Raw genomic sequence first — 60,948 nt, 5'->3', positions numbered from 1 at the left:
GAACCGTCTGTCTATGTTTCAGTGCCCTGGTCTGCCACAGTTTCCACCAGCCCCACTCCAGTCTCAGCAGTTTAGTGACCTGACTGTTCCATTTTTAACTTTTGGTGTTTCTGCCTATCACAAGATTGATAACTTCAGTCAGCACTGTAGTGCATCATTCTCACATCAGAGGGACATTTGAATACTGTTTTATACAGCATATGACTGGAAGATGAATATCAAGCAGGCATAAGTGTGATGTTGATTGAACTGAGATCTCCTACTGTCATTTCTGTTGCTGGAGATGTCCACTCTAATTTAATTTAATTTAATTAGTTTGCTGCTTTGAATTATATGCAAACATGTCCATGTGGATTATATAAGTTTCTTGAGGAAGAGAAAATATGTTCATCAAAAGAAGACAGTTGAGGTACTCGGGGCATCTAACCAGGATTCCTCCTGGACTCCTTGGTAGGTGAGATGTTTTTGGCCATGTCCTACTGGGAGGAGGTCTCAGCGGGCTTGGGGAATACTGTGTCCTCCAGGATGAGCTGGAAGGCATGGCTGGGTTGAAGGAAGTCTGTCAAATTGATAAGCAGAGGAAGTGGTGCAGCACCTGGTTCTGTTTGTAGAAGCTCAGATGTAGGGGCAGCCAATCAGATGAAAGCTGGCGTAAATAGAGGAGGGGTTGGGGTGGGGGCTCCAAAAGACTGTAGCATGCAAAACCACTACTTTGTACAATTTCTGTCGTCTACAGACAAAATCATCTTAACTTGTGATCTTGTAAGCTGCTGGTACTTGAGTTGTTTTATGCCTTTGAACAGAGCCTGGTGGGTATTTGGTCCTGCTTCTGGCATCAGTGCTAAGTTACACTAATCCAGCTGCTGGGTGTAATTTGTTATTAACCGGACTAGTTCATTTATCTATCTCTAGTATGCATTTGAAGAACTCATAATCTTCTGTGTTCTCCCTAGCTGCCCTGGGCTTATCCGTGGCCTTCATCTTAAAATTCAGAGACAACATGTTCCATGTGCTGACTGGCCAGTTCACTACTGTTCTGGTCACAGGCCTCTCCCTCTTCCTCTTTGACTTCCACCCTTCGCTGGACTTCTTCCTCCAGGCACCCACGGTCCTGCTGGCCATCTTTATCTACAATGCCAGCTGGCCCAAGGACCTGGAATATAGCCTGCAGCGGGAGAAACTACGGGTCATCAACGGGGAGGTGTTTGAGAGGTCAAGAGGGGTAGGAGACAAACCACAAATCCTCAGTAGTCACGCACACAAGCCCACACACTCCTTTTCCTCACACAACTTCGCTCACCTAACCCCGATGTATATCCACTTCCTCTACTCCCGCCCACATACCAAGTGCTCTGCAGGAAACTTGGCTCTTGTTTCTCTGTAATGTCATTTCTTGAGTGCAAGAGGAAACCTGATTCCCAGCTATGAAAATAGCATCTAGGCTCATGCTGGAGCCTTACGTCATAGAATTCCTTTAGTAGTCAAGTGTTTTTTGATGGAAGAAGCTATTTAACAATACAGTAGTCTGTGGGGATACTATCCTGGAATTCTTTTCATCCCCAGCGTCCTGTCCTGTTCTGTATTGAAGAAACCCTGTAATTCAGGTGAAATGCCAGGTTTCAGGTGTTTGTTTCTTTGCGAGAGCACTAACAAAAATACCCTCTCCATTGGCAGCCGTGGCTTTAAAATGCACGGTACTTCCCCGGTGTTTTTCGGGGAGTAAATACTGCCCTCCACTTTCTGAAAACAGAAAAAAGATGTGCACAGTGCCTCAATGTCTGCAGATTTGTCCACTGGATTTGATCACTTGTTCATTCATTCTGATGCCTTGTCTCTTTTTTGTGTTGCAGGACAGTGAGGAGCTCGAGCTCCTGACAAAGGTAAATGCAGACAGTGTTTCTGATGAAGAGTCCTTGTAGTAATGACAGAGCTCACTCCCAAGTATCCAGAGGATACTCTGCATCTTTCCTGCTGCTGATATCGAACTGGACAATTGACTGGATGGAACATGGTCACAGATTGTCTGTGAAAGCATTTATTTGAACAGTGATAAGCAGGTAAACGGTGAAAGATACTGTTGATAGATTATATGATAGACTCCTAGTATTAAAAACAAAGTGTTTAATAACAGAATTAGCGAAATGTGTATATTTTGGAAACGTGCCTGTCTGTGGATGACTGCTGTCATTCATATGGGGGAAAGTACCAGCAACGCTGTTTGTTGGAAAATAAGTGATACTTTTGGATTCATTATGGATTCCTTTTATGGACAGTGTATTTCTTTACATGATTCCTGTTGTACATGCTGCTATTTGACTGCTTGCTGGTGCTGGACGTCTAAGGACCAGAAACTGCAGTTTCAGGATTGTTTTGATAATAGATTTGTTTGAAATTGTGGTGATTTTGAATCTTTATCCACACTATGATGAATTCAGTTTGTATTGTACTGTGGAAGAGGCAGTTTATTTTTTTATTTGTTTATTTTCTGAGCCAGAATAAGTGGTATTGACATAATTGCCACTAATGCCTGACTTTCTGTCAGCACCACAAACTCCCTGCCTCTCTTACTTGGGGCTTGAATATTTTCTTGTTAAACTGTAAAATAACATTGTCTAAAGATTGTTGTTTGTGCCATTAAAATCCTCACGTGTGAATGCATTTTCTTGTAAAATAAATGGCAAGTTGTTTTACTTCTGTGCAAGTAATGCAATTTAATACAATCGCTGATGTCTTGTCATAAATTTGTGCATTTATTTAAATACTGAGGTTTTCTGGAGGAAGACCTAAAGGGTACTAGCTGCTCTAACTCCATGTTTTTCTTCTATTACTTTGCACATGCTTGATAGCTGTTTTAGCTCCCTATCAGTTCCTTTAAGCCAACTCTTAGATATTTTACCCACCTGCTGAATAACAGTGTTCCACACCCACTAACATTATACAGATCCAAGAGAAAGGAGACTGTAACGCAGTCTGAGGTCTAAGCTTTAAATGAACAAGACTCACTTGTACATACACTTTGGCCATGTTTAATACAAACTCTGTCTCTTGCTCTATGGCAGCTGAGAGATGCTCCAGCCTCCCCATGCCCTTAATTGGATAAGTGGAAGAAAATGGGTAGGTGGATTCCAGCCCTTCTTACTCGCAAAGTGTTTTTACAACTGTGATTGCATTGAGGGGACAGTAAGTTGAGAAGGTCTGAAACTACTGTAGATATTACAAGTACGGCAGGTTGTTTCAATCATTACATGACCACTAAAATATACTTGGAAATATTTTTCCAGTTTTGCCACTAGGGGGAGGTGTTGCTCAAAAGATTGTTGCAGCGCATTGGCACTGAAAGTGAGACAAATAATTTAAAGGACCTGGTAGTAAACAAATGTTTATTTTCATATAGCCATATAGAAACAAAGAATAAATAGAAACAATGTATAGCAACAGAAACTTTACAAAAGAGAAATAATGTGATGCTTTTAATAATATTATTGGTAACTGCACTTCAAATGCAACAGATGTCCAATAAATATGTTCTATTATCTACAAAATCAACGTGTGTGCTGAAACTATGCAAGTCTGACCTAAAAAAGCCAGTTAGAGATGACAGACGATGCAATAATGTTTTAAGTTGAAACAAACAAAAAAAACCAAACAAAAAAAAACAGCAAAAACTAAAGTATGCAATCCATTTCTGAAAGCATTTTTCTTCCCTTCACTAAGTGATGGGAAAGACACAAAAAGGTTTTGGGCCAAAGGAAGCACCAAGGACCAGCTGCAGGCCAGTGTGCATCATTGGAAAGCACACACCTGTTAGTAACCATACCCCTGGTGATAGCCATCCTGATAACCGTGTTCGTATCCATGATGATGGTAACCATAGCCACCATATTCGTCTTCAGGGCAGCGCATGCCAAGGCACTGCTGGATGGCCATCTCCTGTCTGCGGAGCTGCATAGAGTCTACCAGGTCATAGATAATGGCCATGGACCACATGGGTGAGGGGTACCAGCACTTAACATTGCCGTCCTTCCCCACCAGCAGCATGGAGAAGTATTCTGGGCTGATTTGGAAGTAGTTTCTCATGTCCTTCACGAGGGTAGCTGAGAGCCCTTCACGCTCCACGGTAGCACTCCCTGGATGGACCAGAGGATCAGGTTAGGAACAACCTATTAAAGAGTGAATTTCACAATAGATGTAGCACATCGACATTTTCCTCTTCCTCTAAACTTATCACACTGAACTCAGATACCAAAAAAGTAGAGACCTTAGCTTTCAGAAAATATATCTGTTCACTATTTTGTATTAAAAATTCTTACCATTGATAGGATAGAGCTCCAAGACTCCGCCCATATCTGGCAACTCTGTGCCAACCAGCTTCAGAATGGCGATGTACCTCAGGCCTGTGTAACCATGGCAACCTTTTTTTGAAAAGACATCAGAATGAGGCAAACAATTTTTAGACAACAGCATGACTTCAAATGAGAACAGCAGTATGCTATCAAAGTTTACCTTGGACTATGACCCTGACTGACATGACCAGACAAAAGTGCAGTTTAAGAGCCTCAGCAAGCAGATTTACAGATGCTGGGAGGAAGTCATACTTGTTTTCTGCAAACAGAACAAAATGTGAAGACACGTACTGAGCAAGCTGCCAACACATCACTGTAATGCACGCCAGAAAAATTAACACTGTTTTTTAAATCTTTTTATCCAGATGTGGAAAAAAAAAGTTGTGTGCATGTGTTTACTGTCAGGTAATCACCGGCACTGGCAGACATTTTCAGAAGTAGGATGCGGCTGGTCCCCAGTGTTACAAAGCCTAGCCCGAGAGCAAGAATGTAGGCTGATGAGCCGGAGCACAGCCTGGGGCACAAGGGCACATGGCTGCGACTGGAAATGGATCCAGCCAAACCTGCTGGAATACATACAAACATGCACGCACACATGTTTATCAGACTTCCCCTTTACATTATGATTATTATACTGCCAAAGAATTTTTTAAAAGTGTTGTGTGTGTCTCAGAAAGGTTTTAAAAAGACAACATTCATTCATTCATTTGTTCATTTTCAGGCACAACAAATACCTATATTGAACATAAAATACACAAAACAAAAAACAAAAATTGCCTGAAAAAGGAGTGGGACGAAGAAAACTTATTAAATCCCACCCCTATACTCACTCATCAACAAAAAACAAACAAACAATAAACTTCCCGCAGCTACGCCCATCATTGCATACAGACCCATCAACAGCCCCGGGCACATACAAGCATCTAAGCGGCAGCTCGCAAACAACAATTAGAGCCTTCATAACTGAATACAGAATATATAAATTATAAATTGCATTACCACAGGTAACAGGCAGTAATAACTACAAGTAACAAACACACATACATATACATACATATATATATCTACACACACAAGTACATATATGTACATACATATGCACACTTTTTTATTTTTATTTTTTGGAATCCATACCAGCAATGGTAAGAGGACAGACATTACAGAGCACACTAAAACCCATCATTGAGTATACTGTGACCAGACCAACTGTTTGTAGAGAAATTTAAATCTATGAATATTTTTGCATTGTTTCAATTGTAAACTCAGACTGTTCCAGATTTTCACACCACATACAGACACACAAAAGCCTTTATGGGTTGTTCGAGTTCTGGGTAATTTGAATTCTCCAAAGCCTCTCACATTATAAACCTTTTCTTGAATTTCAAATCTAGTTTGTAAATTTGCCGGTAAAAGTTTAGTAAAAGCTTTATACAAAATTATGGATGTATTGTAATTAACCAGATCCTGGAATTTAAGTAACTTTGCCTGAAGAAAGAATTTGTGAGTATGATCTAGATAACCAGCCTTGTGAATAATACGCAGTGCTCGTTTCTGTACTGCGACTAATGGATTAGTTGTATTTTTATATGTATTTCCCCACACTTCCACACAATATGTAAGATATGGAAGAACCAGGGTACAGTACAGAGTACGAAGTGCATCTTTATCAAGGAATTGTTTCACTTTGTTCAAAACTGCGAGGCTTCTAGAAATTTTGGTTTTTATGTGTCTGACGTGGGGTTTCCATGAAATTTTATTATCAATTACGACTCCCAAAAATTTGTTTTCACTCACATTATCAATTGGTACACCTTCAATGATAATTGGTAATTCTATATTATATTTTAAATTACCAAAAAACATTGCTTTAGTTTTATTTATATTTAATGATAATTTATTTATGTCCATCCATTTTTTTTTTATTAATTTTAGCTCCCTGTTTACGGTCATTACAAGATCAGTATAATTATCGCTACTGAAAAATATGTTGGTGTCATCTGCGAACAGTATGAGTTTAAGTACTTGAGAAACATCAAAAATATCATTTATGTATACATTGAAAAGTTTTGACATTGACAGGATGTAAGTGTGAACTAAAACTTGCAGAAATAATGATCAAATACAAGACACTAAAAACAACACTGCGGGTTAATTTGGTTAAAAGAATATCATTCTAATTATGCTGTGTGAGCCGTTTCGAGATATGTGGTGGCTTTTCCATTAATGGCTCATCTGTGAAACAGCTTATGAGGAGAAACAACTCAGTATAATGCAATACAAAGATGACCGTGTCATTGAGACTATATACCCCTTATCTTGTATATCAATATTCAGTAAGATGACCTTTATATTCCAAGAAATCTATGTATCAGGCAAGCTTTCAGGTCAATTCTTTAAGTAATCCAAGAGTTTTATGTGGATGTTGGCTGTTTTTGTTTATTCTCTGTCAAACTATGACTCAATAAGCACTGTTGCAACAGGGCTCACAGGGATTTTCAGTCTGGTTATTGTGTCATTTGGCATACCATAACATTTTCTTCCAATTTCTCTTCCTTAAGAGTAATTTTTTGACAGCCACCCTCACACTGACACCATTTCTGATGTGGCTTCAGTAAGCAGTATATGGATCAACTGCAAGCCCAGATGCATCTCTCAGGTCCTGTGTCAGGTCTTTGCTGCATTTTTTCACCCTGATTTTTCACACTTCAAAAGCTTCAGGAGCTTTTTGCTCAGTGCAGCATCAGCACCACGGAAATACACGGATACATCCGTAGACTCGAGACAGAATTCACAATGCGTTTTTGGGACTTTCAGGTGTATGGACCAATGTTTTATTTTCTGATCAAACCAGAACACTTTAATGAGCAGCTAGATTTGTCTCGCATTATCTGGCTGAGTTAATGCCAGTTAACATCGAAGCAGCTGGAATCCATAGCTGTGCGTGTTCATGGAGCTGCATTTTCACCTGCTGGACATCACTACCTGACAAGTTTAACTTTCTTCAGAACATTGCAGGGGCCTTATTGCCAGTATTTGTCTCTACATATCTGTGTGAGCATGTGTATCTCTTTATTAACAAACATGCCATATTGGCCCAGTTTATTTTTCTTATCATTGTTGTGAGGAGACCATAAATAGCATTTGTATTTTCTGTTGTACAGTTCATTTGCTGTTATGGATAAAAAGTGTCTTTTTTTGTTTCAAAATAGCTGATAACTATTCACTGATAGCTGCCAACATCTGAGAATAAATATAATTCTATAAAGTTGCTCTATATAGTGTGTAACTGTTAACATAGAGCATTATTAAATTTTTTGCTAATGCAATCATATGGCACATTGACTTCTGAGGAAATTTTAGACGGCACTCGTCATCAGAAAGGTTGCCTACCCCTAGCCTAGAGGAACTGACTCTTCATAAATGAATCGAGTAGGGATCGCTATCCCAGGATGGTCAGTCATACGATGCAAGATTCTCTCAAGCACAGCGCATCAACAGGACTGAACTGCCAGCCATGCAGGAGGAAGATGCAGCAGATCCTCTCTGATCACAGCCACCCCAGCCACAGACCGGCAGGTGGTTCAGGAACATTCAGGGATAGTTTCTACCCACAAGCTATCAGACTTCTGAACTGCAGACATTCGGCACACACTCACTACAACTACTGGACTCTACAAACTGTCACTATAAACCAATTTAAATCCTTACTGCACAAGTTTTTGCACAACTGTAAATTCCAAACAAATTCTCTTAATATTAATACTTTAGTATTTTGTTATTTATTATTATTATTAATAAATAAATTTTCTTCTTTAATATAACTGCTCACTTCTATATGTTCATGTAAAGCTGTGGCTACAATGTTTATCTGTACATGACAATAAAACATGAAACTTGAAATTTTACAGTAGTAAGTTTGATAAGATATATTATTTACCGTAGTGAGGGGCTTTGCTGGGTGAAAACCGTTTACGTCTGCTATATTTAACCTGAAATAAAAAGGAACATTAAGCAGATTTGTTTATCAAAAGCAAATGAAAGAATGTTTCACAATGAGGTGTACAATCACAGGAGGTAAACAATACTCACATTTGCACGCTTGGTTGAAGAGTGTATCTGCTTGAGCTCATGATTACTTTCAAGTTCACACTCTAGCAACTGCTTCACCACCTGTAGCTCAGTGAACAGTATCTGACAGTGTTTGCAACCAGGAGCAGGTGTCCTCGGGAGAGGACGTCCCCTCCTTTGCTTTGCTGCATAGTAAGGTGCACTGCTTGGGATTAAAACATCAGGAGATACCCCTGTTGAATGACAAGTAACCTTGCTGCTGGAGATAGAAGGCTGCATAATTGGGATGGTGTGGTCACTGAGAGTGTCACTGGCAGAGAGAGGCTGTAGGTTTGGTCTGGTAGAGTCACCCAGAGCCTCGCTGTCAGAGGGAGGAGCAGGCCGATGGTTCAATGTAGCATGGTCACTGTGAGCCTCGCTGTCAGAGGGAGGAGCAGGCCGATGGTTCAATGTAGCATGGTCACTGGGAGCCTCGCTGTCAGAGGGAGGAGCAGGCCAGTGGATCAGTGTAGCATGGTCACTGTGAGCCTTGCTGGAAGAGGCTATAGCAGAAGCAACCTTTGACCCTTCCTCCAGTGCCCTAAAGATGCCCTCCTCAATTACAGCATCATCCACTTCATCCATGTGTGAGACCATTTGTGGTGTGGGATTTGATGCCCTCAGAAGTGCCAGTTCTTTAGCAACGTGTCTGTCCTTGGCCTTTTGCATGTAAAGTTTAATCATAGGTGTCTGAAAAAATTGGTATTAGATGTGATTAGGGTTAAATTTAAACAGTTTTCTGTGTAACCATATATCAAAACTGTCAGTATTTTACTTATTTGGGCATCCTTCACGTTTTTATCTATGCACACAACATGCTTTCTAGAGCTCGAGGAACATTATATAAATACAGCATACGGACAAAGAAAGAACCACCGTATTCTTCTATAGAAACTGGAAGACTTTCATTTCACCAGAGTAACAAATATGTAAAATGCAAGGTCCTAAATGTAAGTCCCTTTAACATAAACATCTGATTCCAGAGATCAAGGGCTGCCTCACCAACACACAAAAACCACACAGAGACACCACAAAGTCAATAACATACCTGTAATTTGTGGACCTTTTCCAGGTGCTTGTCAAGCCGTTTAAGATGTTTTGACTGACATAAGCGGACTGGACAGTCCAGATTTGTAGAAAAGCTGTAAAAATAGTAAAAAAAAATGCTGAGTAGGATGAAATAGAAATTGGATGTGTAAGATAATTGTATCAAATAAATGCAGTGCTTAGAAAAAATGTGTAGGGACAGTAAATATAAATTTATCTTTCAGAATTTATTAAGACACTTACTGCCGATGAGAAAATTGGCTCAAAAGAGTCAGCTCAGTTTTATTTACAACCTGCTCTGTGACTCTTAGGTGCTGAACAATATCAGCATATACATGTCCACATATGGGACACTTGTGTCCATTTCTGACACAGTGATGCCTTTGAGACTTTGAGGCGACAGCAACCTGTTGCCGTTCCTCTGTCCTCTGCGGCAACTCACTGCTCACGAACGCCCCCTGTACACAAAAAGAAGATGCATACAACTACTAAAAAAGTTTTATTTTTTGTCTTACTCTTACTTAATATTTACAAATGCCAATGAAAATAAATTATCTGCAGTACTGTTAGTAATTCTGACTACTTTTGATTTGACCTTTATATTTCTTTGAATATATATACTGTCTTTGAATTCATCTTGTGTACGAAACCCACTACTACTCCTCCTCATGACCTCACTAAAAATGGACTGGAGCTAACTCACCTCTTCCTTAAACTCATCTTTTCTCAATTGTCTTTAAATTTATCTGGTGGAGGTTTCCCATCATCACTCATTTCTAATCTTCTTCTAAATCTTCTCTTTAATTAATTATTGCCACATTTAATTAATTATTTAATGGTGTATTTAATTAATTCATTATGGCAGTCCTGGTGTTCCATACATATGAGCTGACCATGTGACGTAGAAGAATACAAAGACATATTTTGTTGAATGCATTGAAACTGAGAACAAATTTTACCTTTTCCATGGCCACTTTGTGAATCATTTGTCCCAAATGTTCTGCTTCATCCTTTGAATCGTCTTTAGATTCATCCTGTGTGGGTCTGCTATCATGTGTCCCATCCTCTTCAGATGCTGCCACCATCTGTTTTCAGAGAAGACAACAATATGTTTGGCTCATTTTTGATATATAGATTGTGGAAGCAGTGAAACTGAGGATGAATTTCACATCTCTTTGTGGCATAGGACACCCAGTTTTGTTTTTCATGGCTACCTTAGGAATCCTTTTACGTTCTTGTTCTTCCTCCTCTTCTGAATAGCCTTCAGATTCATCCTGTGTGGGTTTCCAGTCATCTGTCCCATCATCTTCAGATGAGCTCACAGACTGTTATTAGAACAGAAAAATATATATTTTACTCATTTTTCATGGATGTTTGGAAACAAAACACTTACATCTTTAACTGCAGGAGAAGAAACCCTGCTGGATTTTTCCTGCCCACCTTAGGAACCCATTCCCTCGCTTCATCCTCCTCCTCCTCTTCTGGATTGTCTTCTTGTGTGAGTTTCCCCACATCTGTCCTATCATTTTTGTAAAAGATGACCATCTGATTTTAGAAAAGTAAAAGTAAAAAGGTAAAAGATTAGTAATCAGTGAAAACACTAAAAACAAGTACAAGAACATACATTACATACTTTTCTCTTGCGCAACTGGTATGTCACTTTTTGTAGATGCTCCACCCCCTTTTTCAAATCCTGTTTAGTTTCTCTTATTGTGGCTCCGGCACTACAGGCAACCTCACCCTGACCTGGGCTCACCATCTGTTTATGGTACAAATTAAATATGTTTTGTTCATGATGGAGTAAATGATTATATATGAAAGAAGTGCAACCAATCAAAACTCTTACCAAGGGAATCAGGGCACACATACCTTGTTACTGCTACACTGGAAGAGCGTTCTGTCTAAAAGCTCCTCTGTTCCTGATGACTGCTGCTCTTCCTTTTCAGATCCTTCACCGTCCTCGTCCTGCACAGATCCTCTGTCCTCTCTCCTTTTCCTTTTATTTGCTGCATATGTTGCAATTGCATTGGTGGTCAGTGCTCGGCTCTGGAGTGTGTCCTCTGCAGGGTCCTCAGCTGTGCAAAGCAATATTACTAAATATGAATAAATGTAAGTGTATAGATAAATGTATAACTTGACTTTCGCTTATTTAAATAACCTTGGTAAAATCTTTTGGCTGTGATGGCATCATGGCACATAAATGTTGCCACTCTAAATGTTACTTATGGCCATTGATCAGTGAGTTTTGGTCAGTGGTTGTTAATCAATGGTCATGAGAATTTGCATAATTAATATTAAGGAACTGACCTCCCAGCCCATTGTTCCTTCAGTGGGCTGGTTTCAGTCATTATGCAAATGTACTGTTTATAAAAGATTGGGGAAACCTGCAGTCAGCTGAGACTGAAGAAGTCACTTGGATGAGTTCAATGGTTCAAAGGTCTTAAAATATAAAACATATGTAATAAAAAATGATCAGAGTGCTAAAACAGAGCTTTTCTCTCTTTTCCTAATTATAAAGTAGTTTTATTCTTAATCTAAGAGAAATCACAATGTAAATCTGATCAATATATTGATAACAAATGCAAAAGTGTTTGAGTAGTACAAATGGCTGTTATAATGACTGAGGTGTGTGTGTGTGTGTGTGTGTGTGTGTGTGTGTGTGTGTAATGAGAGAATAGAATAACAGTGATTCTAATAACAGGCCTCAGAGTGTCTGACCTTGGTGTGTGATGTATAATGTGACACAGTGGAGCTACTAATCTCAAAGAATATCTGGCAAACAAAATGTATGTTTTCATAAAACAAGTTGGATAAAAAGTAAAGAAATAAATGGCAATTAACTGAATTCTAAAAAGCATTTAAATTGAAAATTGGATTATGTTACAATGAATGTTCATGTGAAAATGTCCTAAAGACAAATCTAACTGAAGTAGAATCACATAAACTGAATGAAATGTAGGGGATTACATCCAGATGTGATTCAATGTGAATTCTTTATGTTAAGAATAACAATGAAAATGTAATGAAGCGTTTTACAAGTTTAAACATTTTTAACTGTTTGTCAAATCTTGTCAGATAGATATACATTGATAGATAAGGTGTGAGAAGATGTGACGTCCAGTAGGAGAGGGGGGAGAAAGGGTGAGAAGGTGAAAAAGTGAGGTAAAGAAAAGATTTTTGTCTTCTGCAAGATGAGCAGCCCAAAAGATTGGATCGAAGGGGTTCACAGTTGAAAACCTGTCCAACCTGTGAATTCATTCCTTTTCGTCTGCTCATTGTTGCTGTGTTAGGGGGTTAATTTAGAAGGATTTTAATTTACATCATAATTCCAGTAGATGCCCAGCTGATTGCTCATCCTTCCTCCAACCTCTCTTCACCAAAGAAAAGAACAAACTCAACATTACCTCAGAGCAGCCTAGTTGGATAAGTAGAGTTTAAGTAATCTGATTATTTTTTGGGATTTTTTTTTTTCCTCTTATGTGCCTGCCCTTAACCTCTAAATTGTGGACACCTTTTATGAAACAATAAAGGTAAAAGTCTTAGTATTATTCTTTATAAGTGCAAATAGCTCTTACACTTTACTCTAGCCATAATATTGAAAATAATCTTTCCAATCATTCCAGAAATAACAAGATCAAAATGTGCAGGGCTCCATCTTAATCCAGAGCTGCACATATTTCACTGCAATGGTGATGTGTTTTTAACCAAGCTCCACATTATTCTTCAATTTAAACTGGACATCAGAGAAACGTAGTCATCAGACAGAAAAGACATGAAATCCATTTCAATGTGTGGATCACAGTGATGTAAAGATCTGTAGGTGCTATGTCTTAACCCAGACATGGAGTCTGTTAATTTTACTTAAGAGGGATTATACAATCTATTTACAGATTTAAGCGTTGCAGTGATCCATACCCAGTGCGGCAGCAATCTTCTGGGGAGCCTCTTCAATTAACAAAGCATGTTTTTCTGCTTGGACAAGTCTGTCTGAAAACAAATGTAAGCACAATCCCTTAGACAGTTTACCTACTTTAATGACATAATGTTAATAAAAGAGGTGGAGATATGTATTATAGACGTACTAGACTTAGATCTCCACACATTCAGCTGGTGCACGACTACTTCACGGCCAACATCTCTGTAACGTGCCCTCAGTTCGACCAAAAGGGCGTTGAACCTTTTTTTTCCAAGTCTGACTTGTGGTGGTGACATGTTTAATATATATTTCATGAAAGCAATAGCATCCATGAGATAAGCTCTCTGAGTTGTTGGTTTAAACCCTTTTGCTTGCAGGTGTGCTAGAAAACTCCAAAGTCAAAAATACAAATTAGTTCATGTGTTAAACTGTATATGCACACATGTATATCGAAACTAATAATCATTCAAATTTAACACTTACTCACGGACTTTTCCATGGTTCCTCAGAAACAGAAGGTCAACGTTTGGAATCGCTGGGTCTGCCATGAATTCCAGAAAATGGATGACATGGGTGGCCCGCTGCTTTGCATTGTCACATATTTTTCTGCTAGGGTTCACACCTTCTGCATGGACCCTAAATTCTTCCACCAGTCTTACTGATGAGGCAAGAATAGACATCATATCAAAGTACATTTGTATAGCACTCATATTTAGACCTCAGGTCTTTTACATCAGGGGGATTTTGTTGACAAAACAAATATTTTTTCAAGCTTCTCAATGCATAAAGAAAACCTCAATGAAGAACAATTCTTAGCCTAGAAGAACTCACTCTTCACAAATTAACTGAGTAAGAATTCCTATTCCAGGATGGTCAGTCATACTATGTAAGATTCTCTCCAGTTAATACATTTTACATAGGGCTGGGCGATATGGCCTAAAATCCATATTGGGGTATAATTTGAAGCACATGCGGTAACGATATATATCGCGATATATTATTTTCTTCTGTATAACGTATTTTCCACACTATAAGGCACACTTAAAATCCTTTAAATTTCTCAAAAATCCAGAGTGTGCCTTATGTATGAATTCTGGTTGTGCTTACTGACCTCGAACCGATTTGGGCGTGCAGAAATCTGTTAAAAAATGTTTTAGTACAACTTTGGTAAGCCGCACTGCTTGATGGATTGTCGGAGCATTACGGCTGCCGTAGTGAGGAGCTTCGCGGAGTAATCTGGGTCCAAAACTCTGTCTGTTTCAGGTCCCAAAGTCAAACGAACACAGAGTTAAAAACGGTCTAAATTCTTTCACCTAAAAATGACATACCATGTTCTGGGAGATTTTTGAAACTAATTAAAATGTACAGCTCTGCTACCACTTCCTACGGAGCCCCGCAAGGGACATGGGAGAAAAAAAATTAAGATTGACTTTTGCGAGATCTCGCAAAACAAACTCGGGATCTCGCAAAAGTTTTAGCTGCATTCTTCGAAGGCTGCCAGCTCGAAGCCGACCGGGAGGTCGAGGCACGATGTGCCGGGAGAGCGGTGTTCCTCCCGGCTGTAGTAGGTCTCGACCTCCTGTTAGCTTCGAGATGGTGGGTGTCAGATCTCCGAAAACGTCTGAGCACATTTGCAAATATATGATGTCTTGTAAACCGAGCAGGTATCTGACGTTTACACAACTACATTCACGCTTCAAAATATCTTAAAAGTGTATTTTGTGACCCAGAAAGAGTAACATTACAACTAAGTAGCTGCCGCCATTGTTGGAATTCAACTTTTGCGAGATCCTGAGTTAGTTTTGCGAGATCTCACAAAAGTCAGTCTTAATTTTTTTCTCCCATGTCCCCTGCTGGGCTCCGTTCTGAAGACAGAAAACTAAACAGCAGTGGCGTTTGCAGGGTTACTGAAGTTGGACTACCTGGTATATAATGTTGTGCTACGTGATTGCCAGCGACACAGCAATGTTAGCATAACATTAGCACAGTGAAGCTGGAGGATGAACACCAGCTTTTGTTTCCACTCAATAAAAGTTAACGTGAGGGATTCTGGTGGTCAGGGACAAATGCAATCGCATAGCAAGATGCTATACACGGGCCAAACTTCAGTCAAGAGAACAACTGAGATTATTCCACAATACAAGGTTAGTTATTAGTACAGGGAGTGCAGAATTATTAGGCAAGTTGTATTTTTGAGGAATAATTTTATTATTGAACAACAACCATGTTCTCAATGAACCCAAAAAACTCATTAATATCAAAGCTGAATGTTGTTGGAAGTAGTTTTTAGTTTTAGCTATTTTAGGGGGATATCTGTGTGTGCAGGTGACTATTACTGTGCATAATTATTAGGCAACTTAACAAAAACAAATATATACCCATTTCAATTATTTATGTTTACCAGTGAAACCAATATAACATCTCCACATTCACAAATATACATTTCTGACATTCAAAAACAAAACAAAAACAAATCAGCGACCAATATAGCCACCTTTCTTTGCAAGGACACTCAAAAGCCTGCCATCCATGGATTCTGTCAGTGTTTTGATCTGTTCACCATCAACATTGCGTGCAGCAGAAACCACAGCCTCCCAGACACTGTTCAGAGAGGTGTACTGTTTTCCCTCCTTGTAAATCTCACATTTGATGATGGACCACAGGTTCTCAATGGGGTTCAGATCAGGTGAACAAGGAGGCCATGTCATTAGTTTTTCTTCTTTTATACCCTTTCTTGCCAGCCACGCTGTGGAGTACTTGGACGCGTGTGATGGAGCATTGTCCTGCATGAAAATCATGTTTTTCTTGAAGGTTGCAGACTTCTTCCTGTACCACTGCTTGAAGAAGGTGTCTTCCAGAAACTGGCAGTAGGACTGGGAGTTGAGCTTGACTCCATCCTCAACCCGAAAAGGCCCCACGAGCTCATCTTTGATGATACCAGCCCAAACCAGTACTCCACCTCCACCTTGCTGGCGTCTGAGTCGGACTGGAGCTCTCTGCCCTTTACCAATCCAGCCACGGGCCCATCCATCTGGCCCATCAAGACTCACTCTCATTTCATCAGTCCATAAAACCTTAGAAAAATCAGTCTTGAGATATTTCTTGGCCCAGTCTTGACGTTTCAGCTTGTGTGTCTTGTTCAGTGGTGGTCGTCTTTCAGCCTTTCTTACCTTGGCTATGTCTCTGAGTATTGCACACCTTGTGCTTTTGGGCACTCCAGTAATGTTGCAGCTCTGAAATATGGCCAAACTGGTGGCAAGTGGCATCTTGGCAGCTGCACGCTTGACCTCGCTTATTTTTCCACACGCTTCTTGCGACCCTGTTGATTATTTTGAATGAAACGCTTGATTGTTCGATGATCACGCTTCAGAAGCTTTGCAATTTTGAGACTGCTGCATCCCTCTGCATCCCCTTCTCATTACAGAGATGCACATCACCTAATATGCTTAGTTGGTAGTAGGCTTTCGAGCCTATACAGCTTGGAGTAAGACAACATGCATGAAGAGGATGATGTGGACAAAATACTCATTTGCCTAATAATTCTGCACTCCCTGTATACTGCAACAAGATGGGAATAGACCAGCTGCGAGAGAATTCAACATTAATGAATCAATGTTACGCAAGTGGAGGAAGCGCAGTTTTTGGCTTTCCCCATATTTCAAAAGTGCTTCATCTCTTTGCTATGACTGTTACCTGGCATAATTTGCAGATGATAATGGTTGTAGCTACGATGCTTTCGACCAAAACAGGCGCAGCTTTATGACATCATCAACATGCACTATCGCGGTAGAGCGGAATAGTCAAAATCTCTATCGTTGGCCAAATTTATATTGTTTCAATCGCCCACCCCTAATTTACAGTAGTAAGTTTGATAAGATATATTATTTACCATAGTGAGGGGCTTTGCTGAGTGAAAACCGTTTCCGTCTGCTATATTTAACCTGAAATAAAAAAAAATCATTAACCAGATTTGTTTATCAATAGTAAATGAAAGAATGTTTCACAATGAGGTGTACAATCACAGGAGGTAAACAATACTCACATTTGCACGCTTGGTTGAAGAGTGTATCTGCTTGAGCTCATGATTCCTTTCAATTTCACACTCTAGCAACTGCTTCACCACCTGTAGCTCAGTGAACAGTATCTGACAGTTTTTGCAACCAGGAGCAGGTGTCCTCGGGAGAGGACGTCCCCTCCATTGCTGTACTGCATAGTAAGGTGCACTGCTTGGGATTAAAACATCAGGAGATACCCCTGTTGAATGACAAGTAACCTTGCTGCTGGAGATAGAAGGAGGCTGCATAATTGGGATGGTGTGGTCACTGAGAGTGTCACTGGCAGAGAGAGGAGGCTGTAGGTTTGGTCTGGTAGAGTCACCCAGAGCCTTGCTGTCAGAGGGAGGAGCAGGCCGATGGTTCAGTATAGCATGGTCACTGGGAGCCTTGCTGGAAGAGGCTATAGGGGATGCAACCTTGGACCTTGCCTCCAGTGCCCTAAAGATGCCCTCCTCAATCACTGTATAATCCACTTCACCCACATGTGAGACCATTTGCGGTGTGGGATTTGATACCCTCAGAAGTGCAAGTTCCTTAGCAACGCATCTGTCCTTGGCCTTTTGCATGTAAAGTTTAATCATAGGTTTCTGAAAAAGTTAGCATTAGAAAGGATTAAGATTAGATTTTAATTAATTGGGCATCCTTCATGTTTTTATCTATGCACACAACATGCTTTCTAGAGCTCGAGGAACATTATATAAATACAGCATACGGACAAAGAAAGAACCACCGTATTCTTCTATGGAAACTGGAAGACTTTCATTTCACCAGAGTAACAAATATGTAAAATGCAAGGTGCTAAATGTAAGTCCCTTTAACATAAACATCTGATTCCAGAGATCAAGGGCTGCCTCACCAACACACAAAAACCACACAGAGACACCACAAAGTCAATAACATACCTGTAATTTGTGGACCTTTTCCAGGTGCTTATCAAGCCGATTAAGATGTTTTGACTGACATAAGCGGACTGGACAGTCCAGATTTGTAGAAAAGCTGTAAAAATAGTCAAAATAAAATGCTGAGTAGGATGAAATAGAAATTGGGTGTATATAAAAGTTAGCAATTAAATAAATGCAGTGATTCGAAAACATGTAAATTTAGTCTCTTTCAGAATTTATTAAGACACTTACTGCCGATGAGAAAATTGGCTCAAAAGAAGCAGCTCAATTTCATTTACCACCTTCTCTGTGACTCTTAGGTGCTGAACAATATCAGCATATACATGTCCACATATGGGACACTTGTGTCCATTTCTGACATAGTGATGCCTTTGAGACTTTGAGGCGACAGCAACCTGTTGCCGTTCCTCTGTCCTCTGTGGCAACTCACTGCTCACGAACGCCCCCTGTACACAAAAAGAAGACGCATACAACTACTAAAAAAGTTTTATTTTTTGTCTTACTCTTACTTAATATTTACAAATGCCAATGAAAATAAATTATCTGCAGTACTGTTAGTAATTCTGACTACTTTTGATTTGACCTTTATATTTCTTTGAATATATATACTGTCTTTGAATTCATCATGAGTACGTTTCCCACTACTACTCCTCCTCATGACCTCACTAAACAACATCTTCAACATCTGCCAGAAAATGCTCTGGATTTTATACGAGTCTGTTGTGGCCAGTGCGATCCTCTATGCTGTTGCATGCTGGGGGAGCAGGCTGAGGGTAGCAGAGGCCAACAGACTTGATAAACTGATCCGTGAGGCCAGTAATGTTGTGGGGATGGAGCTGGACTCTCTCAAGGTGGTGTCGGAGAGGCGGATGTTGTCCAAAATAAAGACAATGTTGGATAACACCTCCCACCCACTCCATGACATGCTGCTCAGTCACAGGAGCACATTCAGTGAGAGACTGAGAGTACCGAAAAGCACCACTGAACGACACAGGAAATCTTTCCTGCCTGTGGCCATCTCCCTGTACAACGCATCCACTTAACACACTGGTTACTGCTACAACTACACAGGTTTCTTTTTCAGCTATTTATTAATAAGTGACTCATGTACTGGAACAAAAAAATAATTTCCACCAGGCATCAATAAAGTATTCTGATTCTGAAAAAATGGACTGGAGCTAACTCACTTCTTCCTTAAACTCATCTTTTCTGAATTGTCTTTGAATTTATCTGGTGGAGGTTTCCCATCATCTATTCCATCCTCTTCAAATGAGCTGAGTTCTTCTTCTTCTTCTGGCTCCTCCCTTTAGGGGTCACTACAGTGGATCATCTGCCTCCATCTTATTCTATCCATAGCCGCCTCCTCCATCAAACCAACCCTATCTATATCCTCCATCACTACATCCACGAACTTCTTCTAAGGGCTTGCTCTCTCTCTCCTGCCTGGCAGCTCCATATGGAACAATATATTCACTATGCCTCTTCTACATATGTCCAAATCATGTCAGCTTTGCCTCTCTAACTTTGTGTCCAAACCGCTCAACATGAGCTGTCTCTCTAATGCACTCATTTCTAATCTTCTCCATTCTGGTCACTCCCAAACAAAATCTTAGCATCTTGAGCCCTGCCATCCCCTGCCTGGCCTTTTGCACTGCTTGTTGCTTTGGATGCTTGACTCCAGCTATTTAAACTCATGTACCTTCAATACCTTTACTCCTTGCATATTTCATATGAGCTGACCATCTGACGCAGAAGAATACAAAGACATATTTTGTTGAATGCATTGAAACTGAGAACAAATTTTACCTTTTCCATGGCCACCTTGTGAATCATTTGTCCCAAATGTTCTGCTTCATCCTTTGAATCATCTTTAGATTCATCCTGTGTGGGTCTGCTATCATGTGTCCCATCCTCTTCAGATGCTGCCGCCATCTGTTTTCAGAGAAGACAACAATATGTTTGGCTAATTTTTGATAGATAGATTGTGGAAGCACTGAAACTGAGGATGAATTTCACATCTCTTTGTGGCATAGGACACCCAGTTTTGTTTTTCATGGCTACCTTAGGAATCCTTTTACGTTCTTGTTCTTCCTCCTCTTCTGAATAGCCTTCAGATTCATCCTGTGTGGGTTTCCAGTCATCTGTCCCATCATCTTCAGATGAGCTCACAGACTGTTATTAGAGCAGAAAAATATATATTTTGCTCATTTTCCATGGATGTGTGAAAACAACATATTTACAGAAACTTAGCTGGATTTTTCTTGCCCACCTTAGGAACCCATTCTCTTGCTTCACTCTCCTCCACACCTGTCCTATCGCTTTTAGAAAAGATCACCATCTGTTTTTAGAAAAGTAACAAAACAAAACATAGAAAATAAAATAATTTCCAACAGTGCATTTTGAGATCTAAGCATCCCAGAAACTGCACAGACATATGTCAGACATAACTTAAAACCACCAGTATAGGTTCATCAAGGCCCTGAGGGGAAAAACTACGTTTCCCACAAAATATTATGTTACTTCCGGTTTTGGCAGGTAATGGCAGACATGCATCCTTTTTTTTTTTTTTTTTTTAATTTTGTTTTTAAAATTTTGGTCGCCAACGGAGAGTGTTTGGTAGCGCTGTCCTCAGAAAACACCGTTTGTACTGTTTCGAATCATAACTCTGGTTTTACGTGGCCTATTAACACAATTAAGAGAATATCATTTGAAGTCCGCACTTTCAACACAAGTTGAAATGGAGACTGGGGCTGTGTCCCAATTCAGAGACCGCACGCTTGAAGTACGCATTTTGAGTGCGATTACGTCACCGCCACGTGACGACTGTCCCAACTCGAAGCGTACTTCAAATGCGCCGTCGATTTCCCCAAATATCAAGCGTGGTCCGGTGCACGCTTCGTGGTCCCATATATCCCACAATTCATAGCGCGGCGGTGGGTGTGGATAATTTTGCTGCAAAATCCACATAAAATGTAATAAATAAATCATATAATACAAAAATCAACTATTCACATTTCAACTTTTAACTATTTAAATTTTCAGCTTTTTCCTTTTACAAATTTAAAGTGAAAACAACACAAAACACTGCAAACCACAACACAATTAAATATAAATTATAATATGAAAACAAAAAGAACATGTATATTCTCTGTCATATGGGCCCGCATGAATAAACTTTCTGAATCCTTTATCATCTGCAACCGAAAATAGTTGTGGATGATTACTATACCTTTCTATCCACTGCGGTCAAGTGAGCCCTCACTTACGAAGTCGCAGTCAAGCTAGCCGCCCCGCCAGCCGCACCGAAAATGTGGTTGCACTACTCTTACGTATATTACGGTATGGGTGAAGACCGGCTTAGAAACGCAGTGTTTTGTGTCCTGACACTATTTTACTTCACAATCCACTCCCATTTTTAGTGTATCTCCACTTTCCCCCCTGTGATCCACAGCCCAAATTACTGTATGATTCAGAGAAAATTAACAATAAAATTTACCCAATTTACTCAACTATACTTTTAATGTCCTCATCTTTGAGCTCAGATTACAGGAAAACTATAAGAGGTGACGCAGATATTTCACTGGATTATGACTCTGGGTGACCCCCACTCTGCACCCTGTGATCCACAGCCAAAATTACTGTATGGATTTTGAGAAAATTCATAGCAAAATCTTCCCATTATGCTTTACTGTACTCCACATATTGACATCTTTGAGCTCTGATTACAGGAAAACTGTAAGAGGTGACACAGATATTTCACTGGATTCTGACTCTGGGGGACCCCCACTCTGCACCCTGTGATCCACAGCCAAAATTACTGTATGGATTTTGAGAAAATTCATAGCAAAATCTTCCCATTATGCTTTACTGTACTCCACATATTGACATCTTTGAGCTCTGATTACAGGAAAACTGTAAGAGGTGACGCAGATATTTCACTGGATTATGAATCTAGGCCATCTCCACTCTTCACCCTGTGATCCACAGCCAAAATTACTGTACGGATTTTGAGAAAATTGATAGTAAACTTTGCACAATTTACTCTACTGTACTCTATATATTCTCATCTTTGAGCTTAGATTACAGGAAAACTGTAAGAGGTGACGCAGATATCTCACTGGATTATGACTCTGGGTGACCCCCACTCTTCACCCTGTGATCCACAGCCAAAATTACTGTACGGTTTTTGAGAAAATTGATAGTAAACTTTGCACAATTTACTGTACTATACTCTATATATTCTCATCTTTGAGCTTAGATTACAGGAAAACCATAAGAGGTGACGCAGATATTTCACTGGATTATGAATCTAGGCTGTCTCCACTCTGCACCCTGTGATCCACAGCAAAAATTACTGTATGGATTTTGAGAAAATTGATAGTAAAATCTTCCCACTTTGCTTCACTGTACTCTACATATTGACATCTTTGAGTTCCGATTACAGGAAAACTGTAAGAGGTGACGCAGATATTTCACTGGATTCTGACTCTAGGCTGTCTCCACTCTGCACCCTGTGATCCACAGCCAAAATTACTGTACAGTTTTTGAGAAAATTGATAGTAAAATCTTCCCATTTTGCTTTACTGTACTCTACATATTGACATCTTTGAGTTCCGATTACAGGAAAACTGTAAGAGGTGACGCAGATATCTCACTGGATTATGACTCTAGGCTGTCGCCACTCTTCACCCTGTGATCCACAGAAAAAATTACTGTACGGTTTTTGAGAAAATTGATAGTAAACCTTTCACAATTTACTCTACTGTACTTTTAATATTCTCATCTTTGACCTCAGATTACAGGAAAACTATAAGAGGTGACGCAGATATCTCACTGGATTATGACTCTGGGTGACCCCCACTCTGCACCCTGTGATCCACAGCCAAAATTACTGTACGGATTTCTGATAAAATTAAATCCTATTCCATTACCAAACAAAATGAGTTCATTGAAGTATTTGCTTAACTACAAGAAATGTCTTTCCACACACAATTTAAATTTTTCAAAATGTCATTCACACACCACCTCAAGTATCAACTTCAGTTTTAGACATTATTTATTCAGTGCTTAATCACAACAATAGTCAACTTAAGGCACTTACATAATAAGTTAAACCTTACAATAATACATACAGAGAAAAACCCAACAATCATATGACCCCCTATGAGCAACAGTGGGAAGGAAAAACTCCCTTTTAACAGGAAGAAACCTCTGGCAGAACCAGGCTCAGGGAGGGGCGGCCATCTGCCTCAACCGGTCAGGGTGAGAAATTACATTTCTCAGATTACTGATTTCTCATATTACTACTACACAGTTTAGATACACTCAACAAAAATATAAACGCAACACCTTTGTTACTGCTCCCATTCCCCATGGGATGGACGTAGAGACCGAAAATTCATTCCAGATACACAATATAACCATCCCTCCCAAACAGTGGTCACAAATCAGTCCAAATGTGTGGTAGTGGGCACATCTGCCATATTGAGATAATCCATCCCACCTCACAGGTGTGCCACATCAGGATGCTGATCTGACATCATGAGTAGTGCACAGGTGTACCTCAGACTGCCCACAACAAAAGGCCACCCTGGAATGTGCAGTTTTGTCTCACAGCAAAATGCCACAGATGCCACAAGCAATGAGGGAGCGTGCAATTGGCATGCTGACAGCAGGAATGTCAACCAGATCTGTCGCCCGTGCATTGAATGTTCATTTCTCAACCATAAGCCGTCTCCACAGGCGTTTCAGAGAATATGGCAGCACATCCAACCGGCCTCACAACCGCAGACCTCGTGTAACCACACCAGCCCAGGACCTCCACATCCAGCAGGTTCACCTCCAAGATCGTCTGAGACCAGCCACCCAGACAGCTGCTGGAACAATTGGTTTGCACAACCAAACAATTTCTGCACAAACTGTCAGAAACCGTCTCAGGGAAGCTCAACTGCATGCCCGTCGTCCTCATCGGGGTCTTGACCTGACTCCAGCTCGTCGCCGTAACAGACTTGTGTGGGCAAATGCTCACATTCGATGGCGTCTGGCACGTTGGAGAGGTGTGCGCTTCACGGATGAATCATGGTTCACATTGTTCAGGGCAGATGGCAGCTGAGAATGTCCCAGTTCTTGCATGGCCAGCATACTCACCGGACATGTCACCCATTGAGCATGTTCGGGATGTGCTTGACCGGCGTATACGACAGCGTGTACCAGTTCCCACGAATATCCAACAACCTCGCACAACCATTGAAGTGGAGTGGACCAACATTCCACAGGCCACAATTGACAATCTGATAGACTCCATGCGACGATGTGTTGCACTGCATGAGGCAAATGGTGGTCACACCAGATACTGACCGGTTCTGGGTCCCCAGACCCCCAATAGCGCAAAAAACTGCACATTCCAGGGTGGCCTTTTGTTGTGGGCAGTCTGAGGTACACCTGTGCACTACTCATGATGTCAGATCAGCATCCTGATGTGGCACACCTGTGAGGTGGGATGGATTATCTCAATATGGCAGATGTGCCCACTACCACACATTTGGACTGATTTGTGACCACTGTTTGGGAGGGATGGTTATATTGTGTATCTGGAATGAATTTTCGGTCTCTACGTCCATCCCATGGGGAATGGGAGCAGTAACAAAGGTGTTGCGTTTATATTTTTGTTGAGTGTATCTAAACTGTGTAGTAGTAATATGAGAAATCAGTAATCTGAGAAATGTAATTTCTCACCCTGACCGGTTGAGGCAGATGGCCGCCCCTCCCTGAGCCTGGTTCTGCCAGAGGTTTCTTCCTGTTAAAAGGGAGTTTTTCCTTCCCACTGTTGCTCATAGGGGGTCATATGATTGTTGGGTTTTTCTCTGTATGTATTATTGTAAGGTTTAACTTATTATGTAAGTGCCTTAAGTTGACTATTGTTGTGATTAAGCACTGAATAAATAATGTCTAAAACTGAAGTTGATACTTGAGGTGGTGTGTGAATGACATTTTGAAAAATTTAAATTGTGTGTGGAAAGACATTTCTTGTAGTTAAGCAAATACTTCAATGAACTCATTTTGTTTGGTAATGGAATAGGATTTAATTTTATCAGAAATCCGTACAGTAATTTTGGCTGTGGATCACAGGGTGCAGAGTGGGGGTCACCCAGAGTCATAATCCAGTGAGATATCTGCGTCACCTCTTATAGTTTTCCTGTAATCTGAGGTCAAAGATGAGAATATTAAAAGTACAGTAGAGTAAATTGTGCAAAGTTTACTATCAATTTTCTAAAAATCCGTACAGTAATTTGGGCTGTGGATCACAGGGTGCAGAGTGGGGGTCACCCAGAGTCATAATCCAGTGAGATATCTGTGTCACCTCTTATAGTTTTCCTGTAATCTGAGCTCAAAGATGAGAATATATAGAGTACAGTAGAGTAAATTGTGCAAAGTTTACTATCAATTTTCTCAAAAACCGTACAGTAATTTTGGCTGTGGATCACAGGGTGAAGAGTGGCGACAGCCTAGAGTCAGAATCCAGTGAAATATCTGCGTCACCTCTTACAGTTTTCCTGTAATCGGAACTCAAAGATGTCAATATGTAGAGTACAGTAAAGCAAAATGGGAAGATTTTACTATCAATTTTCTCAAAAACTGTACAGTAATTTTGGCTGTGGATCACAGGGTGCAGAGTGGAGACAGCCTAGAGTCAGAATCCAGTGAAATATCTGCGTCACCTCTTACAGTTTTCCTGTAATCGGAACTCAAAGATGTCAATATGTAGAGTACAGTGAAGCAAAATGGGAAGATTTTACTATCAATTTTCTCAAAATCCATACAGTAATTTTTGCTGTGGATCACAGGGTGCAGAGTGGGGGTCACCCAGAGTCATAATCCAGTGAAATATCTGCGTCACCTCTTATGGTTTTCCTGTAATCTGAGGTTAAAGACGAGGATATTAAAAGTACAGTAGAGTAAATTGTGCAAAGTTTACTATCAATTTTCTCAAAAACCGTACAGTAATTTTGGCTGTGGATCACAGGGTGAAGAGTGGGGGTCACCCAGAGTCATAATCCAGTGAGATATCTGCATCACCTCTTACAGTTTTCCTGTAATCTAAGCTCAAAGATGAGAATATATAGAGTACAGTAGAGTAAATTGTGCAAAGTTTACTATCAATTTTCTCAAAATCCGTACAGTAATTTTGGCTGTGGATCACAGGGTGAAGAGTGGAGATGGCCTAGATTCATAATCCAGTGAAATATCTGCGTCACCTCTTATAGTTTTCCTGTAATCGGAGCTCAAAGATGTCAATATGTAGAGTACAGTAAAGCAAAATGGGAAGATTTTACCATGAATTTTCTCAAAAACTGTACAGTAATTTTGGCTGTGGATGACAGGGTGAAGAGTGGCGACAGCCTAGATTCAGAATCCAGTGAAATATCTGCGTCACCTCTTATAGTTTTCCTGTAATCTGAGCTCAAAGATGTCAATATGTAGAGTACAGTAAAGCAAAATGGGAAGATTTTACTATCAATTTTCTCAAAAACTGTACAGTAATTTTTGCTGTGGATCACAGGGTGCAGAGTGGGGGTCACCCAGAGTCATAATCCAGTGAGATATCTGCGTCACCTCTTACAGTTTTCCTGTAATCTAAGCTCAAAGATGAGAATATATAGAGTACAGTAGAGTAAATTGTGCAAAGTTTACTATCAATTTTCTCAAAAACCGTACAGTAATTTTGGCTGTGGATCACAGGGTGCAGAGTGGAGACAGCCTAGATTCATAATCCAGTGAAATATCTGCGTCACCTCTTACAGTTTTCCTGTAATCGGAGATCAAAGATGTCAATATGTAGAGTACAGTAAAGCAAAATGGGAAGATTTTACTATCAATTTTCTCAAAAACTGTACAGTAATTTTGGCTGTGGATCACAGCATGCAGAGTGGGGGTCACCCAGAGTCAGAATCCAGTGAGATATCTGCGTCACCTCTTTCAGTTTTCCTGTAATCTGAGCTCAAAGATGAGGACATTAAAAGTATAGTTGAGTAAATTGGGTAAATTTTATTGTTAATTTTCTCTGAATCATACAGTAATTTGGGCTGTGGATCACAGGGGTGAAAGTGGAGATTAACCAAAACTGGGAGTGGATTGTGAAGTAAAATAGTGTCAGGACAGAAAACACTGCGTTTCTAAGCCAGTCGGCACCTATACCGTAATATGCGTAAGAGTAGTGCAACAACATTTTAGGTGCGGCTGGCGGGGCGGCTAGCTTGACTGCGACTTCGTAAGTGAGGGCTCTGTCACTACCCGATCCGTACCGGAAACCCGATCGGTACCCCGCATGCGCAAATCTTACGTCACTTCCTCTCTTTGCCAACATTGCGACATTCAATATATTTGAATGGTACGGTTAGCGCCCAGTTAGCTCCTAGCATTTCTCAACAGCTCTGCCTCCTTTTCGACTGCCCGGGACATTTAAACAATGGATAATCCGTATACAAAGAAATTCATGCTTTTCTCCTCAACAGAGAGCGTCCCCCGATTGAGCAACAGCGCCGTAAAATAAGAAGAATGGCGCCTAATTACAGAGTTAATAATGCAGACTTTGTAATATCTCACGTGTAGATTCATCAGCCAGATTAAGTGTTTACTGACAATTGACAGTGATAGCGGACATCATCATCACTATTCCAACAATCCTCTCCTCACAGACAAGCATAAACACACTCGACTATCGCTAAATCAGATTTAACACACGTTTGTAATGACGATAATTCAGTTTATAATAGGGTTTATTCGCTCGGTCAGCAGGTGGCGGTATCCTCGTACACTGGGGAGTAAACTGCCATTAAACGAACAGAAGAAGAAGAAAACATCTGCACATGCGCGGTACAGATCGGGTAGACCCGATTTGTACGGTCAGACTTTACACATGCGCAGTAAGGATCGGAGAGTCCTGATCTGTAACTTTCTTTTTATTTTTCGTTTTTGTCTACATCGTACTGAAATGCTTCATTATTGCAAACATTTTAAGATATACTTGTTATTCTTAACATTTTAACAGATACGCTGACCCATAACTATCGTAAAACGCTACGACCGGAAGTAAAAACCTTTCGCGCATGCGGGGTACCGATCGGGTTTCCGGTACGGATCGGGTAGTGACAGGCTCACTTGACCGCAGTTTCTATCCCTGGCTCTCTTTCTCTCTCTCCCCCTCTGGCTGTTCCTGTGCTACTGAGAGTAACTACCGCCCCTCCCCCCCTCTGCCCACGTGCAGAGTGAAGCGGAAAAAACGTGCGGGAGAGAGAGAGAGAGAGAGAGAGCGAGAGAGAGAGAGAAAGAGAAAAAAACCCGCGTGACGGCTCGCGATAAGGAGCCGGCTCCCGTCGTTCACGTCAAAGAGACGGCTCTAAGAGCCATTTCGTTCGCGAACGACCCATCACTAACACACACACACAACAGCAGCCCCTCTCGCTTGGTTTTTGCATTTGCGCTCGCTAACAACGTGTTGCTGGCGCTCTCAACATTTCTGCCCGTGCGCGCTCAACTCTTTCTCTACACCGTTATATTTGTGCCACAAAAACAGCCAGACAGGACAGGGTTAAAAAAAAAAACCCAACCATAAACAAGCAAACGAAAAAAACCCGACAAGGTACCTGTTTGTACTCATGTAACTTTTGAAAGTTAGCTTCATACCTGAGAGCTGGTACCTTCAAACTCTTTCTTCTTTCTTTCTTTCTTTCTGACAGTCGTATTGGCGGTTGGCAAACAATTGAAAGGTGCATTTACCTTCAAATTCATCATCCATGGTGCTTCGAAACTCTCACTAGAACAATCTGCTGCTGTACTCATGATCACATGACATAGATGATTCTGATTGGCTGCTCAAATGCTCATTAGGGGCGGAACATTTTTATAACATTAGTTACCATAGGGCATTGGAGCGTGATGTCACGGGGGTGGGCGTGGAAAGGATTTTGGCCTGATGCGCCATATTATTTTGACCCCGAAAATGGCGCATCAGGCCAAAATCCTTTCCACGCCCACCCCCGTGACATCACGCTCCAATGCCCTATGGTAACTAATGTTATAAAAATGTTCCGCCCCTAATGAGCATTTGAGCAGCCAATCAGAATCATCTATGTCATGTGATCATGAGTACAGCAGCAGATTGTTCTAGTGAGAGTTTAGAAGCACCATGGATGAAGGTAAATGCACCTTTCAATTGTTTGCCAACCGCCAATACGACTGTCAGAAAGAAAGAAAGAAGAAAGAGTTTGAAGGTACCAGCTCTCAGGTATGAAGCTAACTTTCAAAAGTTACATGAGTACAAACAGGTACCTTGTCGGGTTTTTTTCGTTTGCTTGTTTTTGGTTGGTTTTTTTTTTAACCCTGTCCTGTCTGGCTGTTTTTGTGGCACAAATATAACGGTGTAGAGAAAGAGTTGAGCGCGCACGGGCAGAAATGTTGAGAGCGCCAGCAACACGTTGTTAGTGAGCGCAAATGCAAAAACCGAGCGAGAGGGGCTGCTGTTGTGTGTGTGTTAGTGATGGGTCGTTCGCGAACGAAATGGCTCTTAGAGCCGTCTCTTTGACGTGAACGACGGGAGCCGGCTCCTTATCGCGAGCCGTCACGTGGTTTTTTTTCTCTCTCTCTCTCTCTCTCTCTCGCTCTCTCTCTCGCACGTTTTTCCGCTTCACTCTGCACGTGGGCAGAGGGGGGGAGGGGCGGTAGTTACTCTCAGTAGCACAGGAACAGCCAGAGGGAGAGAGAGAGAAAGAGAGCCAGGGATAGAAAGGTATAGTAATCATCCACAACTATTTTCGGTTGCAGATGATAAAGGATTCAGAAAGTTTATTCATGCGGGCCCATATGACAGAGAATATACATGTTCTTTTTGTTTTCATATTATAATTTATATTTAATTGTGTTGTGGTTTGCAGTGTTTTGTGTTGTTTTCACTTTAAATTTGTAAAAGGAAAAAGCTGAAAATTTAAATAGTTAAAAGTTGAAATGTGAATAGTTGATTTTTGTATTATATGATTTATTTATTACATTTTATGTGGATTTTGCAGCAAAATTATCCACACCCACCGCCGCGCTATGAATTGTGGGATATATGGGACCACGAAGCGTGCACCGGACCACGCTTGATATTTGGGGAAATCGACGGCGCATTTGAAGTACGCTTCGAGTTGGGACAGTCGTCACGTGGCGGTGACGTAATCGCACTCAAAATGCGTACTTCAAGCGTGCGGTCTCTGAATTGGGACACAGCCCCAGTCTCCATTTCAACTTGTGTTGAAAGTGCGGACTTCAAATGATATTCTCTTAATTGTGTTAATAGGCCACGTAAAACCAGAGTTATGATTCGAAACAGTACAAACGGTGTTTTCTGAGGACAGCGCTACCAAACACTCTCCGTTGGCGACCAAAATTTTAAAAACAAAATTAAAAAAAAAAAAAAAAAGGATGCATGTCTGCCATTACCTGCCAAAACCGGAAGTAACATAATATTTTGTGGGAAACGTAGTTTTTCCCCTCAGGGCCTTGATGAACCTATACTGGTGGTTTTAAGTTATGTCTGACATATGTCTGTGCAGTTTCTGGGATGCTTAGACCTCAAAATGCACTGTTGGAAATTATTTTATTTTCTATGTTTTGTTCTGTTACTTTTCTAAAAACAGATGGTGATCTTTTCTAAAAGCGATAGGACAGGTGTGGAGGAGAGTGAAGCAAGAGAATGGGTTCCTAAGGTGGGCAAGAAAAATCCAGCTAAGTTTCTGTAAATATGTTGTTTTCACACATCCATGGAAAATGAGCAAAATATATATTTTTCTGCTCTAATAACAGTCTGTGAGCTCATCTGAAGATGATGGGACAGATGACTGGAAACCCACACAGGATGAATCTGAAGGCTATTCAGAAGAGGAGGAAGAACAAGAACGTAAAAGGATTCCTAAGGTAGCCATGAAAAACAAAACTGGGTGTCCTATGCCACAAAGAGATGTGAAATTCATCCTCAGTTTCACTGCTTCCACAATCTATACATTCAACAAAATATGTCTTTGTATTCTTCTACGTCACATGGTCAGCTCATATGTATGGAACACCAGGACTGCCATAATGAATTAATTAAATACACCATTAGATAATTAATTAAATGTGGCAATAATTAATTAAAGAGAAGATTTAGAAGAAGATTAGAAATGAGTGATGATGGGAAACCTCCACCAGATAAATTTAAAGACAACTGAGAAAAGATGAGTTTAAGGAAGAGGTGAGTTAGTTCCAGTCCATTTTTAGTGAGGTCATGAGGAGGAGTAGTAGTGGGTTTCGTACACAAGATGAATTCAAAGACAGTATATATATTCAAAGAAATATAAAGGTCAAATCAAAAGTAGTCAGAATTACTAACCGTACTGCAGATAATTTATTTTCATTGGCATTTGTAAATATTAAGTAAGAGTAAGACAAAAAATAAAACTTTTTTAGTAGTTGTATGCGTCTTCTTTTTGTGTACAGGGGGCGTTCGTGAGCAGTGAGTTGCCGCAGAGGACAGAGGAACGGCAACAGGTTGCTGTCGCCTCAAAGTCTCAAAGGCATCACTATGTCAGAAATGGACACAAGTGTCCCATATGTGGACGTGTATATGCTGACTTCATCTACAGTTCACAGGGTGAGTAACGTGATCCCGCTGTGACACGCCTCCCTGCAGCAGCCATGTTGGTGACTCTGTCTCACATTATTTCAGATCAGAGTTTCCAGACCTCCGGAGTTTACAGCGCCACTGAGACCTCCACCAATCAGGTAAGAGCTGACCTCTGCCTCTGTCTCCTGTTAGTGTGATGCAGGTCAGCATAATGTTGCACATGAAAATTGGTTTGAAATTTGCACGTGTGAAGAGGTCATGTGATCAGTGACCCCATGAAGCTGTAATCAGTCTGTTTCTATTTTATTTTGAAAGGATGAGCAGGAAGGAGGCGTGGCTGACTCTCCCACGAGATCAGACGTGAACTTCAGCTACAGCCAGCAGGTACGTCCCGCAGCGTAGCTTGAAGGTGACATCATCGCGTGTGTGACAGCGGTGCCAGGGTAGCTCAGTGGTTGGCGCTGCTGCCTCACAGTCTGAGCGTCTCGTTTCAGACCCGGGGAAGTTCAACTTCCTGCTTCAGACTTCAGGAGAATATTGTTGCGACCGCGCCACAGACTGCAGCTGCCATCTCTGCTCCGCCTCGTCTCGGTGGGCGGCGATAAGCTGGACAGAGAACAGCTCTAAACATTGTTCGTCCAATCAAAAACCTGTACAGCAGGCCTAAAGCGCCTGTCCAACGTCATCCTCCAGAGGTCGCAACCTCTGAAGGTAATGGTGCTTGGACTTTGAGCACTTCCTGTTCCTGTGACGCGCCGAGCTCTCTTCTTCTCTTGGTTTTGGTCTAACGGCAGTCGGGACAAAGTCTGAGTGTGTATTTCCTGTTTCTGTTCAAAAACATAAACGCATTCATTCCTTTCTTCATACGGGAACAGGGATATCTGCATCTGACTGAAAGGAGTATTCCTTTTTCTCTTATGTCCATCACACTTTTTCTAGGATAGACTACTTGACTAGTATTGCATGTGCCTGTGAATACCGTGCCATAGTTATATCAGACCACGCCCCTTTAATTCTGACTGGCTATGCCTGACTTACCTAGAACAGACAGGAGTTGGCGTTTTAACCCCACACTACTATCTGATCAGTGTGTTGAGCAGTATGTGTAGACTGCAGAGTCCTCCAGTATTACTTCAATTTGGGCATCCAGGTAAGAGACACCTGAACAGTAAACAGCAGTCTTTGAAGCGGCGCTGACAGGTGAAGGTGAGACGCCTGAATGAACTCACGGAGCATCACAGAATGTTGATTCTGTTCTGGACGTTTTCAGTGGGAGAAACCTTTCGTTATCATCCAGGTGATCCTTCAGTCTCAGCTGACTGCAGGTTTCCGACCTATAAACGGGACATAATGACTGAAACTAGCTCAGCTCCTCCACTGGCAGATCTGTTTTAGCAGCAGAAGTCTGAGTGCACCTGAGTCACTTGCAGGTGTGGTAAACATCTTCCAAGGGCACTCTGATCACCTGGGTCCTGTGGAGGTCATGTGACTGGTGTTCCTCTCCTTTAACCTGTGGCTGCCGTTTCAAAGAGACACACGTTTCCTTCAGGTTCTTTGAATGTTTATAGATGATTCTGCAGGTGTTTCAGGTTCAGGTGATGACATGATGCTGTGAATTTGTCATGTGACCGTCATGTGACCATCTGTCTCCTCAGTGGTACCATCAGAGCTGCTGGAAGCAACAGCAGCAGCTGTATCCCGCCTCCTCACCTGAGACTGCCTACCCCTACCAGCCCTACACGCCCTACCTGGGCCAGGAGCCCCCTCTGCACGGTAAGAGTGATCGGTTCCAGCAGGTGGTGCTGCACTTCTTCCACCTGTATACAAAAGATGCAAGTTTCATCTTTTAGCTGAGCCTTCACTTCCGTAGCGAAGCCTTTCACAATAAAACAGTGCGATCAGGTAGGAGGCAACTGTGGGGAACACATGACTAACAGGAAGATGTGTGCAGTGATGTCATTACAGCATGGATGGTCCCTCAGGTGTTTTAATTTAAGCTCCACCCCCTTTACTGTGACTTGATCTGTCCCATCTTCCGTCCCCAGCTGCCTCCCAGCCGTTCTCTGAGACTGGGCGGATCTCCCATCAGCCCGCCAGCTCCTACCCAGAATCCTCCAGGTCTGCAGATGGACAGACAGAGGGACGCAACGGCGGTCAGTACTTTACCTTTACCTTTGGAGTGCACACGCTGCCAAAACAGGAAGTGTTTGTCAATAAAACAGTGTAGAAGTGCTGGAGGTCAGCAGGTCTGTTGGTGAAGCTTTACAGCTGCATAATGGTGAGAGTGGCGCAATGAGGACGGAAGGGTGGGGCAAACCCTACACCATCCAGCTGTCACATTCCTGTACCCAATGACTACTGTATTGTTATTAAGGTGAAATTTGACCGGATGAACATAGCAAACAGGCGTGGCAACAGACAGGAAGTGCGGTGCAGTAATTCTGGAGTCAGATGAAGGCAGAAGCACAATGGGCCAATTGCAGGCGCTGTTAGTCATTGGTCAGGTCACATGATTAGTGTGCCTCCACATTAAAACCCAAATTTTCTGCATTATAAACGAATTTACTTTGAAAATAAAGGCATGTGGTTTGTCTCCTCAGGTGTCTCCATGGAAAGCTCCTCCTCCATCAGTCCTACTCCTCCAGGCTCCGCCCCCTCCTCTGCTCTCCTCTACCCAGATCAGTCGCCCCTCCCTCCTCTCCCACTGCTCCACCTGCCATATGAAGCTCCACCCCCAAGCACCTACCTGACTACAGCCCCTGCACCTCCTCTTCCACATCCCGCCCACCACCCTCACCACTCTTCCTACCACCCATACAGGCCAATATCGACTGGAGGCCACGTTCTCATGTTGTTGGATACATTGCTGCCCCGCCCCCTCACCACACAGACACACTCTACATCCCACCCACTATGTAACGTGCATATTAGCTCAAGGCTAAAACCCCTTTTGTTTTGAATTAGTGGTAACATTATTATGAACACTTTTCCTGCAGCAAGACTTTCAAAATTAAAGTTAGGATTTAAAGGTAAATATTGGCTGGATGTTAATGGATGTTGCTGTTGGTTAAAATTCATGTTGTGACAGCCAATATGAGGTGGTGGGTGTGACCAGTCCCTATTTGTGGAGGGATCTTTGTGTTGATGTTTTGTTTTTTGGGTTTTGGGTGAATAAAGTTTGTTTCACCAGCAGATGGCGTTTTTGCTTCATCACATGACTATTGTCCAGCTAACAGTCCCAAACATCAACTTCCTGTTTTTTATGCTTTGAGCAAACAGGAAGTAAAATAATAAAGCCAGAAAGGTGCGATTCTCCACAGGACGTGAGAGATGGGGATCAGAGGGGAGTTACAGGTGATAGGTCGTCATCTCTGGCGAGGGGGCAGCGCCTCAGTGTGTCAGTTTGAGCTCTCAGGTAGAAAACTCTCACCTGTGCAGGTTAGGGGTGAGTGTGATTCATAGCAGCAGAAAATTTGAGAGCTTTGGAGGCTGACTCTGATTTTCTTAGTTTCCATGGAAACTAAAATCAATAAAGGCATTTTTTTCCATTACAGCTGCTGTGACACTGAAGTTCAGTAAGTAATCTGATTACACTGAGACAAAGGTTGATGGATGTTTGAACGACTACTTTGTCCAGACCTGTGATGAGCAGCGAAGCCTGAGACGACTCCCCCCACCCCCACTGAGTCGCCTGTTGTCATTTTTAAACCTTTATTGACACAGGAAGTGGCGTCACAGCCAAGAATAGAAACGCGGTGATGGAGGGACGTCCCTCAGCCCAGGAACTCTTTATCTGGATTTGCTTATGGTGACATCATCATTCGGGATGAGCTCACGTGGATGTAGCTGCTCCATCCACCGCCGCTTGTTTCATAGAGAAAAGCGCCACAGGTTGTATGAAAATCTGCAGATGGCGTGTTGACTCAGCCTGATACATGTTTAAATTATACTGTATGTGTATTGATCACTGTGGGTTTTTATAGATCTGATTGGTTAACGGGTGCTGGTTTCATACCTGCTGATAAGTTACCATGGTAACTTTTGATAGGAAGCACCTTCAGAAAAGCCTGAGTTACGTGCAGTTACCTGGATTAGAGGTCGGTTTGTGTGCTTATCCATTTGTTTTGTTGATGGAACCATGAATTCTGCAGTTTACCATCCTCTGGTTTAGTCAAAGTCCTGACGGCTTCATGCTCTAAAACCCTCCAGTGTGACTGAATTACAACAATTCTGCACAGACTGTTTTCTAAAACAGCGAGAGAACAATGAGCAGAACAGCAAGCATAGCAAAATATTACCTTTTAATTTCAGTGTAACATACAGCCGCCTGATAACAGCACCACAGGTAGGTTATTTACACAAACACTGGACGTTTGGAAGGTGCCCTTATTAACCCACCGGCAACAGTTGCCGTTTTAACCCCCACACATCAACAAAATTAAACATACAGTCAGTAGGACAAGTCTAAGGAGTGAAATGCATTCACTTATTTTGCTGCGAAAAATCTGGGATTAGACGGGTTCCATCATTTCAAAGAAACAAAGAACTGGACAGGTTGGACTTTTATCGAGCTGCTGTGAAGCCTCTGGTGCTCCGGGATGACGGCCCCAGGAGCTCAGATCATTGGTCTGACCCCCACCCCACCCTCAGAGATGGAAGACCTCGCTCGACCCCAAAAATCAGGTGTGCTGATGACATCACAGTGACCTGATCTGAGGTCAGCGCCACCGCTCTGATCACAGATCAATGATCAGCTGTAAAAACCAAAGTACTATGACAGAGAAGTAGCTCCAGCATCGGCCTCAGTGCCCGGGTAGGTTACGTATGTGTTGTCACGGGAACAGTTTTGCTGGGATCTCTATGGTCCAGAGGTCGCGACCTCCCAGAGCTCTCAGTGGGGCCTTCAGCCAGCGAGGGTTGGACAGGTTAGTCAGGTGCTTCTCCTGCAGACCAATCAGCACGGCCGACTGCTCCAGGCACTGTAGGTCCTTCCCCTGGAGGGAGGCGGGGCAAAGCCAGGTCTGGCCCACATCCACCAATCCTAAAAGAGACCACAGGGTTCGTTCAGGGATGTGTAAATGTGGCAGAGTAAATAGTGATTCTAACCTGCCACCACGCCGCGGCCGAACCGCTCCCCGGACTCCAGAAGTGCCTCAATCTGTCCATCCCCAGCAGGCCGCTTAGCACCGCCCACCACTCCAACCCCTCCCAGTCACGCTGAGCCACGTGGACCGCCAGCGTCTGGTTCTCCAGTGGAGCGAGCAGCGGCCTCCAGCGGCTCTCCACCGTCTTTACCCCGTCCAGAACCAGGCCGGCATACGGCTGCCGGTGTTCCAGATCTACTGGCGTTTAGATCAACTGGCGTTGGTCGAACAGATGTGTGGCAGTCTTGCGTTTCAGTAGCTCCTACCGACAAACCAGCAAAAAAAAGCCAAATGTGTCATCTGTGACACTTGTGAGGTTGTCTCAAACACACTCCGTCAGTCTTGATGCTGTTGAACAACAAAATGTTTAAAAATGTGGCGAGTTTACCTGGTGATATCCTCGTGCGCCACGCGATCGCGAAAACAGCAAACAATTAACACCATGCCGTTGTTGTTCACGGGACAGCAAGAGTAAACGATCGGGAGACTCTTGTCGTCGTTATCGTTCCCCTCGCACGGTTTATTTCTCCGAATTCAGCGTTTTTGCTTCACAACTACAGCGTGCAGTTTACTTTGTGCACTAACATGGAGTCGAGTCAACCAGCGCCACCTCTGGCCAAGTGCCACAGCCTACAGCCAGATCAACCTGTGACACACATCTGCACCACGTTTGAATTCGTGTCATGCACATTTGTACCTTTCAATTGTGTCTGTTTGTGCGTCATGCAAATAAACCTTTGGAAAGAATGAAATGATATCATATATTCCTTATTGGCCTACATTTGTACAAAATTCCAAATTATATACACAAAGTCATAGAAATCACCACTCCAATTGGTCATCATGATTTTAATATTCTCTTTTTCCATAACAATGAAATACACCTTGGACAAATATGACACATCAATATTTCATTAGTGTTGTCACATCACATCCTGTAAGCATCGTCTGTCTGTGTCTTTTCCCTGAAAATGAATATTTCCAGCCAATATAGGCAATTCATCAACATGGCTGGAGTTATATACAGTCTGTATAAGTGTGGTTAATCTAATGAAGATTTGTAAGGAGACGGCAGTTACTGTGAATTCACAGCAGTTACACAGTGATTAGTAATAAACAGCCAGTGAGAGTGAGTGGATATGACTGTTCCCACCACTAACACATGACCATAGGCCACTACTAGATTAACTTGTGACACATCTGCACCTGCTGCTATGATCACATTGAGTAGAGGCTGAGTGGCTGCACTTACCCCTGGTACATCCAAATCTACCCACAAACATGTTGAAAGATGCAATGACAGCAATGTGGATTGTCAACACTGAAAACAATCAGTAAGCAAAGACAACAGGGATCATTTGTTTCTGTTTATTTAGCACCCACAACATTTGTAGTCGCCTTCTGCACAGGGGAAGTCCACACACACCGTGTGGTACCACTTTCCACAGAAGGTGCAATCTGCAAGATTGAATGAGATTGTCAGGGTCATTGTCTGACTGTTTATTACTAATCACTGTGTAACTGCTGTACATTCACAGTAACTGCCATCTCCTTATAAATGTTTATTAGATTGACCACACTTATGCAGACTGTATATCACAACCAACTCTAACATGTTTGTTTGCAGAGGGCAGACACAGACAGACTACGCTAACGACATGTGATGTTACAACACTGGTGAAATATTAGTGTGTTCACGACATTTTTCGTATGGGCAAAAGTATTGATATCAGGATGGTGATTCTTATGTGTATGTCATTTGGCATTTTGTACAAATGTAGGCTGATAATAAATACATGATATCATTTCATTCATTTCAAAGGTTTATTTGCATGACGCACAAACAGACACAATTGAAAGGTACAAATGTGCATGACACGAATTCAAACGTGGTGCAGATGTGTGTCACAGGTTGATCTGGCTGTAGGCTGTGGCACTTGGCCAGAGGTGGCGCTGGTTGACTCGACTCCATGTTAGTGCACAAAGTAAACTGCACGCTGTAGTTGTGAAGCAAAAACGCTGAATTCGGAGAAATAAACCGTGCGAGGGGAACGATAACGACGACAAGAGTCTCCCGATCGTTTACTCTTGCTGTCCTGTGAACAACAACGGCGTGGTGTTACTTGTTTGCTGTTTTCGCGATCGCGTCACGCATGAGGATATCACCAGGTAAACTCGCCACATTTTTAAACATTTTGTTGTTCAACAGCATCAAGACTGACGGAGTGTGTTTGAGACAACCTCACAAGTGTCACAGATGACACATTTGGCGTTTTTTTGCTGGTTTGTCGGTAGCAGCTCCTGAAACGCAAGACTGCCACACATCTGTTCGACCAACGCCAGTTGATCTAAACGCCAGTAGATCTGGAACACCGGAACAACAGGCACGGCACCTGCACCGCCATGTCTGCAAAACAAGCGCACCCAAACAGGACGCACTTTTCAGAGGTATGAAACATTTTCAGGGTTTTTTTTAGCCCCTTTTGCATTAGTGCCTGCTCGACTCGCCACAACTCGACTACACTGGGTTTCCACTATAACCAATACCATCTAATATGGGTGCTCGTTGTTATAGCAACGTGTAATCTTAATTAAAATGTGACATGAATGCGGGGGCTGTTTGTCAGATTCCGGGAGCATGGCGTTGTTTCTTGGAGCAAACCGTCCTAGTGTACATTCCTGCGGTCACACAATAATTCCAGCAGAAATTTAAGTAGATAGGGCGGGTTGCCACTTAATTTTGTGTTGTGCACATGCGCAGAAACAACAGGTAGGATGGTTTGTGAGGTCGCATGGATTCCCAGAACACATTTCTCTCATTTTTTTGTGAAGTAGATGTTCTCATGACCTATCGAGTGATGCCACTGACCAGCCAATCAGTGGCATGCTGTCCGATGACGTAATAGTTTAATACCTGCTCGGATCGCTTGGAACCCGTCCGAGCAGGTACTAAAGCAGTACCAGGAACTAGTGATGTGACGTTCTGTGTCGAGGCTTCAAAGCTTGTGTCGAGTAATTGAGGGGGCGTTTCCGCGATGCGCGTATCGAGGCTTGCTTCATTTACGGGAGGAGCTGAAAAGACAGTGTCACTATAATTATCGTGCGAGTTACAGGTTTTTCACAATTTGCCTCAAAGTGACACAAGGTCTAAAAACTCCCCATTCAAAGTCTCAGAGCTAAAATACTGAAACTGAAGGCATTTTCTGTAACTTTATTGCAGTTTATTGTTTGATAACAGCATTTTGGTTATTTTGTAAGTGATTTAAGTGTTACTCACATCCTGTCACTGCTGAGATTTCTTCTGCTATGATGGGTCATTGGAGTTTAACTGCCTAACAGTTACATTTATTTCTGTACCTCAATAAATCATGCTCAGTTTTTCCACATGATCTCTCCTTATTGAACTGCTTTTGTAGATAAGCTTCAAGCCAGAAAGCAACAACACCTAAACCAAAAATATTATCATCAGAAGTGAGAAAGTGTCTGGACTATCTCCAGCTGCGTTGCATGTATTAAAGATAACTTCAGACACTGTCTGGTTGTCATGTCTGAAACAGGCTGTACAGTCACACAGATAAAAGACAGCAGTCATGTTTCTAATATTACAAATCAACCAGAAAGATTATGAAGATAAAAGCTGTGAGACCCCACTAGAGAACGGATGGCTTGTTATCATTACATGAAGTGATTTAGAAATAAGCTGCCAAGTGGCTGCTGTGGCTGCTGCTGCTGCTGTTGCCTTTCTAAGATGCCCTCCACAATCTTCTCTATTGAGACTTGTGTCAGTGGTGTAGACAGGGCAGGAGGAGGCGGGTTAAAGACGGCAGGGCTCTATGGTGACTACAGGGACACTAGTTGTTTCACTGCCTTCAGTTAAAGACTGCCACAGCAGCTGCTGGGCAGCCACAGGTTTTGGAACAGAGGGTGGGGGCTGAAGGGCAGCTGGTTCATCTTTTCTCAGAGTTTTGTGTTTGTCCCAGTTCAGAGGGACTGGACGGCAGCCTGGCTCTCTGTATTCAAGCCCAAATTGCTCTCCAGTGTCTCTGTCAGAGAGGTGAAGTGCAGTGTACTTCTCCTGACCAGTCACTCTTCTGGAGGCTGCATTAAACTCCACCACTAGAGCTGGATCAAAAACACAAGGTAGCATGACACCTGGCTGCTTAAGCTCCACCAGTCGTTGGTAGTTCCATCGTGCCACCCCTGTGATGCCCTGGGCCTGGAATAGTTCAGTGGAAACGTGAGTCCCGGTGATCCACTGGGCCTGGTGGAAATGATAACCCTCCTGCTGTGAAGTGCCTCGGACAGGAATCCAGATGGGGACCTTGGCACCTTCACCAGGGACATGGTTAAGCTGAAGAGTCCCACCGTACCTAAACATTACACCCTCTGAGAGTTCAGGGTCACTTAGGCAGCCACGCAGAATGTGCACTGCGTCACGTCTTCAGCATGGATGGCTTGAAGAGTGGGACGTTGTTGGGGTCTGTGGCCAGGTGAAAATGGTTCAGGACCTTTTCCACTCTGTTCAGCAGCTCAGTGGGTTGTGGTATTTGGATCCTGCAGTGCTCCCTTATGTGTTGCTTTGTGGGATTAGCAGGATGGATGCCACAGAACTTATAAGCATCCTGGAGCCTCTTCAGGTCTGCCTGATCAACCACTGAGAATGCCGCAGAGAGAAGCTGGCAGAAAGTGCTGAACAGAGGAAGATGCTCAGAGGTACACTCCCACAAAAATCGCCTCAGGCAGTGGAACAGGTCCAGTTTTACAATAATGTTCTTGTTGTAGTGGGTTCGAGAGGCACAGCTGTTTGCCACTGGTCCAGATGTGGCCGCAGCAACAACAGCAGGAGTGGTTTTTCAGGCATCCCACGATAGATTTTCGACAGGGATGCAGTCTGGGATCTTAAATGGAGCACAGCAATCCCTAAATGTAAGAAATACAAATACATGTAAGTATATGGAATATTATGTGTGTGCATCAAATTGATCTGAAAAAGAAAAACTCAGTTTTTCCAGACAGATTAGCAGTTTGAATGACAACGATGATTACGGTTTTTACCTGTCCACCCAGTGGTAGCCGGCCTTTTCCACTCCTGCATCACTGTACCTCTTGGCCATTCCCTGGTACATGGGCTCCAAGGACCTTTCTGTGTCAGACTGAACCATGACCCACGAAACAATCAGCCAGTTTTCATTCATTATGGAATAACTGGACATGACCCCAGATGCCAGCATGACTTTTCGTGCCACCTTCCTGATGTGGTCAGACCTGGAAATGTGGCCAAAAGTGCCCTGGAGGAGTTTGGATATGGCTGGATGTTGACGTCGGAATTCGTCGAGCAGGCAGTCAGTCAGGTAATGGCTGGACACAGAGACGCCACACCAGGCATGTGGGTCTTCATAAGACCTGAACTCCTGTGGCTTATTTTCCTTCCTCAGGAACTGCCCAATGGTCCTCTGTGCATGAGCTCCTGCCTCAGAATCCCAGACCGATCCTGTGGCATGGAGGTACGTCAGGTGAGCTCGCTCGTACTTGAGGTGCATGAGTTCATTTATTTGGTTTGCCATGTCTGTTGGAGATTTGCCAGTCCTCCTGAGCTCATCCATAACAGACTTGCAGATGGCCTTTTTGTTTGTAAGAAAAGCAGGGAGAAGGTTGGTAAACCTTTGGGCAGTTTCTCCAGCCATCGTGGATTGTCAGCAAACCAGTTCCTGCGACAAGCCCTGCAGCAGAGTCGTGAAGACAGGATGTAATACTGACCACTGGTGCCAACAATTACACGTGGCCTGCCCACACCAGCAGAGACCACTTGTGAACGAAAGCAACCATGGAGACATGGCAAGATATAATTGTTTCTTAACCTGACCATGATAGCACTCTCAGGTTTCATTTTACATTTTATGCACAGGGCGATTACATCTGATTGGGTCACTTCCAAACTCGTCCTGCCTTTGTCATCATCATCATCTTCATCCGCTTTATCCGAGGCCAGGTCGCGGGGGCAGCAGCCTAAGCAGAGAAGCCCAGACCTCCCTCTCCCCAGCAGTGTTGCCACAGTTACTTTGAAAAAGTAATATATTACGGACTACTGATTACTCCTTCCAAAAGTAACTTAGTTACTTTACTGATTAGTTTATTTTTAAAGTAACTAAGTTAGATTACTAGTTACTTTATTAGTTACTTTCAGAAGCAGCCAATAACACTCCCCACTGCCTCAACATAAAAACATCAACCAATTTTGCCAATACTCACTTTATTGGAAGTGTATTTTAACAGTAATGTCAACAATATATCTCCTGACATTTGAAGTTGAACTTAAAACTTTTTTCCTGACAGAAATACTTGTTTGTATGAAAATAAAGACAGTCTTGTTACTTCACTTAACATAAATACTTTTTATAAAAAAACAAAAACAAACAAAGAGTCTTTCTTGACTTCCCTTAAGATACTTTTTATACCATCCACATGTAAACACTATTGTCCGCTTTTGTAACTTTGGACTAATCTTATGAAAAAAAAAAGAGACTGCAGGTCCAACTTAAATTGCCTTACTTCCTTGCAGGTAATTGATTTAAGTTAATCAACTTGAAAACTTTAATAAGTTTATTAAGTGACTTTGATAAACTTAATTTAATTACTTGTAAATAGTTATTTAAATTGGATTCCCCATTCTCTGTTTTTTCAGTATATGTTGTCATCGCATGTTATGGGGGAAACAGTAGAGTGGAGCGAGTAAACCAGTGGTTGTACCTCATTAACAGAAGCTTCTCAAACCTTTTGTCAGAAAGTCGATGTCTTTTAGGCGTGAGCACCAAACCTCCCAGACTAAAAAGCCGCTCCACAGGAGCACTTGATGGGGTTGGAGTGTTATACTTTAAAAAAATTGTCTTTATGCTTGAAAATTTATGCAGAATCTGAAGGTCGTAGCCTGACATCAGGTAGTCCATGACTTCTTTTTCTGCAGAATAGGTCTCCTCCTCTGGCTCTGCCTCAAAAGTGAAAAAGTCCATCTCACCTTGGCTGCTAGATGTAGTAGCACTGGGCACACTGGCAGGGTTTTTTGCCAGAGGAACAGTGGTGCAACACTCTGCTGTCAGAAGCTGTTTTACTCGCTCCCTCCTTCCTGCATCTCTCAGCCATCGGAGTTTGAATTTTGGACAACTGGCAGCTGCAAGAAGGGCATCTTTGTCGTCCAGCACACCGGCGAAATGAGTCTGAATAGCCTAAAAAACATAATTGATATTTTTTATGCCTACAATTTATTATGTTATTGAATTATTTGCAAACCATGCCTAATATGAGATCAGTATTATGGATTTATTTTGTTTTAGGTTACTTGTAAACATTTTAATTGTTTTAATCTTATTTTTCAATGATAATTAATATTCTGTTCCATGTTTGTGAATTGTATGAAGCAAAAAATCTGACTAATTTCAAGATAGAGCGTACCTGTACAATGGCATCTGGAAGGCCTGCAGTCATCCTGGAGAGGTCATCTTTCACAGCCTGGGTCTTCTGCATCAGAACTTCAAGTGTTGGTAGTAAAGTATGGACAGTCGCCTTGTAAAATGTCCAGTGCTGCAGTCAGAGGTTTCATGGACATGCAGTACTCATGCAGGAACTGGTATTCTTGATCTTTGAAGCACTTCAGTCCTAGCTTTGTGCACAGAGTATTCAGCTCACCCATGGGGATTTCTGCAATTCTCTTTACAGCATCAAAAAAGGAATTCCACCTTGTGGATGTTGGTATTAGGAGCTTTCTTTTGCTGATTTCTTCCACTGTTTCTGATGCAAGTGTAGATCTACTCGATTTGGTCCAAAGAGCTGTGCATTTTGCTGTGCTGCTCCTATACACAGCCCTGCTCTCTGCATTAGTTGTTAAATGTTTCTCCACATCACGTGTGCAAATTATGTTGATGGTGTGCGAAGCACACCTGCGGTGCGGGGGAAGAGACAGCTGACCATCACTTTCATTCTCAGCCGAGAGGATTTCTGACAGATCAGAAAAAGTGACATCGTCGTCTTTGGGGCTGGACTCTTCCTCCTCCATCTCATCATCGGACTCCGTGACAGGATGATAAACTTGAAACGCCTTAACAAAGTTGGATCCATTATCAGTAACTGTTGCAACTACTTTGTTGAGTAATCCATAAGAGGAGTGGATGTTTTCGATTTCTGTACCAATGACATCATACGTGTGTCTACCACGAATTCGCCTACATGCTAATGCAACCTTGTGGCGCTCTAATGTGGTTCTACTGATCCAGTGGAGCGTTACTCCCATATAGCTTCTGTTGTTAGCAGTCCAAATATCCACGGTAGTTGAAACAAAGTCAATCTCTTTCAGTGTGGCCTTCAAATTTCTCTCCATTTCTGTAAACTCCTTCTCCAAGTAAGAAGTAAAAGTCGTTCGGTGAGGCAGCTCGGCATTAACAGAAGTAGGGATCTTTTTTATTATGGCACGAAACGAGGGCGAGTCAACAGTGTTTATAGGTAGCATTTCTTCTACAATATACTGCGCGACCAACTTCTTCAATTCTTCATCACTTACTGGTTTTGCACCAAAGTCCAACTTTTGTTGTTTGGGGGGTGTAGGACCTTCTGCGGAAGTCACGGCTCTCTGCTTCGGACCACTTGGTGGGACTCTCTCTGTGAGTTTGACTGAGCTGTGCTGCGACTCCAAATGTTTCTTTAAGTTTGACGTAGTGTTTTTGAAGGTAGATAACACTTTTTCGCCAACACAGAGTGTACAACGAACCTTAATATTTAAATCTTTAGTTGACAGAAACTCAAAATAGTGACTATATTTCCAGCTAAAGAACGAACATCACTCTCCCTCCATTGTTGTTTACACTTTTTTACGTCGCTGGCTGCTTGTGAGCGGGAAACGTGACCTGTCGCTTATGTGACGTTTCACGACACGTATGCGTTTGTCATCCGCTGAGACGAAAAGAAGAAACCAAATCTTTTTGCTTAAAAAATAGTAACGCACAGTGGTTTGAACAAGTAACTTTAATCTGACTACTGTTATGGAAATAGTAACGCGTTAGATTAGTCGTTACTGAAAAAGTGGTCATATTTGGAGTAACGCGTTACTAAGCAACGCGTTACCGGCATCACTGCTCCCCAGCCACCTCCTCCAGCTTATCCGGGGGAACACCAAGGCGTTCCCAGGCCAGCCGAGAGATATAATCTTTCCAGCGTGTCCTGGGTCTGCCCTGGGGCCTTTGTACACAGCTTAAATATTTCTGATTGGATCTCACATTTTTTATTTTTTTTTAGACCAAAGTATCAATATATTCCATTGCACTTTTTTTTCTCGTGCACTAGTTTTTAGTTAGTTATTGTCTCCCTTTCATCATGAAAACAAAGGTAACTGACAAAAATTATGACAAAAATAATTGGTCAGTGAAATTAACACTGGATAAGAGCACCCATGCTGATGTAGCATTAACTTGTAGCTTAAAAATAGCACGCACAAACCATTCCATAGGTGCAAGATTTGCATGACAAATTGAGGTATTCAGTACAGTTTCTATTACAACATTTTATTGAGATTGATGCCATATATAGGTTGTTCCCCCAAGGATCGATATAGTCTGTGTAGTTGGAATTACTGGGTGGTCCCATCATGCTGTGTCCACATCAGTCAAATATCTGTTGCAGTCAGCTGGACCACAATTAAATAATTCTGAGCAGCACTTGGCAGACTGCAGCAGCCTGCATGTGTGTGTTCCATGAAAATCAAAAGTAACAAAAACCCTGCCATTCCTCAAGCCTGAATCATTTCAGTCACATTTTCTCCTGGAGATGTCTAAAGACAGGCTGTCTTTTGTTGCCATAGAGACCTGAATCCCCCCCGAACACAGTGTAGAGATCTGGCAGGTTTTTGACCATAATTCCGGGTTGTCACCCTCTGGCAGTAATAGGGGGAATATGTAGCACACAAGCACAAACTCCTTGTCTTGGTACAGAGCTCTCACTGCGGGACCAAAGTGCCACTTAAATCCAGACTCAAATTTTCTGTGATTGCAGGTTCCGATGGAGACATCGCCTGTTCATCATCTCCGCTCCCAACGACGAGGAGTGGGCCTATCAGCAGCAGCCTTACGCCCTCAACAGCCAAGCCTGCAATCTGGGTGAGTCACCAGAAGTCAACCAGTTTCACTTTTCAGAGGTCACTTCAGTTGCTAAAAGCTCAAATATGCTCGCCACCCAAGCTCTAATTGTGTCTCTCTGCTGCTAGGTGCTGTTTAGGTGATGTAGGTTTTTTTCTCCAAAATCTGCTGCCTGCTGCAACCAAAAAACAAATCTATAAGAAACACAGTTGCAGGCTCAATGAACCGATTGTTAGTGTGATTAACACTTCTTAGTCTAATTTATCGTTGTTATAAGATTTTACTATTTTGCTTATTTCTATTGTTTTACTGTATTATCTGTTTATTTACTCATGTAATGCAAAGCTTAAAGGAGCACATAGTGTTCACATATTTTTATGCCTTTGACACGTGTGCATAGACACATGAACTCTGCTTTAACTGCTGAATAGAGGAAGAGGCTCCTTGGTAACAGGAAAAAACCGTCTTCTCTGAAAGAGAGCGACTACACACACACATACATTCACACATACATCTTTACTATCTTTAGATATACTCAAGTCTGAAAAAGAGGAAATGTCATGAAACTGCTTCTGTGTATAAATAAAGCCTGACTGCAGCACTTCGGTGTGAGTATCCATTCTCTCTCACCCGTGCACGTAGTTCTTTGAAAACTCTCTGACTGTCTTGTATTCCTTCTTAGTATATAATGTCAACAAACTACTGACATTTAATTGGTCCTTCGAGCCGGATAGTTGACTGATATTATTAGTCCAACTGTCCACAGACGGAGTCTTCGGATCCTGACGTCGTGACCGCCTGCACTGAAACGCTCGCTTCCAGGAAGATGAGGAAAGACCACAGTCGTAAATTCGTCTGCTGGCCGGTGTTTACTCAGGCTTCACGGCGACAGGACTCGATAACACCGGATAAGAACACAGCGCTACTTTGAAGGTGAATATAACACAGTCATAAACATCATGCGTTTGAAATAAATCGACTTTACAACGACACTCATACCTGTAGAATCCTGTGTGGATAATAAGAGTCCTGTGTGGACACTAAGAGAGGTCCTGTGTGAACCGAAGGTTCGAAAGTAACCTATAAGACGGGATTGCACTTCCTGTGTGGATCGCACCCGCTAAAAACTTTAACAAGGGAAGGTTAGAAAGTAACCTATAAGACGGGATTGCACTTCCTGTGTGGATCGCACCCGCTAAAAACTTTAACAAGGGAAGGAGTGTCGAGTAAAAGCAGGTTTTTTTTAAGCGCGCAATGTATATGTGTAAAGAGTAAGTACGCCTTTGAATAGAGACTCTAGGTCTCTGTGCTACTCTTCTGTTTTCCTGTGAGGTATTGTGTGGTGGGAAAGAGAAAGGTTGCGCTTCATCGCATAAAATTGGGGCCGCCCTGAGTTTAGCTCAGGGTAGAAGGCTGCCTCAATAACCTCCTCCGACCTTTGTATCCACCAAACTTCATAGTGTATGTGTTGGCAGTATTAATAAAATAAACATAAAACAAATAAATTAAAATGGGAAATGAACCCACAAGACCTGAATTAACCGCTGATGAGCAGTGGATGGAGAAAATCCATCCAGGTGCCGGCCAAAATAAGCGCAAATAGGTGGAGAAATCCAAAGAAACTAAATTGTCCTACGTGGAGACCCTCCAAACAGAACTAAATAATGTAATATACTTGGCATGACGATCATGCCCAGATTGTATAAAATAAATAAAAGGAAATCATTCACATGAAAACCTTTTCTATAAAAAGAGAGATGCATAAGGTAGATTATGGCTGTGTCATTGTTCAGCCGAGGAAAGTGTGTGAAAAGATAAATGTCTCCAGCTTGGAAATGGGTGAGAACTGCAGCTCTCCCACAGTCCTTGATGGATACAAAATAAAATATAATAATAAACTACTTGGTTCGACATGCAACAGAGAGAATGAATGTGAATGAAGGTTGGATCTGAGATGAGGCAAACAGAAGACCAGTCTAAAAATAGGAAAAAGGAAATTTGTACAGATTGGATGAATTCTAAATCATCTGTTTGCTGAGTAAGATGATCCTAACTATTAATAATATTAATAATGGTATAAAATTAATAACAGGAAGTATCCTAGTCAGTATGATGTGAGATGGACAACTGTTATGAAGTCGTCTGCATCAAGCTTAAGGTTTGCTCAAACTCAGTATAATGACATATGAGATGAAGAAAATAAAGGCAATATCTAAACCAATTAGGTGCATAGAGGCACTTAACCTGTTTGAAAACCTGTAATTTATCCTAGATAAAATATTACTGAGATGTGGAGCACGTTTATAATAACAACTAATAAGCCAAACCCTGTAGATAATAACTAAACCTACAGGATTGAGAAGCTGAATTAAATATGTGGACACCGCTAAGTTGATGAGCATGTTACACATTTTCTTTTATCTTTATTTATTTTATTATTTTTTAGATCAGAGGCTGCATGCTATTAAAAGCCCACACATGCAGCTGTCTGTGAGCTCAGTTTTCCCCTGACACTTCTGCTTTGTTTCTGACAGCATTTTTCTTTGTCTTTTTGTGTCCTGACTCAATACAAGCAGCGCTACAACCAGTGTATGAGAGAATTAGAACCATACTAGCCCCAAGACCTGATTATGCAAAAATAGGAGAGACTAAACAGAAATAAAATGAGACAGCCTCTGATTTTCTGGATAGACTGCGCCCAGTCTTCCGACAAAATTCAGGTTTAGAATATACTGAAGGCCCGGAGACACCCTACCAACAACAGCTAAAAAATGCATTTTTGAAGGGCCTCCTCCCAAAAGTTAGAGCTCATGTAGATAAACATTGGGTCACCCAAAATACTGGGAACCTACCCGATGCTTTGCAGTATGCAGAACATGCAGTGAAAGTCCAAAAGAATAAAGCAGCCCAAAGTGGAGTTTTTGTAGTAACCACTGAAGGAGGTATCGTTGCATACACAGGCAGAAATCCACAAAAAGGGAAAGGCAAGAAACAGAATAGAGATGATAAAGAACGACATAGAAGGTGTTATAATTGTGATAAAGAAGGACATTTTGCCAGGGCAGAGACAATAGGGACAGTGAAGATGAAATGTGACTAGGCCCTAGCCCAAACACCCCACACGAACAGCTAGAGTGCGAGGGTGAAATTTTCAACATCCACCAGTTGCTTTTAGGCTCTGAACACAAATCAGAAGTAACTGTGTACATAAATGTCAAACCCAGCACTCATTTAACCACCTCTCCAACCTCATGCCTTGTAACTGAGAAAGAAAAGTGACTGATGTTAACCACTGTACATGACACAGAGATTGAGGCCTTGCCAAAATCTTTGTGGTCAAATGGGCCAACCGATGTAGGATTAATAAAACACGTTGATCCAATAAAAGTAAAAGTAACCTCTGACCGCAGACCAATGAAGCCACAATACCCACTATCTGCAGAAGCAAGAGACGGGATTCGCCCGGTCATAGCCAGTGTTGGGACTAACGCGTTATTAAGTAACGCGTTACAGTAACTACGTTATTATTGTGGTAACGAGCACGGTAACTAGTTATTATGCCAAAATCAGGAACGCGTTACTCGTTACTGGGATTTAGATAGGGTCGTTACTCGTTACTTCGTGTGGTGGCATCGCGGAGTTTCCACAGATTCAGTAACATTAGCAAGTGGTGGAGGCAGCAGGTGGATGAGGGAAAAGGGACGCAGAAGGAAAAGAGACCCGAGGCGGCCGCCGGTCCAAGTGTGAACTGAACTTCAGGTAAGAAGTTATGACCTGCAGTCTCTCTGGGTCAGATATAAACCAAGCTTAGGTGGAGTTTATTTTCGTTATTCTGACTTTTTCCGTACTGCGTGCTAGCTAGCATGACGGAGTTTCTACACAGCTGGGTGGTGCTATGAAGTTAATGATGTTGAACCTTAATTTGTTCATAAGTTATTAGAGTTGCCAACCGTCCCGTCTGGTATTCAGAGAAAATATTACGCGTTTCTTATTGAGGTGAAAAGGAACAGTTTGTCCCGTAATTCAGCTACAATGAAAAAGGCACAAAGCTGGAGTTATTCTGTGTCTTTACGCTGCACAGCTGCCTCTTCTTCTCTCATTCTCCCCCCTCCCTCTCCCGTTTCTACTTCAATCATGAAACTGATCAATGATCAGCTGATCGGCTCTCTTGTTTGTTTATCGCCCACTTTGCGCCGAAAGAGGAAACCAGCGGATGTCGCGCTAAACAACAGCAGCACGTTTAAGCTTGATCAGCTGTTGTTAGAATTTATTTAATATTAATTTCTAGTATCAGCTGATGTTTGCTGGAGCCACAGCTGTAAAAAAAAAAGCTGCTGGTCATGATATGGTTTGGTTATCTGGTGAGAGGGAAACATGAAGATGAAACCAGGAGATGTCCTTACTGGATCATCAGAGCTGAGCAGGTGATGGAGAAACAGGTTTACCTTTTAGATGACATGAATGAGTTGAAGGGAAGTTATGAACTGTTTCTGAGAGACAAATAACCCCAGGATCCTTTTTTAGGTAGCTGACAGCTGGTAACTGTGCAGGTGCGGATCTAGCAAAGTGTGGCCAAGGGGGCATGTAGGGCATTAACAGGGAATGGGGGGCACAAAGAAATACTTTTCTTTCTTATTCTCATTTAAAATGTCTAGCTTTTAAAAAATAATTATCTGAATCTTACAACAAACGATTGATAGATTGATGCATATATACCATCAAAACAGTGAACATCACTGTCACAACAGTGTTTGTTTTCATTCAAAGGCTTTATGATTTTTCCTATAATGGTGGGCCAGTTTCTAGTCAAAATGCCCGGGCCAATTTTCTGTCCCAGTCCAGCCCTGTATGCAGCTCATCTGCAGTCTGGTGTTACCTACATCTTCCTATTCAGAAGGCAGAATTTCTGAGTTCTGAGTACAATCGAAAGCACTACGACTGCAGTTTTTGTGTTGGATGTAAAAGGCGCACATGACTCTGTGACGTAGGCTAGAATCATGGCAGCAGTCAATGACGGTCCAGGCGTGGGATTTCTCTCGTGGAAATATGCACGTTATCATATCCTTTCTATTGGTAGGTGGCACAGTGCACTTGTGGCAAGTAAGCAAGCTAGAAGACTGGCAAAGTTATGGAAGAAACACATTAACAAGAGAATTCTGAGTAAAACCAAAGTTACTTTCCCTAGTAACTAGTTACTTTGAAAGTAACGAGTAACTTGAAGTAACTGAGTTACTTTTGAGAGAAGTAACTAGTAATGTAACTAAGTTACTATTTTAAAGTAACTTACCCAACACTGGTCATAGCAGACATGGAAAAAGCAGGGATTCTGATAAAAACAACAAAAACAACATGTAACACGCCTATATTTCCAGTAAAGAAAGCAAGCACAGGAAAATATAGACTTGTACATGATTTGAGAGCAATTAATGACATTACAGAACAAATCCCTCCTGTTGTGGCAAACCCACACACAATATTGAACCAAGTGTCACCCAGAGAACAGTGGTTTTCAGTAATTGATTTATCTAATGCTTTTTTCTCTGTGCCTCTGCACCCAGAGTCACAGAAACTGTTTGGCTTCACGTTTGATAACCAGAAATACACATACACACGCTTACCACAAGGTTTTCAAAATAGTCCAACACTATATGCAGAAGCGCTTAAGCACTCAATGTCCACTTGCAGTCTGCCCGCTCCAGGACAGTTCCTGCTCTACGTAGATGACATTCTGGTAACCGGAAACACGCAGGCAGACCGCAAGGAAAACACCCTAACTGTGTTGCTACACCTAGCACAGCAGGGTCACAAAGTGTCACAACACAAGCTGCAATTGTGGCAATCAAAGGTCATATATCTAGGTCATGAGTTGACAGGACAGGGCAAGAAATTGCTAGACAGCCGGAAAGCAGCTGTACAAGATGCTCCAAAACCATTAACAAAACAACAAATGATGAGCTTCCTTGGTCTCTGCAACTTTTGCAGAAGTTGGATTCCAGAATATGCCCTCAGGGTCCAACCCCTGCAAGACTTAATTTATGGAAAAAATCTAGCTTTGAGAGATAAGTTGACATGGACGCCTGAAGCAGAACAGTCATTTCAGAATTTAAAATCAGCTCTGCAAACTAGCACTGTCCTAGCATTACCAGACTATGACAAGCCATTTTACTTGCACGTGGATGGCAGCTCTGGATACATGAAAGCCGTACTGACACAAGCTTTTGGGGATAGACAGCGGCCATTGGCATTTTATTCATGTAAACTTGATTCTGTGGTTGCTGGCCTTCCTACCTGCGTGCAGGCCTGTGCGGCTGCAGCAGAGGCAGTTAAAAAGTCAGCTGATATCATTTTAGGACACCCTTTAATTGTTAAAGTGCCACACGCTGTTACCTCGATACTGCTGCAAGCGAACCTCTCATATCTAACACATGCAAGACAGCTATCATATGTAGGCATCCTGCTTTCACAGTCACACATAATACTATAGAGAAGTGTAACCAGCTAAATCCGAGTACTCTGCTTCCTGTGGAAACAGATGGTGATGCACATAGCTGTTTGCACAAGCTAGATGAGGAAACGAAACCGCGACCTGACATATATAGCACACCACAAATATCCTTTGTAGACATCTTTGTAGATGGTTCCGCAAGCAAGGACAAAACTGGACGAAACTGTGTTGGTTATGCTGTGACCACAATAGATACAGTTATTGAAGCACGGCCATTAACCTCTTCACACTCAGGCCAAAGTGCAGAGTTAACAGCAGTCATCAGAGCCTGTGAATTATACAAAGACAAAGATATAAACATACACACAGACAGCCAGTACGTCTACGCTGCAGTACACCATTTTGCGAAGATATGGCAGAACAGAGGTATGATAACATCAACTGGCGCACCAGTACAACACGGTGGTCTTTTGAAAAGACTGCTGGAAGTCATCACATTGCCCAGACATTTAGCCTTATGTAAATGTGCTGCACATCAGAAAGATGACTCAGACATCACTAAAGGAAATGACTTTGCAAGATAAGGCAGCAAAAGAGGCAGCAGGAAAAGAAGCAGACGCTTTTACATTAACCCCCTGCCCTCTGATATCAATAGATGTTTTGAAAGACGAACAAAAAGCAGCATCACAAAATGAAAAATCCTCCTGGTTAAAAGACGGAGCAATATTACAAGACGATATCATGACATGACCTAAATCTTTGCACAAAGCGGCAGCGTTGGTGACCCGTGGGAAAACCCACGTGTCAACAGCGGGGAGGCTACTTATACAAATTAAACAATTCTACACAAAAAATTTTGAAAGTTCAGCAAAAGAATTTATCAGAACATGTATGGTTTGCCAAAGACACAACGCACAGGGAAATTTACGACCAAAGCGAGGGCATTTCCCTAAACCACCACATCCATTTCACACTATCCACATGGATTTCATAGAATTAAATGAATCACAATCCTCCAAATATGCACTTGTGATAATAGATGTATTTTCTAAATGGCCAGAAATATACCCAGTGAAAAAAGCAGATGCAATTTCAGTAGCAAAATGTTTGTGTAACCATTTTATACCCACGTATGGCATTCCAAGTTTAATACGATCTGACAATGGCACACATTTTGTAAATGAAGTAATAAGCAAAGTCTCTGAAGCTTTAGGTTTTAGCATAAAACACCATTGTGCCTATCACCCAAGCAGTGCAGGATTAGTCGAGAGAACTAATGGCACAATTAAACAGAGATTAAGAAAATGTATGGAAGAAACTAAAAGACCATGGCCTGAATGTTTGAGTTTAGTTAAACTATGGATGAGAATAACTCAAGGAGCAAGAGGTCTGACCCCATTTGAAATTATACATGGCAGGGCATTCCCACTGCCCATTACCAGTGAACCAATTAATAAAGCTGCAGCAGAAACAACAATGGCAGAATGGATGATAAAACTATTTGAGAATAAAGAAGTGAGACTAAGCAATCAACTGCCGAGTGATCTCTCTCCAGTCTCTTGCAGGTTGAACCCCGGTGATTGGATTCTGATTAAAGTCCTCCAGCGGAAAAACTGGAGTGCTCCGAAGTGGGAAGGTCCCTTCCAGGTGTTACTTACCACACCCACAGCTTGTAAGATAGCCGAACGACCTTCGTGGATACATCAAACCCACGTGAAGAAAGTGTTTGCACCACAATAAGACGCCGGTTCCCCTGGCTTCTGAGTGATCTGCCGGTGGAGGAAGGGCTGATTGGGTATATCCCGCCTCTTCGCTTCGCACGGGGTCTACTCACCAGAAGTTTTAGGGGTTCCAGGTCATCACTGAAGAACAGACACTAATAAAGACTGACCTATCCCACCGAAGAGCAGAACCAATAATAACACCAGGGACGCCTGAATAAAATCTCAACAAGATGACTGAGGAAAACAATCTGATAAATCCAGAAGAAGAACCAGCCCCAGGATCAATGCCAGCACCAGCTCCAGCCCCAAAGCTGTGTTTGGGCGCTTGTGACATCAAAGGAAAGCAACTCATGTGCCGCATATTCTGTCTGATGGCCGTCCTCCTGATGACGGCGCTCTTTTGGTTGATGCCCAGCGGTACCCACAGGACAGAACCAACTATTCCCCGACCTAAGAGGTGGACCCACGACAATTCCCACCTCTCTGAGATGACTCAAGACCATGTTCACCCTTGGATGAATAACGCCTGGTATCGATACATACACAACAGAGTGGAGGAAAAAGAATGTTATGTCTGTTCTCACATGCCTTCAATTTCAGTCTACCCCACCATCTATGGTCGCATGATGAACAGTCACTGGCAAAGTGAATGTGCAGCAAGTTTTGCCAGCATTGGAAGACAACACTTTGCAATCAGCATGAAAGCTTCACTCCCAGAGAAGTGGCATCCTCTATGCTTCTACCAAGCGGCAGGGCAAGGACGCCACCCCCTGGGCCATACCAGCAACTGCAACGCAACCTATGGAGGAGTAAGGTAATGCCAAAAACATGCTCAGGATAGAGACACTCGACTACCGTTTTGGACTGTTTCTGAATGCTTCAACAGAAGATTGGCTGACCTGGCTACTTAGCAGGTCATGGAAGACATTGCTTATTAAAGGACTAATGCTCATTGGAGTACTTCTCATACTCCTTTGCTTATTCTCAACATGTGTGCTACCCTGTATCCGAAACATGATAAGCAGAATGTTCACTGTAAGAATGCAAGCTTATGTCGCATTATCCCAAAGCAAACAACAAGAAGAAATGCAATTTGAAGAAGATGACTTCTAATCATTAACTATGTATACCTAATAAAGCTGATCATGTATGTTTTTACAAAATGATACACTAGTTGAAAATGCACACGCAAGTGACTAGTAGTTGAAGTACATAAACATATATGAACAACAGCAGGGAATGTTATGAGATTTTACTATTTTGCTTATTTCTATTGTTTTACTGTATTATCTGTTTATTTACTCATGTAATGCAAAGCTTAAAGGAGCACATAGTGTTCACATATTTTTATGCCTTTGACACGTGTGCATAGACACATGAACTCTGCTTTAACTGCTGAATAGAGGAAAAGGCTCCTTGGTAACAGGAAAAAACCGTCTTCTCTGAAAGAGAGCGACTACACACACACATACATTCACACATACATCTTTACTATCTTTAGATATACTCAAGTCTGAAAAAGAGGAAATGTCATGAAACTGCTTCTGTGTATAAATAAAGCCTGACTGCAGCACTTCGGTGTGAGTATCCATTCTCTCTCACCCGTGCACGTAGTTCTTTGAAAACTCTCTGACTGTCTTGTATTCCTTCTTAGTATATAATGTCAACAAACTACTGACAATCGTAAACGGTCATGATGTGCCTGTTCACTGTACTCTGTACCCTATAAGAAATGTTGTAAGAGATTGAACAACTGACCTTCCGATTAGTGGAAGATGCACAGCCGCCCATAACAATCTTCTGTTTCTGCAAGTCCGAAAGTACAAAGATTCATTTACTGGGAAGAGATAGCTAAAAGAGCAGAACTCTTTATGAAACTTCCCTTTGATGACATGTTTATTCCTTCACTTCACACGGGCCTGTGTCATGTCCCTGCTTGCCAAAATGTTAGTCAGAATATTCATGAATATGTTAATCAAATGAAGAAGCAATGAAATCAAATGAACAAGTAATGTTTTTTTGTTTACTGCAACTTTCCAGACATTATCAGCCTGTGTTTATGCACATGAGCACTATGTGTGAGTTAATGCATGTTCACCAGCGGATGTGGAGAAGGATCCCAGATGACGGAACTGGCAAAAATCTGAACTGTTGTTCTTTTCCTCCCCTGGCAGGAGACTTTTCAGCCGGCCAGTTAGTCAACTTTTCCACAGTAACTTGAAAGTTATTATCGCACATCTCAAAAAGAGGCATTTGTCTCAACTTTGCAAATCTCAACAACCTGACATGTTTGACAGGTTTGTGGAAGATACATGTAAACTTTAAATAGCCCACGGTGAACTTTCCTTCTCTGTGAAACCAAATAACTGCTGTCAGCAGGACTTTCTGCCCAAGATAAACCTCACGTTTTTGTTTTGTTTGCACAAGCTGAAGATTTTGGACATTTCTTCCTGGCTCCCTTCAGACTTTTGTTGCTTCTGCATATTCATACAGGTTAATATAGTCTGTAAAAAACACTAAATGGTCTTTCACGCGTATGAGCTTGACCTTGAGTCAGATGTTTTATTGGTAACAATCAGCCAATAAATCTACAATTACATTATATCAGTTTCTGACCGACAAGTAACCTTTCACTTTTTTTCTTTTTTCTTTTTTGCCTGTCCCATTTGTTTCTTTAGCCATCAGAATTGTTGTCTGAAGACCAACAAGGATACCCAATGGATTTATTTTGCCAAAAGGATCATTGTGGCATTGCCGTATTGGTCCATTTGATCGACCTTTGTTTTTATTATTTATTTTATTTTATTTTCAGTTGTTACAGACGGGACAGACATGAGTGAGGGATAGGAAAGGGAGAAAGAAAGAGGAAGGAAAAGAAAAACAAAAGGGGAGAGGGACAGTGAGAAAGGGGGGGGGGAGAAAAAAATCTCCTGGATCACCTGTTGAGAGAAAAAGAATAGAAAACAAGCAAAAAAAACCAAAGCAACATACTAAACACAACACCATCGCAATAATCTAGCTAAGTGTAAACAGCAGTAAATACTATTTATTCAATGTTGTTGTGCAGCACGCAGGACAGACAGCGCACAATGTGCTTTGAAGTAGCAGCCAAGAAAGGTGTAATTTAAGTCTACAAGCAGTGAACACCCGTGTGCACACCTGTGTGGATCAGCGCGCTTGTATTCAAATGGTTTCCACATGTAATGGTCTGCAAGAGGATGTAGAGAGCCATAGCCCAGTCCCCCAGGGCATGAAGCAGGCATGGAGGAGATCCAGATGGAGGAGATCCAGGCCCCAGACATCCAGAGGCCCCAGAGTGCGAGAGCCCAAGGAGGACCACTGGAGGGGCATCCGTGCCACACTCATGGGAAGGGCTGAGGATCCCCAGACGAAGCGTCACCCAGTAGCCACCGAGCAGAAGCTAGAGGGGGCTGCACCGGCGTGCCCGCCGGCTCTGCCAGCAGCCAGCTGTGCCAGAGTGAACTGAGCTGCAGGCCCAGAGGCCGGAGGCCCGAGGGCCCCCCGCACCCCGGAGGAGGCCTGACCAAGCAACAGGCGCCAGGCCCCGCCAGGTAGCCACCGGGAGTGAGCCGGTACATACCTGAGCGCCCAGCCCCGGACACCAAGAACCACCAATGCACCGACCCCTGAGGGCATCAGTCACCGACAGGGAGTGTGGTGAGGGGAGATAGGCCTTGGAGGACCTGGGAGTTCCCAGAGAGGTGGAGTCTAAGACCCGACCTGACATATAGACACAGACAAACAGGCACACACAGACACAAACATGCATTCCCACCCTCATGCACACATATACAAACACTCAGCACTCACCCAACGTAAGGATTGACATAAATGGACATGTACACACAATCACACTCCCCAAACATACTCTATACCCCGGGTCCAGGTACCCTCGCCCCCAGAGGGGGAAACAGAACCCAGACCCAAGAGATGTTACCCTTCCCCCCGGGGTGGAGGCAAGCAGATCGTCCCAGGCTCCGCAGCAGTAGGGAGGCCAATCGGACAGCCAACATCTCCTCCCAGCCCCCCCGCCCCGATGGTTAGCAGAGAACGGGGATGTGTGAAGACCCCATACCTCCCTCCTCCCGCTCATGTGTAGTGTTGCTGCGTGTTGTTCTAAAGTGCATTTAAAACAAGGGAGAGCATGGTGCTGCTGCCAGAGAGCAGCAGGTGTTAGCACGGCCCCTCCCTGCCTGCCCTCTCTTTTTGAATGTTTCATGCCTGTTTCACCTTCAAACACACATACACTGTGTGTACACAGGGGCATTAAATAGGGGTTTATATTTAAGCCAAAGCAAATTTTTACAACCTTGCAATGATAAAAAATATTTTTAGCTTACTGTTGATCTGTGAAGCATTAACAGATTATCTATCATTTGTCCTAGCTTATAAAGCTCTCATGAAATATAACTTCCTAGAAAGTAACCTCAGTTTTATCTGAAATAAGAAGCAGAAAGTTAGCGGCCATCCAGGTCTTTATGTCTTTAAGACATTCCTGCAGTTTGGTGTGTATTATCTGGCTTCATGGACAGATAGAGCTGGGTGTCATCTGCATAGCAGTGAAAATTTATGCTATGTCTTCTAATGATGCTGCCTAAGGGAAGCATGTATAATGTAAACAGAATTGGTCCTAGCACTGAACCCTGTGGAACTCCATAATTAACCTCAGTGTGTGAAGAGGACTCACCATTTACATGCACAAATTAATTAATTATCGGAAATAATTAATTACATAAATATTTACAACAAATGTAATTAATTAATTAATTATTGACACATTTAATTATTTATTTATTTATTTCACATTTTAATTAATTATTGCCACATTTAAATAATTATTTAATTGTGTATTTAATTAATTCATTTTGGCACAGTTGACTCCTTCAGGTCTCACCATGAAATAATTTTATCTGTCAACCTCACCCATCAAACTCAGGAGGCGGGGTTAACACTGATCGAGTCAAAACCATTGCTTTGGCCTGGTGGCCATTGTTTTTAGCACACAACTGTTAGGATGCCTGGGTCGTCGACCCAGGGTTTTTGAGTTTATAATATTATGTATACTTTCTAGTTTTTGGTTTCTTTGAGTTCTGTCTTATGGCTTATGTCTCTGTCTTCTTTAGTTGCTCTGTCTCCCCTATCACCTGCATCGCCTTGTCTAGTTCGCGTCTATGTGTATCTTAAGTTCCTATATCCCCGTGTTCAGTCAGTGTTTGTGTCTGCCCTGTTCCCACGTCTCTGTTCCCTTTGTAGTGCCTGCTTATGAGCCTGTGTCTTTGTTCAGTCTGTGTTATGCGTTTCCTGTTTTACTTTGAAGGTCTGTGTCTTATCTCAGTGTGTTCAGTTTACGCTTCTTTGGTCTCGTCAGTTCTGATTTGCCCCAGCTGTGTTTCCCTCCTGTTACTCATTTCCTGATTGCTCCCTCTGTGTATTTAAGCCCTGTGTTTCTCTGTGTCCGTGTCGCAATCTACCGTTTATTTTGCTGTGTGT

General features: G+C 42.2%; 3 protein-coding genes, 1 long non-coding RNA gene and 2 pseudogenes across 4 annotated transcripts; 3 read left to right on the top strand and 3 right to left on the bottom strand.

Annotated features, from left to right (window-relative positions):
* The first annotated feature begins 656 nt into the window (after positions 1-656).
* LOC146693298 (UDP-sugar transporter protein SLC35A5-like) lies at positions 657-1,919 on the top strand. The gene is made up of 2 exons (XM_085429949.1): positions 657-1,222; positions 1,851-1,919. The coding sequence occupies exons 1-2, from the start codon at positions 1,001-1,003 to the stop codon at positions 1,917-1,919; spliced, it is 291 nt and encodes a 96-aa protein (XP_085286075.1). The 5' UTR covers positions 657-1,000.
* A 1,452-nt stretch (positions 1,920-3,371) lies between these two features.
* LOC146693297 (uncharacterized) lies at positions 3,372-29,127 on the bottom strand. Its single transcript, XM_085429947.1, has 24 exons — positions 29,054-29,127; positions 20,640-20,708; positions 20,432-20,542; positions 20,177-20,302; positions 18,602-18,816; positions 18,371-18,464; positions 17,456-18,055; positions 17,303-17,354; positions 13,897-14,071; positions 13,580-13,803; positions 13,413-13,484; positions 11,367-11,572; positions 11,131-11,256; positions 10,938-11,042; positions 10,712-10,822; positions 10,457-10,582; positions 9,741-9,955; positions 9,499-9,592; positions 8,433-9,140; positions 8,281-8,332; positions 4,757-4,906; positions 4,504-4,602; positions 4,311-4,412; positions 3,372-4,127 (listed from the first exon to the last, which is right to left on the bottom strand). Exons 2-24 carry the CDS (start codon positions 20,706-20,708, stop codon positions 3,805-3,807), a joined length of 4,155 nt encoding a protein of 1,384 aa, XP_085286073.1. The 5' UTR covers positions 29,054-29,127; the 3' UTR covers positions 3,372-3,804.
* A 437-nt stretch (positions 29,128-29,564) lies between these two features.
* LOC146693296 (uncharacterized) lies at positions 29,565-31,319 on the top strand. The gene is made up of 3 exons (XR_014923879.1): positions 29,565-29,654; positions 31,045-31,113; positions 31,211-31,319. It is a non-coding gene; the product is annotated as an uncharacterized LOC146693296 (long non-coding RNA).
* A 125-nt stretch (positions 31,320-31,444) lies between these two features.
* LOC146693295 (uncharacterized) lies at positions 31,445-35,201 on the top strand. Its single transcript, XM_085429946.1, has 7 exons — positions 31,445-31,459; positions 31,883-32,036; positions 32,112-32,167; positions 32,325-32,393; positions 33,665-33,782; positions 34,055-34,162; positions 34,610-35,201. Exons 1-7 carry the CDS (start codon positions 31,445-31,447, stop codon positions 34,966-34,968), a joined length of 879 nt encoding a protein of 292 aa, XP_085286072.1. The 3' UTR covers positions 34,969-35,201.
* A 1,090-nt stretch (positions 35,202-36,291) lies between these two features.
* Positions 36,292-38,436, bottom strand: LOC146693294 (EOLA-like protein; annotated as a pseudogene).
* A 798-nt stretch (positions 38,437-39,234) lies between these two features.
* LOC146693293 (uncharacterized) lies at positions 39,235-42,837 on the bottom strand (annotated as a pseudogene).
* Positions 42,838-60,948: the final 18,111 nt, after the last annotated feature.

Source organism: Copadichromis virginalis, linkage group LG14 (assembly GCF_057382275.1).
Source record: "Copadichromis virginalis isolate Kocher_CV1m ecotype Utaka linkage group LG14, C_Virginalis_male_GT1.1, whole genome shotgun sequence".
NCBI classification, from domain to species: Eukaryota; Metazoa; Chordata; class Actinopteri; order Cichliformes; family Cichlidae; genus Copadichromis; species Copadichromis virginalis.
The sequence above is the reverse complement of the archived record's forward strand: the minus strand, read 5'-3'. Positions and strand labels throughout refer to the sequence as shown.

Bases quoted from the DNA above. Each gene is read 5' to 3' on its own strand.
- LOC146693298 (XM_085429949.1), top strand. From the start codon at position 1,001: ATGTTCCATGTGCTGACTGGCCAGTTCACTACTGTTCTGGTCACAGGC. The intron at 1,223-1,850 runs GTAGGAGACAAA...TTTGTGTTGCAG, and splicing joins TGTTTGAGAGGTCAAGAGGG to GACAGTGAGGAGCTCGAGCT.
- LOC146693297 (XM_085429947.1), bottom strand. From the start codon at position 20,708: ATGGTGATCTTTTCTAAAAGCGATAGGACAGGTGTGGAGGAGAGTGAA. The intron at 18,817-20,176 runs GTAAAATTTGTT...TTTTGTGTACAG, and splicing joins ACAAGGTGGCCATGGAAAAG to GGGGCGTTCGTGAGCAGTGA. The intron at 11,573-13,412 runs GTATGGATCACT...TGCTTTGCACAG, and splicing joins GAAGATTGCTGCCGCACTGG to CTGAGGACCCTGCAGAGGAC.
- LOC146693295 (XM_085429946.1), top strand. The intron at 32,394-33,664 runs GTACGTCCCGCA...CTGTCTCCTCAG, and splicing joins ACTTCAGCTACAGCCAGCAG to TGGTACCATCAGAGCTGCTG. The intron at 34,163-34,609 runs GTCAGTACTTTA...TTGTCTCCTCAG, and splicing joins GACAGAGGGACGCAACGGCG to GTGTCTCCATGGAAAGCTCC.